Source organism: Melozone crissalis, unplaced genomic scaffold (genome assembly GCF_028551555.1).
Source record: "Melozone crissalis strain CALT ecotype California unplaced genomic scaffold, PUWL_Pcris_2 ptg000018l_1, whole genome shotgun sequence".
NCBI classification, from domain to species: Eukaryota; Metazoa; Chordata; class Aves; order Passeriformes; family Passerellidae; genus Melozone; species Melozone crissalis.
Window position 1 is genome coordinate 32,386,727 of NW_026535796.1, and position 68,274 is coordinate 32,455,000.

General features: G+C 44.0%; 2 protein-coding genes across 2 annotated transcripts in view; one reads left to right on the plus strand and one right to left on the minus strand.

Moving 5' to 3' along the window:
* The first annotated feature begins 41,740 nt into the window (after positions 1-41,740).
* Positions 41,741-59,628, plus strand: PAX9 (paired box 9). Its single transcript, XM_054275375.1, has 5 exons — positions 41,741-41,891; positions 42,528-43,154; positions 45,463-45,605; positions 50,413-50,565; positions 59,374-59,628. Exons 1-5 carry the CDS (start codon positions 41,741-41,743, stop codon positions 59,626-59,628), a joined length of 1,329 nt encoding a protein of 442 aa, XP_054131350.1.
* Positions 59,629-64,693: 5,065 nt separating this feature from the next.
* Positions 64,694-68,274, minus strand: part of SLC25A21 (solute carrier family 25 member 21) — a 232,391-nt gene continuing 228,810 nt past the window's right edge. The window contains exons 8-10 of the mRNA XM_054276096.1: positions 68,186-68,274; positions 67,310-67,362; positions 64,694-64,854 (exon numbers count right to left, since the gene is read on the minus strand). The exon at positions 68,186-68,274 is cut by the window's right edge and continues 93 nt beyond it. Of these exons, the coding sequence (XP_054132071.1) occupies positions 64,775-64,854; positions 67,310-67,362; positions 68,186-68,274 (222 nt within the window). The 3' untranslated portion in view covers positions 64,694-64,774. The remainder of the gene's footprint in view (positions 64,855-67,309; positions 67,363-68,185) is intronic.

Sequence of the window (68,274 nt, forward strand, 5' to 3'; positions counted from 1 at the left end):
ACATGATCTAAAGGAGATGTGCTAGATGAGGATGGAGGAAATTCTGAAATGTAGTTTGGTTCTGCCACTTTTATCCCATATGGCTTTGTGCTTCCTCAATCTATTTCCTTGCCTTTAAAATAGGGTCAGATACCACTAAATCAGCTTTCTCTAACAACTGCTGTAGTTGTATGTGGTGTGAATGTTGGATATCCACATAGTGCATTAACTACAAAAAATGCCTTAAAAATTCTAAATAATCACTCGTATGAGTTTGTGGAAACAGGTATGTCATGGAAACATTTGTGTTCCATTCTGGATTTGTGTGTGTCATGCTTTTGTTCAGTGAAGCTATTCAAATGGCTGCAGTTGTCAAGGCAGAGAAGTTATGATTCATATGTTGAAACAGCTGCTGCAAGAACATTTCAAAAGAAAAGTTATTTGGGTGTTTTACTCACCTGCAGAGCCAGTGACATCATATTAAGTAACAGCTTCCAAAATGTGAGCTGCTGGAGCTCCCATAAAAAAAGCCAGAAGCAATTGCTCATAAAGTTTTCAGTCAGGCACTGGTACTGTTAAAAAAGGAAAAGCTAATTTTTACTTATGGGCAGCAATTAACGATGTAGATAAATCCAATTTGCTTCCACACCACTTCACCCCCACTTGTCATCATGTTCCTCTCCCAGCACAACTTCATGGCAACGCTCAACTGCTGAGCACACAACCTGCTGCCTTGTTAGAAATTAATCTTTGTGAATGCTCACAGATGTGCTTTTTGGGGGTTTTTTGACCTTGAGTGGACTTGCATGATGTTTCAGAGTTATGTACTCCCCTTGAGATTGCTGTGGGCAGGGGCAGGCACTGGAGAGTGATTTAATCCTTGTGGGTGTAGAGACAGGGCAGAATCTGACTCTGCTTCACGCCCTATAAAAACAGCCAACAAATCCTCTGGCAGGTTTGTTGGAGAAGATGCCAGCTGAGGCATCAGACAAATCCTGAACACACAGGCTCAGGAAGCAGGGGGTACAAAAAGCCAAGGGGCTAAAAGAACACACAATAACTAATAGTGAATAAATGACTGCTGACCCTCCCCATCGCTGCCCTCTTTTTCAAGCTGATCCCAGCGTAAGGTTGTACATCATTGTTTTTTTCTTTAGGAGTGTGCAGTCAGCTCCACACACACAGTTTTAAACTCAATTGAATCATTGCTAACTTCTCTGGTGACTTATTGTGCACTGACATCCTTCCTAAATTAAAATACATGGAATTAATAATGCTGGGGCCCTTGTTTGTGATATTTTTGCAGATTTTTGCAGGTCAAATGCTAACCACTTGAAATACCTAATGGTCAGTTCTGTTTGAGTTAGAGCAGCTTACTTTTTTGGGTACTGCAGCTAAGTGAGAGCTTTCACTGAATTTTTCAAAATTATGATATTCCCCAAATCAGGTTTGTGAATATCCCTTTCTGCCTCCAGACTTGGGCACTGGGTGAACAAAAAACATTTCCAAGATTTTCTCCCTCATATTGCAGTGCTTAAGCCTAGTGACAGGAAGGAAGAATAGTGGATGATTAATTTTAAAACAAAACATTCCTGCCAGCCCTCTGCAGCTAAATGGAAGTTGTGGTGACTGTGGAATTTATGGAGAGTATTTCAAAGTGAGATGTATTTATCCCATGACAACACTCTATTGCCATGACATTTTGTGGCATACCTTTAATAATGAGCAACCTTTGTATAATAGTTCACACTTTATGGAATTTCTTGCATCACTGAAAAAAAAGCTGCTTTACAGTTTTTGGAGCAGACATATTCAAATTTTTTCTATTTTTTTTTTCTTCCCTAATATGTTTCCTTTCTCTGTTTTTCATCCAGCCAGCAAAAACATCTATTGATTAACAATGAAGCTGAAATTTCAGCTCACAAAATCATATGTATTATGGCCAACATCAAACAGATTTACAGAACTTAAAGTAATGATTAATAGTAATGGCTTTAGAAGGATGACTTCTTCTGTGAATTCAGATCTGGTGCATTGATTTAGTAGGCATTTAAGGCTAAACAGTCAACATAAGATTGCATGATCCATATTTAATCTGATAAATATTTTATGTTTCTTTACAGCAGCAGCTGGTTTATTTTATGTATTTAACCAAAGAAGTACTCTGTAAAGCTATTCTGTGCTTTGGTCCATAATAAATGTTTTCTTTAGAGTAGGGAAAAGTTCAGCTGTGCTCACATAGTTACATTATGCATGCTTTCCTGCTGTACCACGGGGGGGAATTGCATTTGCAAACAGAAAATAAAAATGGAATGGCAGAGGGGGGAAAAAAAGCAAACATTCTTTTTAGTGCCTGTCTCGCAGACACATCTCAAAACACTAAAGGGAAATGATTGAAAAAACCAGTGTTAGCAAGGATTCCTCAGAAATGACAATGATGAGCATCCAGCCAAGGGCTGCTGGGCCCAGCCGTGTCCTGCCTGTGGATGGTGGCCGCAGGGAAGGTGACAGCGCCGGTGCCGCAGGAGCTGGGGCCAAGCACAATGGCTGAAAGAGCGACCACCCAAAGTGGGGCCGCTCACACTCAGCACGCACAGGGACCTGCAACAGTTGACCTCAGCCTGTGACCAGCAGAGTAAAGAGTCACTAGCTCAGAAAGGTAACTCGGGCCCTGCTCTTTAATGGCTTTGTAAATCAGGATAAGCACCTTATAATGAATGCAAAAACTTTCTTGGTAACCAAGTGCGACTGGGATGGGATTGGGAGGCTGGGGCGCTCCTGGGAGCAAACCTCTAGCAGCACGCAGAGCCCAGCTGCTCTTTTTGTACAGTACTGCCTGAAGGGCCAGGCAGCAGAAAGCCAGGCTGCTAGGCAGTACTGCAGCACTCAGTTTATAAGTGTGCATCTGCATCTTCTGATTGCTTAGGTCACCAAAATCAGCAGCCTCAGAATATCCCATCAGGACTTTTGGAATGGAGATGGAAAACCATGTAATTCTTACAGTGGCAGCAAGACAGCAAGGAGATGTATTTTAACATCCACAAAATCAGCACTTAAGCTTTCCTGGACCTAGAAGGGTCTTTTGTGCCCCTGGGTGCTCCCAGGATGCTTTTTTGCACCTTAAATAAGTATTTGGCTTGGGATGCAGATAAAAGATACTGCTTCACTTAAAAATAATGTTGCAGTTTATTGTGGTTTTTGGTCCTCAGAGGGTTTTAATTTGTTTGGATGTGACAGCTGTGTTGCAGCTGCAGGCAAAATATTCTGTCTTTCTTTAGTGTCAACAGCAACATTTTTAGAAATTTCCTGTACTGCCTCGTTTGGTTCTTTTATTTTTTCCAGCTTTTATTTTATGTAATTAGTCTTTGTACGCAGAGTGTTTAAGTTTGTGTTCTTCCTGCTCATTTTTGATCCTCATATGCTCTGTTTGGTGTTTCACTTGTGCAGTAACCACTACAGCAACATTTTCCCTTTTCCTCTTCCAGATCCAAAACCTCAGGCTACAGAATTTGCCTATGACTGTGATGTGAAATGCATGTTACATTTTGTGTACCACACCCAATGAAGGGAAGCCTGGCTCAGAGCATTTTCAGAGATTATTCTTCTGCGTCTCTAGTCCTATCATTTGAGTTACCCTAACTATAGAACATAATAGTGCAATACAGTATCAGAGCCTGGATTTTCAGTCCATTGTGAAGATGTAACACTCACTGATATGAATCTTAGTCTGAGATATTCTCATTTATTCAAGGCAGCTATGCCAATTGAAGCACATTCAAATCAATATTGACTAATAAGCTCTCAACATTCTTTTAAATAAACACACTGAGCAAAACAACAAAAGAGAAATAAAATGCAGGTAGACTTATGAAAACCAGGGAGTACTGAGATTTTGTTATACATAAAACCAGATTTTCAATGTGTACTCTATTGCCCCACTGACTTGGTGGAGCTACCTAGGTTTAAACCAGTTAAGTTCCTGGCTTTAGCTATTTTACTCCTTTCTTTATTGCCTTACCATTCCAGGCTTTCAGGACAGACAGGAGAAATGAATGCTTGCAACACTTGAAAATGAACTGAAATTTTGCAGTGCTGGTTAAGTGTTTAACTGTTTGTCAAGGTTAACAATGTGTTTAGTGTGCACACATGAGGGAAATCTTAAACAAGTGGATTTACAGAGCTGAGCCTTTGCTACACTGAGAGTATAAAGGCCTGTAGCTATAAGCCGGAAGATAACAGCTTGAAAATATTGCTAAAAAAATAAACCATAAATCTCCACAACCAGCTTCAGATAATGTCATGGGAACAGGCTGCATGCCAGGAAGCAGCAGGGAAGGTGAGAGCTCATGCTGCTCCTTAGCATCCAGCAGCACTCCAGCACGGACTGTCCGCTCGCAGCCCGGCTGGATGCCCAGGGCAGGCTTGTCTGGCAGCAAATTGCAGCACACAAATAGGAATAACAGAGAAGAGAGTCAGGCAGCATAGCTTCCAGACTCTACAGCATTTTAGAGAAGGGATTGCACTAAACAGAGATGTTATTCAGAGGGCAGAAAACTCCTTTCCTTTTTCTTTTTCTTTATTTCTCTTTTTTAGTTATTATTTTTAACTTTTTTCCCTTTTTTTTTCTTTTTTTTCCCTTTCTTTTCTTCTTCCATATGGTGTCATATATAACTATATCATGGAATTACAGCTTGCACAGCTTCTGTATTCTGCCAAAATATAGGTCCATTAACTTTTATTGAAAATCTACCTCCTTTGTCCATTTCTACAGAGCTGTTTAAAGACACACTTGTTATTAAAGAGCTATGAATATACTCAAGATGGAAAAGGCAGAGTTTGTAACAACATACTAAAGGCTGCAGTCTGGCCACCACTGGTAGGAGTTTACTTCCAGGGAGTACTGGCATTAGCCTGTGTCCCTTCAACCAGTGGAAAAGACAACACCACGGCTTCTGTTTTTTTTCCTAACAACTTTTTGGCCTTTCAAAATTACTTGCTGTTCCATTTCTGCTGGAAAGCTGTAAATAGCAAGTAAGCTGTTTGCATGGTTTCTGTGTCTCTGGGTTTGAACACATCTTCCTCTCCAGATTTTTTCCTGGGACATAATCTGAGATGTACATTAGCCCATCAAAGAAAGAATCACTATAATTAGCATTCAGCATCAATATTTTAGAGGAATTATACAGTTCAAAATGTTATTTTTACATCAGAAATAATGTATTAACCTCACTTTAATCTTTCTTAAGATCACTACACAAGTAAATATTTTCAAGAATTTTCAACAGAGAGTTTTTTTTCAGATGTAATATGAAAAAAACCTGCTGCAATGTTGCCCTTAAAATGAGCTAATTATAATCATATTGTAATAGACAACCTGTTTCTAAGATCCTTTTGAAAAATTATATCCTGCATACACAAAAGCTAGAAATTAACCTTCTCTGAAATCTGTTTCTTTTACATTCATATGATGTCAGGACTTGGGGCTTTGAGGGAAAAATCAAATTACTATAAATCTGTGAGACTCATCAGCCCTACAAAGGCCTCATCCCATTCCTCTGACAATACAAAATGCCTTTTCAGGGCATCTGCGTGTTTTACATACTTTGATGTTTATTGGCAGAGTGAGGCCCTTAGTTTAAGTAACAAGCTGCATTTCTATTTTTTAACAGTAATGACATATTACATTGCAGTCTTGAAGAATTAACATTGTTCAGGGGGCTCAAATTAAAAGGTAGTGATAGAAATAGAAAAATATTGATTAAGCCCTAAATGCCACTGTATGCCACTGGCTAATGTACTAGGAGGCAGCAGGGGGCTTGGAGAACTGAAGCTTGTGGAAATGCACCAGGCTGTTATGTTCATGTTCTGTGTAGGTGTTATGCTGCCTTCTCTAGGGTAGGACAGCCAGCATGAAAAGTAAGAAGTCATGTAGATGTTAGAGGCTTGTGAGCAGGACAAGGAAGCTGCTGGGACCTGGACATGAGAAGAACACAGTTTGTTTTCCCCCCTCCAGCATTCCCTGAACTATTTCATGGCAGCATGAAGACAGCACAGGAAGAGAATCCTAGTAATGCTTATTTTTAAAGTGTCTTTCCTTCCCAAACAAAGTCCTTTAAAACTGATAAGTAAAAAGCTCTTCTCAATCTTCCACTCCATTTATTTCTCTGGCTCCACAATGTGATTTTCCTCCTTGCATCCTTCTGCAGCCCGCTGCTAGTTCTTTGTTGTCTGAAGACTCACTAAGGTAAACAGTTTACCTAATTTGCTCAGTGGAAAAATATGAGAATATTTCATTTTACCAGCTTGAAGTACTCTGCCTTTCTATGGCCATAGACAAATCACGCAGGCCACCAGCTTTGTCTTGCAGCTCAGAACAGGCTGAACATCCCCAACATTTTCTAGACTTTTCTCTCTGGAAAAAAATTAAATTGCTCAAGCAAGCAACTGGTAACTGAAGAGAATCTATTATCTGAAGCTGGGAGGTTGACTGCAGCTTATTCAGAGGGTGAAAAGCCCTTTGCATGGGAGTGAAAAAAGGTGTATGGTTTTTCTCAGCTGTTCAACCCTCTTCTAATTTCATTGTGACTCAAGCCAATGAGCTATATAAAGTAAAATACTTTAAAACCTTAACTTCAGTTATAGGTTCCACGGAATCAGCAATAATTATAATAAATTAGACCACCTTTATTTGATTCCTGTTTACCTCAAGTCACTTTTCACATCCATACAAGTGCATATGGTCAAAAAGCAGCAATTCTGAAGTAAACCCGGGAGTACTCAGAAATGCTGTGATTATTTCCCTTTCTAGGAAGAATTTTAGCAAGCCCAGGAATTTTTGCTGTTGTTGACTACAATGTGTCTTTTTGGCCTTTCAAGATCACAAAAGCAAATATAAGAGGGATATTGTGAGTTTTTGCAACTCAACAGCCCTCTCATCCTCTGTAACTGAGATTTTCAGCCTAACAGATCGAGATCAAGGCAGTGAATGTGGCCAAAGGTCTGCTCTATTTGCTGCAAGGTAACTCAATGACCTTTGAAAGAGGAATCAGCTGAAGAGTCAGGTACAGAGATTAAGGAGGGAAATCTTTGTGTAGTGGATAAAAGTCATTGCTTTGAAATGTTACTATGTCCAAAAGCAGCCAAAGTACTGCACAGGTCAGAGAACTACTAAATCTGAAACTCTCTCTAGAAAATAATTGAGGTCCTTGGTTCTGCTCATGTCTCAATGAAACCAATGCAAAGCTGTAAAACTCCCTCATTGATGGCATAAGATCCAGCAGGACAAAATTGAGTGGGAAGAGGATCAGTAAAAACACAAAGGTGCCCTGAAGAAGGAATTTTGAAATGTTATTTCTAACTGATGTATGTATTATGTTGACTTCGCATTCTTACCAGGGGAGAAATCCCTGATGGCCAGCAAGTGGACCTTGCTCTGACCATGGGAAGGAAATAATTTCATATTATCATAGAATAACAAGTTGGAAGGAGAACCCAAGCATCAGCTGGTCCAACTTTTTTTTCAAAAGCACAATCTAGACAAGATGGCCCAGCACCCGCTCCAAGGTGAATATCAAAATTGCCCAACATACAATAAGCATAGAAAATTTAAAAAAAAGAAGAAAAAAGGAAAGTACTTTTTCTCACACAGATTTTGATCTTTTGAAATTTAAAGTTAAATTGATGGTTAAATTTTGAAATTGAAAGTTAAATTTTGCTGCAATTCTGTTCTACAAAACAGTATTACAGAACTTAATAATATTGCATATATTTTGAAACATTGTATTTGTAAGCTCAGAAGGTTTACAGATTGAGTCTAAATTTTCTATTTTGCAATGTAATATTTACTTGTTGTAAAGGTGTGTCAATATAAAAAAAATTGTTGTGCTTTCACATGCAGTCTTGCCATGGTACCATGATATTTTACATTCTGTAATATTTATTTATTTGAAAGTTTTAACTTGCAGGAATTTCTAAATTCTAAGTAAATTATACCTAATCTACTTTCAGTGTTGAAGAGGCAAAAAAATGTCCAATCGTATTTTATTTATTTTTCCTCTATATTGTTAGTTTTTTTCCAGAACAGGAAAAAGGTGACATTTTTTTCAGTACCTTAACTTCTAAAAATCTCTAGTTTTGGATATTGTCTAGTATCACCATTTAAGTGTGGTTCAGCTCCGACCCAAAGAAAAAACAAGTTGGAAATATTTCCCCAAGCCAAAACAGGTCCCAAAAAGATCTGCAAGTTCCACTGACTGCAAAGAGAAGACCTCTTATCGTTCTTCTGGGGAAACCCATGCTCAAAACGTGGCTGCTTGTGCTGTGCATGTCCTGGCTCCCGCTCTTCCAGGGTGGAGCAGCTCCAAGCGGAGCAGCCGGTGCATGCACGGGCAGCCCGTGCACAGGGCATTCAGCACACTGCAGCCACATCCAGCTGAGCGCATGTGCAGAGACAGGGCACAGCACAGGTGCTCAGCATCTCCAGACACCTTGTGCATGGGCTGGGCTGTGAGTGTCCGCACCAGTTGTCTGGGGCTTCCAAACATCTGGAAACTCCAAGTAAGTGACATTCCTTTTCCATCTGGAGATCATTTATATACAATATCCATGCTAGCCATCATTCTGTTCCCTTATCTCTTGAGTGACTGGCAGGAATGAGGAGGGCAAGAGGAATTATTTATATTCATTATTTTGTTTATATTCTTCATATTTACAGTGTTTTGCACTATTGATGCTCAGGACTTTTGAAGAACAACGAGACAGACATTCTCAAAGGAGCAACATGTCCTCTGCTTACAATAAACCAAACTTCTATCTCAAAACTTCACTCCCAGAGTGCCCGCAAGGCAAGCAGGCACGCTTAAGTCTTAACTTGATTAAGTCTTAATCTAATTAGGTCTTAACCGAACCTTGTTTTGCCTCGTCCTCGAGGGTGTGACAGGAGAGCACTAGGTGTCTTCAGGCCGTGGAGTGTGGCAGTGGAGGCGGGTTCTGAAGAAGCCCAGGAGCACCCATGAGTGAGCGGGACGTGTGAGCAGGTTCTGTGTCCAGCTCTGCCCGGCCCCACAGCCTGTGGCCGTGCTTCGAGCAGAACCTCGGGCGATGCCACCGAGTCCCCACCGGTACCAGAGCAGGGATTGCTAAAGGCTTCCCACAGGCCAGCGCCTCCAGCCCCAGCAAGTGATGCTTTCCAGGGGATTGAGGGGCATTTCAGGAATTGTGGCGGAGCCCGAGGCCGGGGCGCTGCGGGCGGGCTGTGCTGGCGGCAGTGCGCGGGTATCTACCCCCCTCTAGAGGAGCCGGAGCGGAGCATCGCTCCCAGAGCCAGGCTGACAGCCCAGCCCCTGCCGGCGCCCACCGCGCTGCCGCGCCCCACGGCTCAGGCGTACTTCTCGCTGCAGGGCTTGAATGCTCGCATCTCCCGCCTTTCCCATCTGCAGAAACTCTGTGTGCCTGTCCAAAGCGGGCACAAACCCACCACCGGTTCTATGAGATTGTAAATTACAGACCTCTGCTCAGGTATAAAAAACTGTGAAAGCTAGTAGAGAAATCAGTTTTCTGACTCGGTGTTTACTACGAAGAAAAAAAAAAATCCAGCACATATCGTGGTGGGTTTAAGTATTTCTAAATATTTTGCTTTCTTTTATTCAGTCTAAATCACAGTCATTTCCTGTGTCTCAAAGGAATAACTGCATTTGGGATTTTTGCATGTTAATCACAAGATTGAAAAGTTTTGTTAAGCCCTTAAGAAGGGCAGCGCATATATGTATGTATACACACACAGACACACACACACACACACGCACATATATGTATAGCTCCTATGTCTGACCATCTCTGAGCTCTACCCTTCCAAACAGAACCAGCATCTCACAGAACCCTGGACTGGCACAGAAACCTGCAGGTATCACAATTTCTCTGCATAGACACATCAGATTTACCACTATACATGTGGAAATATGTTGCATGACTTTTGCAAACCCATCTGGCTCACCTGAAGCTGATGACTTGGAAAACATCATCAGGCACAAGAAACTGTACAGATACCCTCCCTTACACCATAAGTGTAATTATGCAATGCAAAAATCACACTATCAAAACTGATATGGCAAAAAGACACCATGGTCTTGAATTTAAGGTTTTTAAGGTTTTTAAGGTTTTATTTTGTCAGAAGGTTCTGCTGCTGCAGTCCTTAAGCCCTCAAAAGTCAAGGTGAGCTTTGCTTTATGTCCAGAGCAGAAGAAGTAGTAAATAAGCACAATTATGATGTTAAGGCATGAAATTATTTTGGTGGACACAGACAGGGATTTTCTGACTGGAAGGACAGAAAGGCTTTAAAAGAAGATGTATGGTCTGTAAATTTGATTCTCAGAGTACAAATATGCAATCACAAAAGTACAAGGCTACACTTCATTTGAAAATATTCTGGTACAAGTTTTCAGTTACATCATACACCGTACCCTGATGATGCAGGAAATCTTTATGGATGTGTAATCAAAATGTGTAGGTCCGTGAGCGTGGGTCAGAGGTCTTTACCCTCATGAGGGTCAGGAAGTTTGAAATGAACTGGGATAAGATAATAAACTTCCAGCATGTGTCCCATATTTTAGTTCTTTTTTCTTGCAAGGTCACAGAATTAGAGAGTACTTGGTGTTGGAAGGCACATCTGGGGATCATCTAGTCCAAAGCCAGGCCAATCCCACCCCTCAAAGCAGGGTCAGCTACTCAGGGCAGTGTCTGTCTGGGTTTGGATGTCTCCATTAAAAAGAAACACCAATCTCTGCAGACAACTTGTTCCCATTTTTTACTATACTCAGAGTAATTTCTTTTTCCTTATGTTTAAATGGAATTTCCTGTTGCAGTGTAAAGATGAAGCAGAGAATGCTGATGTTGCTTTTACCTCTATGAGACATTTTGGAGACAAAATGCTGCAAGGAAAAAGGTGTATCCAGAGAAAGAGGAGGATCTGATGTATCACATGTCAATTTCTTTTGTGCTAACACTCTATATGTTAGTTAGGACTTCACTGTATGTGTGAGTAAGAGTCCTTCGTGCTGCTGTTTCTGTGCAAGTTATCTGTAAAAGCTCCTGTCTGAACCTGCAAAATCCTTCTCATGCAGTAAAATATGGCCATTATAAATACAAGACATCACATCAGGCAAAAGAGCTTTTCTGAGGGAGGTTCATTTTGATGCTTTGCTTCTGACTGGAATTTGATTCCTTGTTAATCTCTGGTTTTAAACACAGGGAATCTTATTATGGTTATTGATTATCATTATTATCAATGCTCTGCAGAAGAGCCTCACTAGGTGAGCACTCTTGGGTTACTCCTTCCAAATTCCTGGTCTAAGATTTCCTAGCAGTCCAGGAAGAGCTGCTTTTGGCTCTGAATCACACTTTTTGTGGGAAAAATGTGAACACTGAGAGAAACCCCAGAGAAAAGAGGAAAACATTTCATCAGGCTTGGTGAGATCTCTGGGATTACACATTCTGGCAAATGCTGTGCATCTTCCTAGGAAACTTCTGTGCTTTGGTTTCAGAAAACCTCAGAACCCTGGGGTAGCAAGAGTGACTGCTCTATCAGCTATTAGAAGGAAATTCTCTGTTTGCTGCTCAAGGCTGAGCCACATCTGTAACATTTCTCTCATACTCACCATTCAGACAGACTCAGAGCCAAATAATTCAATGACTTTGTCAACATCTATTACTCAAGTGATGGAAGAAGAAACAAATTTGTTTTGCTAGGTCAATCTGAAGGAATATTTCTATGCCTCATTAGTAGTGTATTTCTTCTGTAATGGAGAATAGTTTGAATCTTTTCCTAGAACATTTTTCCAGAGAAGAGATTAACTTGGTACAAGTTCAGGGTCTGATTGGGGGTATGGAATGTCTGATTTGCTACAAAATTTGATTTTATATGCAGATGCTGTAGGGACCATGTCTCCATAAAGAGAAGGAAAAGAAAAAAAAATTTCTGCAAGTTACTTCAGAAAACGTGTTACAAATACACCTGCAAGCCTTCATTAATATGAATGACATAGGAAAATGTTCACACTTACACATATACCCACCATTAAAACTTTCACAAAAAAAGCTCAAGTGCTTGGTTCCAAAAGGAAAAACAAGAATTTTAATTGATTATGACTTGTGGTGCTAGTCTAGCCAAAGGCAAAATTGTAGTTGGGCAAGAAACAGATTGCACAAAACCACACTTTTTCCAAGCTGATCACATGTTCCAAGCAGGAAATTCACTTGGCTTTTGATAAAACTGTTGTGATTTCTAGGATCTATGAAAAGCAGTTATATCCTGCTTATGCAGATCCTCTCCATCACCAATTTCTTCCTCGCAGTCTCTTTTATAAATCACGTTCCACAAAAAGCTAAATAAATTTATATGTGTGTCCATATTAAAGAAAAAAAAAAACCAACAAAAAACCCCACCAAAACAAGAGAAACAAGCCAAACTTTGCAAAAAAAAAAAAAGGAATTAGAAAGGAAATTATTTTGTCTTATAATATAAAACTGGAAGTTTCTTTTAAAAGGTCAGATAATACTAAATAGGAAAAGAAATATTTCTTACCAAATAAATTTAATTTGAGTTTCTATCTAGATGAAACGTGATTTGAAAAACCAAAGCTCTGTTGCTACAGACCTGCCTTGTATTGCGGGCAGTCCTGCACTTACAGGAAGGCAACTCTGGCTTGTTCTCTTATACCATTTCTGTGGAGCTCTGACCCCTCTATATTGTAGGTATAAATAACATTTTACAGCTGTGTGAGTACAGATGACATTCCCTGAAGCCAGTGGAAGCAGAGCAAACTTGAACTTGCAGCAGAGATTAGAACTTCAAAGCAAAATTCTTCTTGGTGTCCTTTTATGGTGGAATAGATCCTTGCTGTAATTCCCTTTGCTCTCCAGGACTGAGTCCATCACAGATGATGTGCCTGTAACTTCAAACCCAGTAAAATGCAGCTCAGTCCTGCCTCCAGCCATGTCTAACACATCTGCCTGGTTGAAAAGGAGAGCAGAGTAGCAGGAACATAGCATCTTTATTTTATGTGGTACATTCCTAGAGTGCATGGAGACTAAAGAGTATCTGTGCAGAGACACAAGAGTTTAATGAGTTTCAGAAGGAAGGTGAATTTATTTTAGGTGTATTAACACTGTTTTGTGAATAAAGCAGTTAGAAAGGCCAATGCAAACATTGTGTGATGTTTCATAAATCTAGCTTGTAATTGTTAACACATGAAGAACACTTATTTTACTGCAACTAGAATTGCACAGTAAAAACTTGATTCATGAAGGCATTATGCAATAATTAAGTGGGGTTTCTGTGAACTTAACCAATAAAAAAGTGCAGAAAGGACATGTCTGGAAGTTTCACTGGTCACTAGAAGTTCAGAAGCTGGCAAAACCCAGGTGTTCTTGAGGTATCAGCCAGTTCTTGCTTGCAGCAGGGAACTGTTTTAGTGTTAGAAGTGTTTCTGAAGAGGTGTTTTCAACATAACCTTGCACACTGCTTCATGTAGTTATGGTGCTTCAGGCAAGTTAGGGAAAATATTTTAAGCATTAAGTTTGCCCTAAAATATTAATATGACAAAGGAAATCTGTGGCATGAGCCCTTTTTTGATCCCTTTCTGTATATTTAAATATATGGTGTTCATCAAAAGTTTTTCTTGGTATGTTGGACAAATATCATACACAGGTGTAAGAAGCACTGAAATGTGACAGGGTTAAGAGTGTCTGCATTGCCCCAAGGTTGGATTTTTTTTCCCAAGAAACAACTAACCCAATATTGCTAGTTCTGTAACACTTTCAAGCCACTTAACCAAAGAGCAAATTATAGCTCTTTAACTAAAAAAAAGCACTTAAAATAATTTTACCTGTGGGTGGGGGGCAGATGTGCTATGTTATACCACCTTACTCTTCTCTGGATCTGCATAGTAAAGTATGTCTCACTATAATTCAATTAGTGAATTAGTCCTAATCATAATTGCAAGCGTCCCTTCTCTGAGGCAGGGAAGAAGGAAGGAAGAATCTCTGTCTCTTTGTTTGCTTCTGAAGCTCTGCACATATCCATGAGAGTTCTTGAACACCTAATACACCATCCCTTGCATCTGGAGTGTGCTAAGAGCACTCATGCACTCAGCTACAGCAGCCCAGCTGAGGGCATGTCACTTGTTACTCAGTACTTTAATCTGTGCAACTCCCTATATCCTAAGCTGGTCATAAATCTGACTTACAGCCTATCCTGTTATGAAGAAACTGCAAAAAAGGAAGCAAAAGCCTCTTTGTACTGGCAGTCACAGATGCGCAGATCACATTCTGGATGTGAAATATGTTGGGCTCAGCTTGAACCAGCTCTCCACAGCCCTGCACATGCCAGGCTCACCTTGCCATAATGCCCCCCTGGCTCTGGGCTGTGCTGCACAGTAAAGGTCAGGGGGTGGGGGGGCTGCAGGGCTGTGCTACCGTGCTGAGCCCCATGGCCAGAGGAGTGGCACCAGCTGCTGAGGAATGAAAGCAGTGTAAGCCTTCTGAATGTCTCCAGAGAGGCAGCAGAAGTCCAGACCACTGAGTCTCTTGCTCCTTTTGTGAAACTGCTCTGGATGCACTATTGCTGGGATTCATTCTTTTGCTAACTGTATGGGATTTGTCAGGACACCACATCACACACTGTGGGTCTGATCCTGGTCTGGTTATTCTGGGCATAGTCTCAGCTCTTGTCTGTTGGTTAGGAAATGGATATCAGTTCCATAATTGCTGAGAAAAGCTTGCTGTTGTGTCCCACACCCATTGCCCCTAAAGGAATTGATGCAGCTAGTTAAAAGAGAGTGTTTCCCAGGATATTGGAGGCATTAACACATTTAAGGATGGCAGTGGCTTATAAAAAATTGTCCCAGAACAGATTAACATTGAATATTACCTGTGTGGAGCAGAACTTACCAAAGGCTGAAAGTGTGTGAGTGCATTTCTGCCCATGTGAGTCCCTGTCCAGCAGCCCAAATCCCTGACCTTCACAGCCCCCTGCTCCATCCCTCACAGCTGGCACCTGGCCCTGCAGGTGCCCCTTTCCCTGCACACCCACGCTTCTCTCGCTGGGCATGTGAGCAGCAGCTGAAATCTTTCCCGTAAGGAAGCAGTTCCCGTGTGAATCTCATGGGATTCACAGAACAAACATCCTTTCACCAGTCTTCCCTGGCATCCCTGACCCCTTTCAGGCATGAGGCAGCATTAGTGTTCCTAGGGCTGCCATTCTCAGGGACCCCTCATTGTTGTTACACCTCTTTTAAATACTTCTCAAAACTAAATCAGTTTGATGGTTTGGGAGCTATTGTTCATCTCACTCATTAGCTATACCTTTTGAAGCAAATATGAAATATTATCTAAAATTTATTAAACTCTTTTCCTGTGACCTGTGATGCTGTCTCATAGCTTATATTTCAGTGTAATATTTTCTACTGATTGCCAGTGTCAGAGACAAAGAGGTGTCTCCACAGAGAAAAATGCAGGGTGCCCATTTCCCTTGCTACTGCTGGTTTTGGGAAAATGGGGGCTGCAAGATTTGCCCTGCACTTCCCACCATCCCAAACAGCAGACAAGGCCAGCCACAATTGTCTCTAGCTCAGCCTTAAAAACTTTCTTGGACAAAGAATTTATAATCTTTCTGGGTAATTACTTCCAGTACTGGGCTAGCCTCCTCCTAAGAAAGAATTTTCTTTTAAAATATGATCTGAACAAGAGATGCATTTTTTTTTCTTCAACTGAATAATTGAAAATACTTTCAGAAAATGTGCACTTAGCATGTTATGTCTGTAACATCTTTCAAGTTTTGCTTTTTTTGTGTGTGTTTTTTCCCCCCAGAGTAGTCTTAGAAGTTCATTCCACACAATTCCCAGTGAGGACATGAGAATGGAGGTTTATAAGTCACTAAATAATAATATGTGTTAAGTCAGACTTAGAATAATCACAGAATCATTTATGTTGGAAAATGGCTTTAAGATCATCAATTCCAGCCTTTGACCCAACATCACCTTGTCAACTTAGACCATAGCACCAAGTGCCAGCTTAAGTCATTACTTGAACACCTCCAGGGATGGTGATTGTGACTCTTGAACACCTCCCTTGGGTGGGAAGCCCTTGGGAATGCCCTTAACAAACCCTTCTGTGAAGAAACTCTGAAGCTTCAGGCTATTGTCCTCTCACTCTGTCATCATTGCCCGGGAGAAGAGCCAGACCCAGACCTGGCTGCAGCCTCCTTTCAGGGACCTGTAGAGAGCAGCAAGGTCTCAACCCCTGAGCCTCCTTTTGGCCAGACTAAACAACCCCACCCCAGCTCCCTCAGCCACTTCTCATATGGCTTATTCTCCAGACGCTTCACCATGTCCATTGCCCTTCTCTGGATGCACAGCAGGACCTCAGTGCCTTTCTTGTAGTGAGGGGCTCAGAACTGGACACAGGAATTGAGGTGTGGCCTCAGCAGTGCCGAGTACAGAGGGACAATCACTGCCCTGGTCCTGTTGGTCACATTATTTTTGTTACAAAAATAGTAAAAAAATCAGTTCAACTCTCTAACCTCACTTGTTTGTCACTTTCTCCCCCCTTCATTCCCTTCTTCCTGTGAATGTAGCTGAGGCATCCCCTTTGGTCCTTTCTATGCTCGGTCCTCAGCTGGTATTGTGTAAAATCCCTGGAGCTCCTGCATCTGAAACTGCTTTCCAGTACTCCTCTGCTTCAACTTAATTCAGCCTTTTCTATGAGTAAATATCTTCTCAGTTGTCATCACTTTCTAATTTCTGTTTTCTTCTGCATTTACTTATTGCTAAACTAACAGTGCCTGATAACTCTGCAAAAGCATTTTGGGATGCAGTACGTATGAAAGCTGTGATCCCACACACAATGATGCCTTTGGGCTGATATGTTCTTGAAATTTCTGTCCTCAGTTCATAAATATTGCAGAAGTCAGGTATAACTATTCTATTTCTAATGGAGGGCCACCTGCCATGTGAACCAGTCATAGAAATTTATTGAAGGTGATTTTCATGGTTTTTCAGTCAGATGGAGGTAACATGAACCCATTTGGAGATTCTCTTGTGAAGTGCCCAGTGTAACACATACTTTCCCTTCATTATGTACAAGTAGCTCTTGTTGATGCTGATGGAAATTACAGGTGTGTGCATTTAGAGGAGGATATAGATCTATACTGTGCAAATTACTTCAGAAAACAAACTGGGTTTATGGACATGGACTGTGCAGAGCTGAGCAGAAGTATATTTCAATCAATGTTCCCTGCATACCACATAGTGAAGGGAAAAGGAGGCTGGGGAGTGAGGGGGAGCAGAGATCTGGATTTCAGAGCTGCTTTTAATAACAACCATGGAGGATAAAAACTACAGAGTTTTGACTAGCTTCAAAATCACTTTTCACCTCTGGTTTTGAAATCTCCAGCCCAATTATTTGTTTACTTGATAGTGCTAAAGTCTTATTCTCCATGGTTATTTGCTTGCTAGTAAAGAGCCAAAAACCCCAGCAGTCCAAAGGTAACCACACAGCTAAATCACTTCCAGATGATAAGTCACAGTCTGATGGTGAAAGCAGACTTTACAGTTTCAGTGTGCCAGGTAATATATGGCAGTCACCCAGTTGCTATTAGCTTTTTGTAACAGCATATACACATACTGTTTGGTTTGGTTTTGGGGTTTTTTTGAGCTGGATTAAGGTTGGCTAATACCACATACATGAAATATTTAGCTTGATTTCAATCCCAGAATCTAAAATCTAAAAGACAATTCTAAGGCATCTATTATCCCTAATTCCATTTACACATAAGTCATATTACTAATTTTTATTGTGATATGAATGGTGCAGCAGTTTGGATGGCCATCCTTAGCAGTCTGCCTATGCTCTCTCCACATGCATTTTTGTGGTGTCACCTTTACATACTTGGTGCCTTTCCCACAGGATCCCTAGCTCATTCACTGCTCAGGATGGGTGCCATTCAGTTATGGAAAGGCTGTTAGCTATTTTGCTTCGTCCATGTGTTTAACATGTGGCCTAATCCCTATTAACTACTGACCAGTTGATCTTAAGAAAGAGTTTTAATTTAATTTGTTTCCCTTGTTTTTGATGACTGTAGTCTCTAAGCAGTTCACAAATGTGTATTTATTTTCAGATCACCCCAATTATTATCCTCAGTTTACAGCTGGAAAACTGAAGAACAGGGAAGTGCAGTGATTTTTGTGCTCAGTTTAAGACTCCTAATTTGTTGGGTATTTACCATTATGTAATTCTTTAAGATATTCAGAGCAGAGCTCCCACTGAGTCCTGCTGGGGCTGTGAGTGCTCAGCTCTTTTCCAAACCAGACCCTAGAGTCTCAAGTCAGGTATCCATACAACTGGAAACATGCAATTAGTGACCATAGTGCAAAATCTGATGTCAGAACTTACTGATGTTGTACAAGAGATTTGTGGCACAAGCAGGCAGGGATGCATCCTGTTCTACAGGCTGATATTCAATAACTTAAAGCAAAATGGTGTTCATTGTTTTCCCCAATCCCTGAACTTCATTCAAAACACACCATTCCCTCTGAAACAAATGATTAAGGGACTGAGAATCTCTCTTGACAAAGTCCTGACTTATATGTATACAGCCTGAATAAGGCTGCCATATCCTCTGTGGGAAAAGAGTATGGCTTCCTCTATTGCCAGTGCATTGGTGTGAAAGGGGGAAAAAAGCCCAGATAACTTCAGCTCTGGCACTTGCTAGCTTTGCATATTTGCTTTGGCAGCTCACAGACTTCTCTTAAGAGAGTGTTTGTAGGTAATTTCCTAGGTTCTTAATGAAGCAAAGTGGAAAAACAAAACTCCTATTATGTGGCATCATATTAACACCTCTATGCCTCACGCTATTGGGGTTAACTCTTACCTCCTCCATGTGGACTTCTGCCCTCTGAGTTAACAGGGTAATTTGTAGTAACAATGAGCTGCCAGCTTCTCTGTGGAACAAAGGACACCTTTCCTAGGGGCTGAGAACAGAGCAGCATCATGACCCAGGGTCCTCATAATCCATTTTCTGCCCTGCAATGACGAGTGAATGGGCTATAGTGTCCAAAAAACTTTTCCTCCTCTAGCTCTGTCTTGCTCCCCTCTAACCATCTGTGTCCCACTCCTGCTCCTTCCTCATATCTGGCTACTTGGTTCAGCCACTGCTGTTCCTGTCTCCCAGCCAGTCTCAATTGCCAATTATTTCTTCCTGTCAGCCTCTTAACTGAAGGTGCTGGTTTCTCCCATATGGATTTTAAGTCCCAATCCTCCTGGGTCTCCGCACTCATCTTTCTACCTCCTGAATTCTGCTTCTTAGCTCCAGGTTTCTGACCATGTGTGAACTTTCAAAGCCTTACTCCTGTTTCCTTGTCCCTTTTGACACCTGATCTGTATTTCTCTCTCATCGTCCTCTTCTACTTCAGTCCTCCTGCAGCCACAGAGCCCCCCAAGAAGTGCTGAAGTAAATTACCTTCCACTGGGACAAAACCACCTGTCATCATCAAGCATGTCTCCCCTCCTTACTGCAGCTTTTTTTTTTAAATTACATCCCTTCAGGATGTCCACTTACACTTTTATTATAAATAATTGAGACATTTTTCATCCTTATAGCTATGCTGCCCTTTCTGGAAGCAGTCTGTCAGATTAATGTGACTCAGCCCTATAGAAGCCAGCAATCAGTTTTTCAGGGAACATAATTTTCTCTGGCTGAATAAATGCCTATGTATGTAGTGTTGACATTGATGCTGTGATTCAGTCCTGTGTAGCTTTTCACCAGGATTTCAGCAGGGGTCTGCAGTAGAGGCCTGAGAGGTGGGGTCACTGCCTGGATTTCTTTTTGAGCTCTGAAGAATGCAAGGCTCTGCTAAGCCAGGCACTGATGAAAATAAATAGAAATAAATTTATGGGGAGAAATTACATGCTGCTGTTTATGGGTTCAGCTTTTAAAAGTAATGTGTTAATGTTTGGATACAGCAAAAAACTTTTATCTTCAACACAAGAGGTAAGTAAATACGTATATTTGATATATTTATGTATATATCTGTACAAAGACACGGATACAGAGACAGACAGACCCCATACTATGGGCCTTATGGTTCATCATCTCTGTGCTTTAAAGTTTAGACCATCAGCCTTGAAATCAGAGGAAGATTTGCACTTAACTGGGGAACACCTTGGTCACACTTACATTTCAGTCTTTGGGTTTGGTCTGTACTGAGAAATGGACAGGGTGAAGTACTGGACATGAGTGAAATTTTGTCTTGCCTGTGTAAGGAAAAGCATGGTGGTGTAATAATCCTCTGGTTTAAAATGGTAACTTGTGTGTGGCTCCGACCCTTCTTGTGCATGTACATTCATAAATAAAGTCAAATATTAAAAAAAAAAAAGCTGACTAGTAACAAGGTAATTAGTCAACCAAATGTTCCAGAACTGTCATAAAGAGAAAGAAATGGTGATCTCAAGTTACTCCAGCTCACCATCAAGATCAGCTCGGAGTGTCAGTACAAAGCTAAACTATTGCATATGCTGCACATATGAAAATGGAGATGGAAAGTGATGAGCTCTTTATATGCCCCTTTCCAAATAAATTTGGAGAAGAGCTTAGGTGGTTAAGCAGGTCCCAAATGGTTTCTGCTGCTGAAATAGTCTATTGATGCTTTATTTTTCCCTTTAGACTTTCCACTATGTTAAATATTTTAAACTACCAAATATTTCTTTCTAGAGGGAAATGGAATGAAAAGATGTCTTGCATGATTTATTACAAATTCAGAGGGAAATACTCCCCTTGTAAATAGCTCTACAAAAAATAGCATCATCAATTTAAATGTTGACATGCTTAATATTAAAGGGTCATACTGTACCAAATGTCTTTAGGAGAACTTCCCATCCAAAGGAATTTATTTTGATGAAAATTTTTGAAGTAGGGCTTCTGCTTTCTGGTAGTTGATCTCTTTCTGATCCTAATTTTGTGATCTCCAGTGCAACTTGAACCTAAATCTTATTTTTTGTTGATCAAATTATTTCCCTCCCTGTTTCATCCTGCAGGCTCCCATGCCACAGCCACCCTCACATTGCAGGCACCAGAGCTGAACCTCACCTCACCGGGGCTGAACCTCCTCACCAAGTTTGTGCTCATGCTTGGGGACACACGGGTGCCACAGCACACAGGGGCTGGCATTGGAAGTCGGAGCCCTGGCAGGACTTTAGGTGGTGCTTACCTTGTTCTCAGCACACACTATTCCTGCTCAGGGGTGGTAACAGTGATTGCAAGTGAGCTCAGAGTCACACCAAATCATCTTATCAGTCACCTACAGCACAGCCTTCCAAAAGGTTCCTTCCAAAGGGTTGCCCTCACAGCCCAGTTTCCTTTGGCAGCTCACACAGCAGTGAATGCCAGCTCTTCCAGAGGTGGCTGTGATTTCTGGCCACCTCCCCACCCAGGCCAATCCAGAGCCTCCCCAAAGGGACAGAGCAATGTGCATTCTCCAAGTGGCAGGGTGTTCAATATTTAACACATCAAAACCTCTTATCATAAGCACAGGCTGGATTCCCACTTTAAAAAATCCTCCTCACTATTTTGAATTTTATATTCTATTTATATATTTGTGATTTTAAGGGTCTTGTGTATTTAGGGATTTTTTTGTACCATGAAACTCAGTGTTCTGGAAAAGAACCCAATTTAATTTGGAGAAAATACTCGGCCTGTTTTCTGTCTTTCTGTTATTATTCAATATGAAAAGGATATTGTAAGTGCATATTCCGCTGAATGTGCGGTTTGGCAGCGAGCGGCCGTTCAGCTGCCCTGCTTCTGCCTCAGAGTTTATTCAGGTCATAAACGAGACATATAAGCATTTAAGTTAAGATTTATAGTTACATTAACTGTATCAGAAGCTTTTTGTACTTAATATAAAACACACTGCAGGAGCTCAACATTGCTTTATTCCACAATGCACTCAATATTAGACATGTTACCTGCTGTAATTACTGACATTAATAGCCTCAGGAATAATGGAAAGTGAGTTAAACACCAGTGTGGTGGATGTAAATGGGACTTTATAGTACATGTCATTTGGAAATATTGTATGAGTCATTAAATTTGTACTTAATATTTCTTCATTTAGTAATTAAGCAATAACCCAGCAAAACAATGTCCTCACTTTAACACATAGGTCAGATTTTGCTATAAAATCAGAAAGTGGTTGCCAAGGATTTAATTTAAATCCTATGAAAGATTCAACCCGGTCCTGACACAGCAAAATTGAACCTCTTGCAGACAATTTTTAGGAGAAGGTGGGGACCAGGATTTGTACAGCCCCCTCCAACACCTTGGAGTGACTCATGCAAGGCTTTAACCAGCGTTGCACAGGATAATTTTCTCCTGGAAAGGAGGCTGGAGTCACCAGCAGTCAGGCAGGAAATCTAATGTGTATGTCTTCAAGCCACCAAATATTTCCTGATTTGGACATGTTATTTATACCCAAACTTCCTCAAATTTTAATTTTATAAGTAATCTAGTTTAGAAACTCCCACTTCCTTCATTGCTTGTTCATTTGCAAATAGATGTCCATTCCAAGCCTTTGCACAGAAGCAGCCCACTACTGCTTCACAAAAGTCTTGAAAGACTGGGGTTTCAAGACTGGAGTTTCAAGTCAAGAGTGGGGTTTCTTAAGCAAATAGTATCTCCAGAATGAAGATGCTGTCTGAAATATTTGAGATGATGAACACACTTGTAGTGCATGCTTTTCTCTATAGTCTTCTATGTCTGTGTATTGATTAAGCTAATATCCATGTGCACACAGTAAACATATTAACATTCAGATGATCCTTTTTTAGCTTGATGCTAATAATATGTTAAGGCAAACAAAGAAAATAGAACCCATATTTACCTATAACCCTGGTCTATTTTGAGATCCCAAGGCTTTTATGTTCATAATAAAAACACCAATAAATCCTCATCTCTTTGCTTTCTAAGCCTGACAGATAGTCTTTGAAGCACTATTGCATTTATTTCTTCCAACCAGATGTGCAATTTATGTTTTATTTGAAAGCAAACCTTAGCATTATAGAAGACACTTGTGCTAAAGTAACAACACAAATATATTTTCCATCACTGGGTAAAACCTTCTCAGGAAAGTCTTCAGTCCCCCTGCCATTTTCCAGTGCCTTGCTGATATTCTTGGAACAGCTTGTGTGATACTGGTAAGTCACATCATTCATTTCACAGAGATCTCAATGGAGTCTGTCTGAAAACAGAAATAATAGAGTAGATTTAAACAGGGATACATCTAAGCCCCCAGCCTGCATTTGCAAGGAATGCACTGTAAGGAGAATGTCTAAATGCTAGTTTTGAAAAAACCTGCAATTTATTTCCTAAAAAAATACTCCAACAATCACATGTGTGACTTCTTCTAATTTTGCAAGAAACTTAATGCTTTTGTGTACACTGGAAATATACAAATGGGATATTTATTTTTTGTTTTCTTACATCTGTATGTAGTGTGAACCCCCTCATACAGTACAGAAATGCAAAGAAAACACTTGAGGGATTTTGAACAGTTCACCTGTGGTTCCTATAACAAAAAAAATGCAGAACAACACTGGTGGGTAACTCACTGGCCCTTCCAGGTCTCTTATGGCCGGTGAAGGTGACCCAGCAAGGCTCCTGATGCTGATATCTATTGGTCCTTCCCAGCTACTCTTACAGCTCCAGCTCACCAAGTAAATATCCCTTAACCATCCCTGGGAGTCACTCCAAGAGCAGAGCTTCCCTCCCCTCTCTGAGCAGTGTAGCAGATGCCTTGAGGCTCTCAGGCAGTGCAGGCTGTGTGCCTGGCCAGGTGAGAGATACTGACAGCTGTGCTTCCTCCGCAGGGTGCTGCCACCCATCTGCCACCAGCCCTCAGGAGTTTACTGGCTGGGAAAAGTGATCAGCATTGCCTGAGGAAAAAATTCTGATCAGACGTGGGAAGGAGATATAGACCTTTGCCCCTGCACCTAGAAGTAGACGTGCAGCATCACTCACCTCAGAGGGACACGGCAGTCCAAGAGGTAAAACAGGAGGCTGAGCTGTGGCTGTCTTCTCTAGGGATGTGCCCACGTGGACTTTTGGGCTTCCTGAAAGAACATGGTGGTAACAGTAAGGTAAATGCCCTTCCAAAGGCAATCCCCTTCATTATTCATTCTTTATTTCCCCAGTGTTTCCTAACCTGGAGCAGGGTTAGTCTGTGCCATTTTCAGTACCTTAAATTTACTTTCCCTAGGGATGAACTGTGGAACTGAAGTGATAAGACACCCTCCCACTCTTGACTCTCCATAATGTTATTATTGATAATTGTTTCTACTACAGGTGAATCATTTGGTAGGATCGTGCCCAGTTGTGCTCACAGTTGTACTAAACATAGAGGAAGATATAGAAGCATTTCACAAAATACTACAGTCCTACATGAAGCGTGTATGTGATGTGGTAATTAGAGTTACTGTCCTCTTGGTGGCAGAATGAAGTCTATAAAAAGAGCATACTGAGAAACCAAAGGGTCACAGTAATTTGTGTGAATTTTACCTTCTGATCTATTTGCAAAGTATTTATTACACAGATAAATGGCAGTAGCAGAAATGCTGGCCCGGGAGCAGCTGGGATGTACACGAATTGCAAACAGCTCCGCACGTTCATTGCACATCGTATGGCTCCTCCTAGTGAAACCCTGCAGAAACAGTTGCGGACTGATTTTCCTCCCTTCCAGTATTTCCACTACATCCTGTACTGCCGTTACTTAAGGGATAGAGCAGCAGGGGGGCGCTGGGACATTGTGGGAGGGGGTAAGGGAGTACTATTGCATTATTTTCAGTTTTACTTCATAAAGAAAATTCTGCCTTCACATGCCTGTTTGGCCCTGCTGGCTTCTGTGGCTTCTTTGCCTGTACATGTTTGCCAGCTACCAACTGGACTTTCATAAATCAAATAACTGCCTCAAGGAACTTCAGAGTGAAAACATAAGCTGTGAGAGTTTGAGCTTACAAGACAGTTTTCATCTTTTAAACAGTATAAATCCTCTTTCATACTTTTTGGTAGCTCCTACCCTCTCTGGAACACCCAGCAGGTGAATTGTAAGGCAAAAGTTGGCTCTACAGCTTCTAAAATACTACACTTTACATTCATAGAGAGAAAAGAAATCTTTTACCTGAGTTACTTAATTTATTTATCATTATATTTGGATATTTCATTTGGGTAGTAAATATAATTTTTGCAGTTCTACCAGTTTTACTGTAATGATAACTTCATGCTTTAATCATAAACACATGTCAACAGCAAAAATAGAAAATAAGTTCATAGTGAGACAAGAATCTTCATTGTCAATTATGTTAAAATGCAAGGAACAAGCAAAGGATTTGGGAGAAATATTAAGAATTCGATTCATACCTTAAAATTTCTGAAACTTTTTTGTCTGGAAAATTTTCAAATCTTGATTTAATTACAGGAGGTGAAAAAAGTTTCACCTCTGAAAGGAAGTGATTAATATAAGCTTTAAAAAATTAGCCCAAAGTCTGTAGGAGGCATTTTCCTACAATGCACTTGTAGGGAAAAATAATCATCCTCCAAGGCACATCCTTAATAAGCTTCCTCATGGTTTTCTCAATCCTCTTTTATGTGCTATGCTTGGTTCCATCAGGTAGTTGGGGGCGTGGAAAAGGAGATATTTGGGATGGAAAGGCGCTGCAGTTTAGAAGAAAATGGGCAGAATTCCTTACACACAGGATACTGTTAATAGCAAAATTTACTCCTGTCCTGAAGCTGGGAGAAGCCTCTGTGACTAGCTGTCTCCTGCATCCTAAATCTGACAGCATCTCTTTCCACAACTAGTAAGCTGGAAGCTGCAAAAAATCAAACATGCTGCATGCACAATGCTCACACAGTAAGAACCTAAAGCTAATGTCACTCCCACTGGGAGGGAATACTTTGCAGGGGCACAGAGATCAGGACTACACCAATTATCTATTAATGCTTCAGGAACAGATCCTGAAGTGATTGATAAATTAAACCTGGGCTAGAGTTGACCCTGAAGACTTCCCTGCATCCTTGTGTGACTTTGAGTCTCATCATTTCTATTACCTGTGATGGATGCAAAGCTCCAACTGATGAACAGCTGTTCTTCCCTTCAAATAGGTATAAATCTGTTATAGAAATCCTACTGGTTATTTCTCGACTTTCTTGAAATGACTCTCTAAACACAGCTGCCTCACAGTCATGGTAAACATTCTTCACAAAGGCCAGTTTGCTCTACAGGCCCCAAGGAATGTGACAGCTTGATACCTGGATAAGCCTGGGCTCAGTTTCTGTTTCTACAGAAAAGCTGGAGTCTCCAGTGGATGTTGGTAAACAAACCCTGGAGCCATTACTTGATGGGGATCATTAGCTGTTACTCAGCACCTTGCAATATGGAGTTGGATGTGACCTAAACGAAAGAGAATAAAAAATCAGAAAAGTATTTTAGAAATGCCTGAGATGAGTCACTGCACACAGAGCAAGCTGGTACTGAGGTGCTGTGCCCAGTTAATCAGCTGTAAACCCACAGCCTGACTTGATCACCATGCACCAGGCTGAAGTACTCACACAAGTATTGCAGCTGCTGGTAGGCACAAAACCTCTTCCTCAATGTCCACTCATGTCCAGATTCAAGTGCAGGAACAGAAGGAAGGGTAATAGCAGGGAGAGTGGGACAGATTATAATCCACTCCTGTTACAAAATATAGGGACTTTTCTAGAAGTCATCTTAATCTTTGGCTTCTGAAAGCAGAGACTAGGTAGAGTCATGTTAGAATCATGTTAGATTGTGCAGCATGTACAAAAGTCAGCACTGATATCCATTAGATAAGTATATTTAGAAGTGTTTAGTTCTCCATTGCATTGAAGGGTTTATGTCTTCCCAGGAGTTCAATACTAGCATGGATATTTTATAGCTCAAGGTCTTAAAGCAAACACCACCTGGTAAAACTCAAACTGGTGAGGAGCCAGATCTCTCTGAACTTGCTGCTGCTTTCTGGGAGCTTCTGTTTGTTATTGTGGTGGGAAGGCCATGTAGGGAGAGTTGGAAAGGATTCAGGTGAAAAGCTATTGTTGCTGTTGTAGGATCATTTCCATCTCCCTGACTAAGACGGAGTGAAATTCACTGATGTGTAAGACACTACTTGCTCTGGTACATGATGGTAGAAATAAGCCCAGAAAGAACATACCTGGAAACCTGGGCTTCACTGTGCTGGTGTTGGGCACCATGCACGAAATGCCAGGCCTGCCAATGCCAGACAGCTTCTACCCTCACTGGGCAGTGCAGGGAAGGCAGCCTTCTGCCACAGCTGGGCACAGCAGATCACCTTGGGGCTTTAACACACTAGCTTGTCTGAGAGCACTTCTTCTTTCCATGCACTGTGATCAACTCGAAGGGATTGTTGCCCCAGGGATTAGTGGAAAGGTTTTCAGGCTTGCATCTTTGCAGTGAGACAAATATGACCTGAAGAAAGATTAGAAAAAAACAGAGATTGCTTATGTGGTTCACAAGGTGACTCATTGGGTCTCAGGAAGCATTACAGGACTTCCACAGTATTGAGTGCTGGTAAAGTAAAAATGCGCTTCAAGGACAGAGACTATTAGCAGAGAAGCCCTTGTCTGGTTGTGATCTCATTCAAGTGCAATATTGATACCAGAGAAAGAGGAAAATCAGAAAGCTGAAACTATAATTCTGGGACTGGCAAAGGGAAGCATGAAAAAAGAGAAACCTGCTGTCAGCCAGAGCTAACCTTTTCCTTGGGAGTGTATCAATCTTGTTGCCTTGTGTTACAGCAAATAAGGGAATCATCACCACCACTATCAACACAGTATTTGCCTTCTTTCAAGCAGATGGCACCATAAGCCAGATGAATAAGACTTCAATCTGTCTCTAACAACTTACTAGTTATTCTCAAATATTGTGTGGTGGACTCCGGCATTCAAGGGAGTTATAAACAATGCCCTCAGTCCAGTATTACCTCCACGGTCAGAGGGGAGGTAGGACAGGAGTGAGAGCGAACCCTCTGGCATATGAATACTCTCTGCATTACAGTGCCTGCAGCCTTGCCACGACCCACCAGGAAGTCACAATCTCATTCTCTGTTGCTGCAATGTCCCATCTCAAATGATGCAGATTATTTTAATCACACAGAGGCCTGAAATACCTTCCAAGGGGAAAAAAACCCAGTTTCTGTCAGTGAAACGAAAGTGGAAAATTCCCAGCACAGTTAAACTCAGAGATTTTCCTCCACCCCCGCTATTCACCAAGCAAGGGTTATTCCAGCCACAGCTCAGAGCAATCTGAGAGCAGCTGCTAAGGTGCTTCTCAGTTTTAAATGAGAAGCCGCCCTTTAGGAGGATGGCTGGCGGGCAGAAGGGGGAACGCCGCAGCTGTGGCTGCGGGAGCTGTGGGGATGCCGTGCTGCTGCAGCCACCTCTGGGCAATGGGATCACCCTTTGTCCCAGCTCTGGGCGGGACCAGAGGCCGCCTGGCGGGCCAAGGGCTTGCAGCATCATGGTTTGGGTGGGGCAGGCGGGCTGACCGTAATCCCATGCCTGGAGAAGGTGCTTCCATTGCCTGTTTCCGTCTCCCCATGGGATGCTTTCCCAAGACCTGTGAAAAAACACCCCACAGCAGCTGAGGATCACACACGCCTCCAGTCCGGGGCGGCCGAGGGGCATTGGGGTCCAACCCTGAGCTCCTTCTGGGGTCCCCTGTGTCAGAGGCACACACGGGACGTTTTGGAGGGTGGTGGCTACTCCCAGAGAGATCTCTGACAAACAGGAAGGAACAAGTATCGCTACAAATCGCTAATCACTCCCAATATCAGCCTAGCAAGAGAATAAAACTAAATTTCCCTCAGGAACAAAGGTGTACATGCATCCCCTTCCTCCAAATTCAGGTAGCCCCGAGGACCGCGGGTGCGGGCACAGCCATTTCCCTCGCAGACCACGTTTTCCTACCGTGCAATGTGTAGAGATATTCTAGAAGAAGCACAATGGTCTCTCCAGGCATGCAGCACCTCGGCAAACCGGCGGGGCGGAGCAGGGAGGGCTCCCCCAGCCGGGCCGCTCCGGCCGGACTGCAGGCTCTTGCCGGGAGAGGTGCCACTCTCCAGACCCAAGAAAACATGTTTCTCTCTCCCTCTCTGTCAATAATATCGTACCCCCACCCCTTTCCCATCCACATCAAAAATTCAAGGACAGATGGAAAAAACAAGCAGAAGTGCCTGCGTTTGCTTCTGACGCCAGAAGGGATTTAGGGATATTACCAGCAGCTTATTTGGAGAGTCCAAAAGCACACCAAGAGCAAAATAAACGAACAGGAAAAAACACGTTGGGTTCCAGCGCACAGTCGGGGAGCATCAGTTCGGGAGCCGGGACAAAGGCTGCTCGGGTTGTTCCGGTAAATTTCTCGCTCTCAGAAAAACGTCCCGGTTCGTGTAAAACACAACCAATGCCGGAAACACCCACACATGTACACGTGTATTTACACACACCACTCTCTATTATTTATATACGCCGCTATTTATGGATAGTGCAATGGGACAGGGCTGTCGCACTCCGGTGTCCTTACCGCCGGGACAGAAAGCGGGAACATTTCTCGGCCCGGAGGCTCTCTCCGCTCCCCGGCAGCCGGGGCTCGGGGTCTCCTCTCCCGCGGAGCCGAGCTACGCGCAGCACCCGCACCATGGTGCGTGGAGTCAAAGCAGAACGGTCCCGATGCTTCACCCGCTGCTCCTTTCTCCGAGGGATGCTCCAGCTGGAGGCGAGGGATGGGGTGCACAACGTGACACTGTCCAGTGTACAGCTTTCCTTCCGAAAAGCTGCTTTCTCCGAAGCCATAAGACCCAGAGAGATCGCGGATTTTACCCCGTTCACAGCCGATATCGCTTCACTGCGTCCCCTCCCTCCGGGTGCGGGTCGCAGAAAGCGGGAGCCGCATCCCGGGGCCGGGAGAGGGAAACAGCCCCTGGGAGAGCGGGGCACACGGGACCGGCTCACGCAGTGTTCGTGCGGTCGCCTTGAGCTGGCGCTGGGCTGGTGTCACCTGGGGAGGTTGGAAAGCGATGCTCGTGCGAGGAAAATCCCGTGCGGTCATACAGAGTCACGGCAGGAGTCCCACCTCACCGCACCGCCGGGCCCTTGGAGCAAAAGTCATTCACCCCCTGCGCTCGGCTTTCCTGCCGATCCACAACACGGAGCCCACAGCCTGCAAATTCCTTTCCCCACTGCCAATGAATTTGCACGTCCTGACACCTGTCCCTTAACCCAGCGAGTGGGCGCTTGCATGCATATAGCCAGACACATACACCTAAAGAAGATGAAATTCAGTGTGCACCTGTGCATTCAAAAAAAATACAAACTGGGCAGTACGAGCACAAGAACTAAATCTGACTTTTAAAAAAAAAGCATTCCTGAAAGAAAAACTAAAAATCATTTTTATAATTTAAATTATGTATTCTCAATTTAATTCTATTTCACTTTTTTTTTTCTCTGAAGAGAATGTTCAGATCTGTTTGCAAATGAGAAAATGTATTTTATGCATGTAGGCATAGAAATACTGAAGGTAATAGACAGAGAAATTTTAAACTGAAGAAAATATGCACAATTTTTTTAAAAGGCAGTTGTACAGTTATTAGTATAGGAAGCTGGTCTTGATAGTATTTTTTGTACTTTCTACATCGCTGTAACTGTGCAAATACAAAATGATTGTAAATTTGCAACACCAACACATTAATAATTCAACTCCAGTTATTTTCTTATATTAAATTAATTTTTCCATTCACAGCATTGTAATTATTTGGTTTTGCAACTATATTTAGCAGGAGTGGAATTTCTAATACATAAATTATTTTCTTTTGATAGTCACAAATGACTAGTGGAAGATATAGGTTAAAAACTACAAGGTAGAAGGGGTACTTTATTCAAATCATATGGAAGTCCCCACCTTCATCCTAAATTGTGTCCATACAAAGAATAAACAAACCCTTCGAATGTGCAGAACAACTGGATGTTATTTGGTTTTTTCCCCTAACTGACATTTTATCTTATAATAAGTAGAGGGTGTTTGTATATATGCGAAGAGGGAGATAGCAGCCATGTGGCTCATACCGTGATACCCAGAGACTAAGAGACTGTTCACAGAGCTCTGGATGAAGTAAGAGAGACGTCGGACAGAGATCTGCATGTTTTGACAATGAAGCTGAGATTTATTTCCCAAACTGCTGAGCGGTTGCTGAGTTCATAGGTATGGTAATTAATCAATGAATCTGCACCCAAGCCCCACCTCGGCCACTCCGTGCTGCCCCTGCCAAGTGACCGGCAGCGGTTCTTTGCAGGTAAGGGGTCTCTCACCTGGGTTAGGCCCTGGTTCCAGGTCTCGGTCTGGGAAGCCAAGAGAATTTCGGTAGATGCCGCACGGACCTGGAGGGGGAGCTTCCAGCTCGGCCTCCTGCCGGGGACACTTGTGATTCCCCTGATGGAGGGTGAGCATCGCCCTTTACCACGGAGAGCACCCTGGTCCAGGGCTGCGGAAAGTCGCCATGCAGCATCTGCACAGAGCTACACGGGGTCCTTCACAGCAGTTATTCTTGGATCTCTGGGCAGCAAACTGTCTCTGGAGGCGTTGGCATCGCCCTTTTCTCCATCATACACATCTCCTACAGGCATTTAGGGCACAAGTGTATCCGTCTCCTACAAACAGCAGGAAAATCCCACGCTTCCTACAGCCCTTATCTATCCCTTCCCCGTTGCTGAGCACTTTCTGCCTTATTAGGTACTTAAGGATGAACTAAAACGCCCGAACACAAATGTCTCACACGGGGATATTTCACATCTCATCCCTGGTGAAGAGGAAAATTGTCAAAAGAAACACTGGTGAGACTAGGGCACTGGTGGGGGCAGGTAGTCAGCAGCAGGGCCTGTGACATATTCCCTGTGCCGGGGTGACACTGGGATGTCCCGATGGAGCCTGAGCCGCGGGTGAGAGCGAGCAGCCCCCGTGGAGCGTGGAGATGCCCATAGCTACTGAGGCTCTGCTTCTGCGCTCAGCACAGCAAAATCCCCTCGCCTTCTTCCCTCCGGCTTCACGGCTGAATCCCGGGGCAGTGTGTGTGGATCGGCTTCTGGCACACGGGGTGAAAGAACTCTTCTCGGGACAACACACGGACTGTAAAGGCCGTACCCGGCTCTCCCGCCTGGCAATTCCCCCCGTCGGGACTCAGCTGCCAGGAGCGGGGCGCTTCTGCAGCCCAGGCCCTGGTCCTGCTGCGGCTTTTTCCCGGGCTGTACCCGGGATCTGGGTTCGGAACGGCTGCAGGAGGGCACAAGAGGCCGACCCGAGGTCCCGGGTTGCTGGCTGCGGGCCGCCCGCCTTCCTCATCCTGCGGGCTGCGCGCGTCCCTCGGGGCTGGATGGGGGTCCCGGCAGGGAGATACCCTGTGCGACACCTACCGCCTCTGGGACAGGGACACCAGCGTGCGCAGGAAAAGGGGTGTGCGGGCAGCGTCAGGGCACGGCAGGCAAGCCGAAATGCCCCTCAGCGCCGCATCGTCCCTGGGTTACTCGTTATCGCTGCATTTGGCAGAAAACTCTTGAAGAAGTCACTCTGAAATAAAATTTTCTGACTCTGCCAGAATCCCGAGGGGAAAAAAATCCTCCTCGCCGAAGGGCATCTGCTCTTCCCGGAGGGCGAGTCCTGTTTAGGCAGGCGAGGCGCAACAATCTTCTCGCAACGGCGTTCTTCTCCAAAAGAAAAAAAAAATATTTCCAGCACTATTCTGCATTAAATATTGCTGCGCCTCAAATTTGTAACTGAGCTGGGTGGAGGGTACTAATATTTATTAATACCCTCTTCGTGTTACGCTGCAGCTGCAGAAGAGAAGCGTTTTGCAAACGGAACCCAGGCAGCGAGAACCGGCCCCGTGCCCTGCCAGCCCGGGCGCGGCGGCTGCTCGGCACCGGGGGCTGTTGTGGCCCGTCCCGCCGCTCTGCCGGACCCTCCCGCCCCTGGCTGCGCCCCGAGGGGCTTCGGGCGGCGCGGGCTGCTGGGGATCACCGCAATATGGCACTTGCGCCGTTTGCAGCAGGGCTGGTGGGATAACACTTTCATTTCCACGCGTGGCGTATGCGGGTAGAGCTCGACCCCGGATCCGCTGTGTAAAAAACCTACTGAGTTTCATCGCAAAAGCTTTGAGCCGGAGAGGAAGAAACTTTCGTTTACTTTATGAAACTCCGCAACTGATAGTGAATTCCGCACCCGGTTACACCTTTGCTTTTTCATGTCACTAGTAATTTGTTTTCACGCGCATCAATAATGCGACACCTCTGGGGTGGGCGCTGAAGCCCCCGAGGACCCACGCAAGGCAGGAGGGGATGGGACAGGGAGTAAGGGCAGCTCGGCTCTCTTTTCTCGTATCCTTTTGTTGTTGTTGTTAGGGGGATGTGTGTGTGTGGGGGGGGGGGAGTTGTTCCCGTTTTATTATCTCAACGAAAGAAAACCCTCAGGGCGGTAATGACCGAGTTTTCTACAGGCAGTAAAACATCAAAATGGCCACAAACCTTTCAGCACAGACCAAAAAGCTAGTTTCTCTTCTCTTCTCTTCTCTTCTCTTCTCTTCTCTTCTCTTCTCTTCTCTTCTCTTCTCTTCTCTTCCTTTTCACTCTATTAAGGAAAAAACCCCAAACACCTCGGTGTTTTGTGACTATGAAAAGTCACAAGAAGACATGGTTTTGAAGGAAAACGCACCTTTTCCCACCCAGATGGACAATTGTTTTCTCTGTGCTGCATGACACAGATGTTCCCACCTGCAGAAGAACCCCAGGTCACCTCGGAGGTCCAGAGCAACAGAGCACCAAGGAACCTAATGCATAGAATGAAGGTATCCGTGTACACATTTTTGGATAAAGTGTTTTTGCACAAGCAAAGTTGTAGGAACTGGAAACCCTTAAGATAAAGAACCGAGAAAAAGAAAAGATGCACTCCCAAGTCGGATCAGGAAGGATCGTCACTGGCCTTAGGTCCCAAAAGCAAATATTTAGGGGTCGGGTTAACCGTGGGAAAGGATTAGCGGACACAGATTCAAGCAAGAAAACCTCCTGCCTGGCGGAGCCAGCTCCGTACCGGTGCTCGCCGTCCCTGTCCCAGCTCCCCGAACCCTTCGGCCCCGCTCCGTGGCACCGCACGGCGCAGGGAAGGAGAACCTCCCCGGCAGCCAAGGCCTCCTCCACCAGGGAGACGAGGGAGGGTATCATTATTCTCCCACTGTAAGGCATTCGTCATTATAAATCGTCAAGCCCAGTGTGCCGGGGAGGTCCCCAGAGCCGCGCTTGGCTTGCAGCCGCCTTTCCCAACAGCGCAGCCCGGAGACAGCCCGGCACTGACTTGAGTCGCCTTGCAGAGAGCCCCTGAGCTCCCCGAATCCTCAGGGGCGCTGGGCTCTGCAGTCCAGGCGGGAGCTGACAGCCGGCCCCCCACGCTCTGCCCGGCCCCGAGGCACCGATCGGGACATCACCAGCGAGCCCCGAACGCTTCTCGGTGCAAGCAGGCGGCGCTGCCCCTCACCTCGGCCGGCTGCGGCTCCCGGGCTCCGCGGGAAGGCTCCGTCGCTCCCGCTGCCGGGGTACAGGGGAGCGAACCTGCATCAGGCCATGATCTCAAACGAAAGCCACGAATTAAAACAACGCCCTTCGAAGCCAGACTTGCTGCTGTGTAAGGAGGGCGAAGAGCTCTTCGTCCAGGAAGACGACAGAGCTACCAGGACTCTCAAACGCGGAATTCTGGTTACTTGAAAGCAGCTCGAAAATGCAATTATTCCTGTAGGTGGCACTGGTACTAGATGTTGTAGAAGCAGAGGAAGAAACGGAGAAAATTGCCTAGGAATTCCCAATTGGTTTCTATAATTTGAGGCAGAGCAATAGAGTTATCTTTTTTTATTTACTCTAAATTCATGTAACATGTGACAAATGAAAACCCGATTTCTTTATTAGAACAAAATACTCTTAAAAAATCTAGCCCTCTATAGCTTAATGGTCTGGTCCACGAGAATTGTCTATTCCCCTCTATGTCATTAAACAAATCCTAGTGCAAATAGAAATTAACTCAACACGGCTCATTCAAGTCAAATGCTTGCACCAGGAAAGCCCTAATGAGACACTGTCTGGCTTCCAGAAGGGTTGCTAAGTACGATTGGCGGCAAAGTTATTAAATCTGTCCAAGCAGCTAACACATCGTTAAGACACCCCACCTAACGCTCCCGACCACGATCTGAATGCTCAAGAGAGTGTGGAAGGGATGTGACAGTGGCTCCGATGCCGTAGACCAGATGAAACTCCCCACGCCGGGGAGAGGAACCGGGACAGCCCCGGGTCTCGGCAGCGGCGGGAGGCGCTGAGGGGTTTGCCGGGCAAACCTGGTCCGCAGGGACGTCCTTAACCCCGGCCTTTGTCCCGGGTTAGCGCTACTGTGCATTTATTTCACCTGTTCACCCGCCTCCAGCGTGCCCCAGGGAAGTGCACGCACATGCCTTCACTGCAGAGGGTCTGTACGGACCCGGCACGGCGGGCTCAGCCCCGGCAGTGTAACCGGCTCCGTCCGTCCCTCCTTTCTCCTGAGAACGGGTCAATCGCCCTTAGTCACTCTCCACGGGTTGTCTGAGTTTCTACAGACCCTGCCCTTCTCCCACCAGGCCGGGGGGCGGCTCGCCATGGTGTCGTAGGGACTGAGAGCCCCGGCCGGGCCAGGGAATCAGCCAGCCGGGAACCAGCCGGGAACCAGCCGGGAACCAGCAGGGAACCAGCCGGGAACCAGCAGGGAACCAGCCGGGAACCAGCCGGGAACCAGCAGGGAACCAGCCGGCTCCGAGCGGCGGCAGAAGATGCTCGAGAACGAGCGGGGGGCTCCGGCCCAACCCCCGGCACAGCCCGACACTGAGTGGGCATTTCTGACCGCTGAAGCTGAGCTTCCCTGCTTCTGCACGCCAGGGAGGAGAGCTCCGCAAGAGGTTGTGTCCTTATCCCAAAAGCGGGACGCCTGAAAGCCTTGAGTAGAAATAGAGATTTCTTGCTACGTTTCGTTTTCTTCAGATTTTGAGTTTGTGACAACAGAAGTGACTCCAAGATCCGATTGTATTTTGCCCATCATTGCTTCATAAATATGCAGGAAATGTCCAGACATGGCTCGTTTGTATCTGATGAAACTTTCATTAGATATTTGTATTCAAAATGACAAAATTTCATCCTGTTATATTTCCATTCTCCGTCTTGACCTTGATGTTGAAATAATTTCTTAACATTGAAATCACTCACTCTCACACAACACAGCTCCCTCTCTACCTGCCAGCTTGTGTGAGCTTCAGAGTTGTTGCGTGTATTTCCGTGCATGTTTGAGTATTACGTTAATTAAATTAGGGCAAAAATACTCTCCCCTCCGGAATCACAAGTGAATGAATGTGGGCAGTTTATGCAAACACAAAGGTATAAGCCGGTGGTTTTTAGCGAGCTAAAATAAGGTAGCAGGCTGTAACAAGAAACTCACCATCTACCAACGACAGACCTGCAACTTGTGCCAGATCATTCTCAAAACGCCCTTTTCGCCCAGAGAGGGGAAAAGTGGAAAACAAGGCCAGCCCCTGCAGAAGGGCCGGGGCCGGGGGTCGCCAAGGGGTTGGGGAGCTGTTGGGGGACAGCGGTCCCTATTGCTGCGGTCCCTATCTGCAGCGGTCCCTATCTATCTGCAGCCGTCCCCTCTGTCCGCAGCCGAGCGCCGGCTGGAAAGGATTTTCTCCTTGTGACAATCCCCCTTCTGTTTCGCACAGGCGTTTGCCGGTGCGTGTGCTCTTGTCCCAGGCTACCGGGGGGGCCAGCACACCTGAGAGCTGGGGGTCAGGCCGGCTATTTTCAGGCTGCAGGCTCGGAGGGGGAGCGTGAGCGGCGAGGTCAGCCCGGCACCCGCTCCCGCTGCCTGCCGAGGCACGCTGCCCTCGCTAACCTACTGCGCTCAGCTAGATTGTGCCATAAGGAAATGCACATGGCAGCCAGTGATGCGTGGAGGCCCCTTCATCCTGCGTTCGGTTCCTCGCAGAAAACGGGAATGATCCCTGGAGATTCCGTGGGATTTTGTACGCTCACGTGTGGGAATAGCTCCGTGCAAAATGAGAGCCCCGTTTCAAAGCTCCGTGGGTCTCATCTCTCTCAATTTCGCACAGCATCTTCCCTCCGGGACGGGTCACTTCCGGACATAACTCGAGGTTCTCGCTGCGTTGTCGCTAACCTTCCACCTGCCTCAGCCCGCTTTTCCCTACCTGCCCTTCAGAGGAGCCCAAAATCTCCCCCGACACCCACACCGCGTTATCCCCTCACCCCTGCTCCGGCTCCAAGATGTTCCTTGCACACCAAACTGTCTGCATCGCTTCCGGGGGAGGATTTCGCGGCTTTGAGCCGCATGGCAGCAGCTGGGGGCGGGGAAGGCAGGGCAGCCGCGACAGTCCCTCTGGCCGCCGCGCCTCGTCCGCCCCTCGGACCTTCCCCACGCCACCTCGGGAAATACGGCCACCGAACTACATACACGGCCGGGGAACCTGTCCTTTGGGAAGGATCGGGGGCCTTCTGCTTACAAATGCGTTACCATGTGGGCATCCTTCTGCCTTAATATGCCCTCAGTAGCCCTCTCCCCTCGAGGAAGGTGAGGAGGTTATCTTCCTTCCTCCCTTAAAAAAAGAAATCAATAAAAATCTGCAGCTTCAAAGACGGTGTGTGTGTGTGTGTGTGTGTATGTGTGTGTGTGTGTGTGTGTGTGCCGCGTTGGTTTTGTCTGGTTTCTTCCTCCAAGGGCAGAGCGGAGGCATCTGGGGAGCTGAGCGAGGCACAGCAAGGCCTCATGAAGGCTCTAAGAGGAAGGAGCAGGACACGCCGAGGTGAGCACAGCAAAGGAGCCTTGCCGGAGCGCTGGAAAACCTCAGCGCCGGGACTCTGCTCTCAGAGCGGGAGCTGGGCGCTGTCGGGAGGCCTGCCCGGCCCCGGAAAGCGCCGGAGAAGGCCTCCATGGGCGGGGGCAGCCAGGGACGGCGGCTGCCGCCTCGCCGGTACCGGCGGCACACCAGGGCTGCTGCAGCCGCACACGCGATTTGCAGCGGGCAGCTCCAGCCGAGGCTGTTTAGTGCAGGAGAGAGGGCGAGGGAGCGGAGTTTGAGGGAAGGGGAGGAAGGGGAGCGCCTCTGGCTCCCCTGTGCGAGCAGCAGCGTCGGGAGAAGGCGGACAAGGGCAGCGGCTCCCGAGAGACGCCAGGGCCGTACCCCGGCTCCCCGCGCTGTGCGTGGCGGCACCGCTCAGGAGCTCTCCCGGCACGGAGGGAAAGGAATGGCAGGGCAAGCCCGGCTCCTGTCTGGCTCCGGCTCGAGTCTCTCACAGCTTCCCCCCCGTTTCGCTTTGTGAGGCCGGGGTCCCTGCGGTGAGGGCGCGGGTGCGTGCCGGGGCAGCCGCCGGCTCCTCAGGGCGAGCCCCCTGCCCGGCACGCGTGCCCTTCCCCGGGTAGAACAGCCCCGACCCCGCGGCCCCCGCGCTCCCCTCCCGGCTGCCTTTCCCCTCCGATTCTACAGGGATTTCCTACCTGAAAAAAATAATCTTTTTGCCAGGCAGGTCAGAAGCGATCAACAGTCTGTTGTATATTATGTTTTCATATTCCTCTCGTCTCCCCCTGCCCTCTACCGACTCACTGTAGATCTGACCTTTGGTATTTCAGCCCACACTCAGCAGTTGAATGGAAACAAGTTGAGCACGTTCACTTCTGATAAACATTATCCTTAAACCACTAGAGACCCGAGCAGAGTAAACGAGCTTTTCCGACAGGACCACATCAGGAACACACATTGAGAACGGGAAAGAAACAAAACATCCAGGAGATCAGAGGCGGGCTCGAGGGTGGAGGGGTGGGAGAGGGAAGGAGGGGGAACAGACAGGTTGGAGGACACGGCGGAGGGGGAAGAGAAGGACCAACTGTGAACACAATAGACACAGATGGGGAGAGGAGCTGCCCGGGCAGCGTGGGAGAGCGGCGCAGGGTCACGCCCGAGCATCCCAGCAGCCCTGGGGGAGCTTTAGGGGCGCCGAGCGGGTCCAGGAGCGGCGGGGTCGGGCTTGCACCGCCCGGAGATGCTCCCCGGCCGCAGGGCCCGGGACCGCGCTGAAGCCACGGCAGTCCCGGTGTTCGGGGCGGCCGGGGCGGCGAGCAGCACAGGCCCCGTCGGGCTGGGGAACACGCTGTAGGGCGAGCAGCCTTGTCGGGGAGCCCGACGAGAAACTCGGCTTCCGCAAGAAATACCCTGTTAAAGCGGATCGGAAGTTTTACGGATTCCCACCTCCTTTCACTGTTTAATTACAGAAATAGCTTAATTAAGGCTGGATCCGCGTCCCACTAGTTCAATGCCTTCTGCCTTAAAAATAGCCAGAGGAGGTCAGTTCACAGAGAGGGGCTCTGGCTTCAGCAAACGCCTGCCAGTACCATTGCCTGCGCAAAATGCTTTCGGACAGTGGCATTTGCGCGGCTGTCAAGAGTGCTCCCCTTATCAGAGATAATTCTATCTAGGTTGAAGAAACACCACAATCTATAGGTGCGATATTCTGAATGGGCAACTCGTACTTTTGAAGCAACCACAAAACTCCCATAGAAAAGTTCCTGTTGTGGTGGTTTGGTTTTGCTAGGGTTTTTTTTGGTTTGGGTTTGGTTTTGTTGATGGTTTTTTGATAGTGTAATTTTTTGTTGTCGTTGTTTTGCTTTTTGTTTGTTTGTTTATTTTTTTAATTCCTGTGGAGAAAACAAGTATCCGCAGATATTTCGATCAAATGGAAGTACCTGCAAAAGAGCCATGATCACCTTCTTTTCACCACAAAACGTTTACAACATGCCGCTTATTTCTGGGAGATCTCTGCAACATCTTATTTCTTCACAGTTAGGAAAGTTCATTGCGATTTGTGCAGGATCTGAAATATCGCTCAATTTTTTTTCCTAAAAGTATCTTACATTTCAATTGTAATAATATCGAGACTATGTTTATGCACACCAGCGACATAAATTTTGTGGTTTACTTGGTGATATTTTGTGCACTAGGATCACCGCCTTATTTCTTTTCACGTTTTATTTAATTTACAGAGTCTGTAACTTTGAGACTCTATTGAAAAAAATAAAAGCAATAAACGACAAAGAAGAATCTCAGGAGATTAATAGATTAATGAAGAAAAACAAAACTCAAAAAAAACCAAAAAACAAAAACAAAAAAACCAAAACCAAAACCCCAAAAACCAGACCCAACACAAATCCTTAGCTGAAGCCCATGATCTCTGTGTGCAACACGATGTAAGGTAGGGCATAAGACGCACACACACAAGGTCAGCTCAGGATCCGTACACCGCCAAACCAAATATTTCTTCCACATACACGCCGTGACCCGCACATTCTTTAATTCCTACCAGCGTTGCCTGTTTTTCTTTGGATTGCTAATATGTATCAGTGCCTTTTATAAAGCTGAAGTCAGCTGCGAGGCATTGACATTTTACGGTTAAGCCTTGCGCAGTGATAGTGAGGGGATGAAAACAGAACCGGGGCCGGTCTGCGCTGGCAGCGAGGGCCAGCATCCCGGTGCCGGTGCGCGTGGCCGGAGAACGCAGCATCCCAGGGCCAGGCGCTGCAAGCCCCGTCCCGTCTCCTCCCAAGGCGAGGGAAATTGCAGCTCGTTTCCTGACCGGTTGGTGATTTTCACCAAAAATGACGCAACTCGCATCGCTCACGGTCTTCTCGTACACCGCCCGCGAAACATTCTTTAGCGAAAAGGTGCTTTATTACAACGAGGCGATCAGACCCACGAAGAGCTTCTCTCGCGGTCCGCAACCTCAACGCGGGCAAACCGTGTGTGTGCCAAGACACGGCTCTGCTTCACTCGGGGAAAAGGGGAGCCGCTCTGCCAGGCTCGAAGCCCCCTCCCCGGCTGCTGAGTCCGGGAAAGGGGCCAGGAAGGGCGGCGCTGGCCGGCGCTGCCCGCCGCCCGCGCCCCGGCCCCGCGGAGCTGCGTGCCTAGGCCCCGGCCGTGCCCTGGCCCCGCTCGGCGCGGCCCCGACGCCGGCGGCGCTCCCCGCGCAACTCACCGCCGCAGGTGCGGAGCCGCGGTCCCGGCGCGGCGGGCCCAGGCGCGGAGCGCAGCGGAAGGGCCGCAGCCGCCGCCGCCGCCGCCGCGCTGTCCGTCATCTCCCCCGGCCACTGGGAGGGCGGCTGGGCCGTGGGGCCGCCCCAGGGGCGGGTCGGGGGGGCGGCGGGCCGCGGGCCCGGCCCAGCCCGGCCCTGCCCACGCTGCCCTGAGGTTGAAATGCAGAAGTCAAGGCTCTCTTGTCGGGATGTAGATTTCCTTGTAGTTCTTTTCTTCCTCACGCTACCGTTCCCTCCTCAGCGGAGATCAGAGAGGCTCGGGGCCGGTGCGGCCAGGAGCGCAGGAGGCCCGGAGCCGGTTCCCGAGCATAGGGATCCGCTGGGATTTAGGGCCGGCCTCGAGGTGTCCCGCTCTGAGGAATGGGTAAGTGGCCGGGAGCCGCAGGAGGGTTCAAGTGCTGTCAAGAGAGGGGGAGCACCCGTGCGCACTCATCTGCCACCGCCGCGGCTCCCTTATTGACTTTGCTCGTGTTCCTACAAGTTGTACGAACATGTTGAGGGTCAGGAGCAGGGGAGAGAGAGAGAGAGAGCTAATGACTAGTCGGCTTGTTATTAGTGTTATTAGGCGAGCGCGAGGCAGGATCGCAGCCGAGCGGATGGCTGGAGCCCGTGACACGTTGTATATTATTCCTGACACCGATCGTAGCAGTTAACATTTTAACACGCTCGTTTTACAGCCCAGTGTAATCGTGCTGTTAAGCGAAAGGCGCTAACAGCACCAGGAAAGGTCTTTAAAAAGTTAGTCCCGACTCAGAAGCACCGCGCTGCCCTCGTCTCTCCCAAGATGTAAAAGAATTTCCTCAACTACTTTTCCTTCCTCCCCCTCCCCCACGTCTTAGACGATGTTTTTCTTTTCTTTTTGTTTTCTTCGCGTTCCTTTTTCCTGTGGCAATAAAGCTGACTTGTCTGTTGGGGCGATCTCATTTTTCATGCCTGGAATGTGCTTATTTTTGGGAATATGCTTGATGCACAGTCCGGAGAGCTCCGACATTTGTTGCCACGGATTATCTTTCTTTCTGTCTTTTCATTTTTCTTTCTTTCTTTCTCTCTCTCTCTCTTTTTTTTTTTTTTCATTTTTTTAACCTCTCACTTCTCTTTCTCCCTTCCCTTTGCTTCCTTCAGTCTCGGGGGCATCCCGCTATTCTAAAGAAGTGCGTGGAGTGAGCGGGGAGGGGGGGTCCCTGTCTGTGACATCTGTCTGTGATGAGGAGCAGCTCAGACGCCCCTTTCTGTGCCGTCCGCCGTGTCCGACGGCTGTGTTTGTGCATTTGCTTGCAGAACCTGCCTTCGGGGAAGTGAACCAGCTCGGGGGGGTGTTTGTCAACGGGAGACCCCTGCCCAATGCCATCAGGCTGCGGATTGTGGAACTGGCGCAACTGGGTATCAGGCCGTGCGACATCAGCCGGCAGCTCCGCGTTTCCCACGGCTGTGTCAGCAAAATCCTGGCTCGCTACAACGAGACCGGCTCCATCCTACCGGGGGCTATCGGCGGCAGCAAGCCTCGGGTCACCACCCCCACGGTGGTAAAACATATCCGGACCTACAAACAAAGGGATCCGGGCATCTTCGCCTGGGAGATCCGGGATCGCCTGCTGGCCGACGGCGTGTGTGACAAGTACAACGTGCCGTCGGTCAGCTCCATCAGCCGCATCCTCCGGAACAAAATCGGGAACCTGTCTCAGCAGAGTCACTACGAGACTTACAAGCAGCACCAGCCGCCCCCACAGCCTGCTCTGTCCTACAACCACATCTACCCCTACCCCAGCCCCATCGCTGCTGCAGGAGCCAAGGTGTCCACCCCTCCCGGGGTGCCGGCGATCCCCAGCACCATGGCCATGCCCAGGACGTGGCCGTCCTCTCACTCGGTGACGGACATCCTGGGGATCCGGTCCATCACAGACCAAGGTGAGAAATGGGGGGAGCCGGGGCCACACAGGCAGCCAAACATTGCCGGAGGGGTTCGGTCCCTGGGTTCTTTCCTCTCCGAGGGTCGGAAGGTGGTTTCGCTGTTTAATTCGGGAAACCCCTGGCGATTCCCCGGCACGGGCAGGGCGCTGAGCTCCCTGGAGCGCGTCTCGGAACGTGGGCAGACCGAAGGGCCTGGGTGGGCTGCAGGCGGACCTGCAAACAGGGCACATCGGCCGCCACCTCCGCCTCTGTGACCCGGGAGGTGGGGATGCTGCCCGGAGGGACCGGCCCGGGGTGCGGCGGCACCAGCGCGCACTCGGTACCGGTCCCGGTCCAGGTCCCGGTCCCGGTCCCGACCGAGGCTCGCTGCCGCACTCCGGTCACGGGCGCTGCCTTGGCGTTACTGAGAAGTCAATTTTCTGTAGTTTTCGCAATCAGCCCAAATTTGCTTCGGCAGGAAGTTCAAATGTCATCTAATTGCTTTCATTCTGATGGTGTATTTTCCTCCGAAGCGGTGGTCTAGGAAAACCAAAGGCCCAAGATTTGCCTCTTTTATCCCTTGCACATTCTTTCGGTTCCTCCGCCTGGAAACTGTGTCGCGTCTCCCAGCCGCTCGCTAGCAAGGGACATTTTTTCCATTTCGGTCTCTGCCAGTGAACTAACAGTGGAAGCGTTGCTCAAAGTGTCACTGAAAACAACAGCCCAGAATAACCTTTGCCTACAGCGATCTCTGTGTCCCAGTCTTCTTTCAGTATTAGTGGAGAGGTGGGAATTGTGATCTCTGTTTTCACTGCCTTTTTAACAGCAACAATCCAGTTCTACCAGCATTTCAAATGCAAAATGATCCTTTAGGCATTGCAGAATAATTTTTTTCTTATTTAATCAGACAGGTGATATTTTTTTCAAGCAACACACAAGCATGTTTTTTTATATGTATACATGCAAAAAAATGCAAGTTTGTTCTTCTTTGCCCTTCACGATATAAACTTTATTCTAGTCCTCACTGGCACAAGCAGATGTGCTTGTTTCTGAGTCGACTTTAACAAATACACGCCCGGCAATCTCTGAGGCAATCTAGAGGCAGTGTTGGCAATGAACATTAAAAAGAATGAGTGCATTACAAGCACGTGAGAAATTTACGGTTGGGGTTTTTTTTGTTGTTGTTGTTGTTTTGTTGTGGGATTTTTTTTTGTTTGTTTGTTTTGTTAGTTTTTTATTTTTTTAGTGATATCCTCCTTTATTAACACCACATTGGCAGGCAGGCCTCTAACGGTGCTGCCGGGTGTCCCGGTGTGTGTCCCGTCTCCCTCAGCCCCCGCAGCGGCACACATCTTTCTGCAGTGTGAAATCGCCCCCTCCCCTTCCCGGCAGAGGCTCGGGGCTGCGGAGCGGCCGATGCCGCAGATGGGGGCTGCTCGCCCTTGATTTATAGGGTAAACTGACCTTGCTGACACGGAAAGGAAGCCCCTATTCATGGGAAAGTGTGAGATCAGCAGAAAAGGGCGCTCGCCGAGGGAGCTCAATTTCTTAAGACAACTTGAGATTTGTGCCTTTGCCCGGCACGGCGAGGGGCCGGGCGGGGTGGCGGGGCAGGAAAGCCCCCTCCCACGGCGGCTCCGGGCGCGGGGCTCGGGCAGGGCTCCCCCTGCTCCTCCCCGGGCTTCCCGGTGCGGGAATTTGGCCGTTCGTGAATTTGTCCGCCAGCAAATCATCCCGGTATGCCCATGGCGCGGCTGATAAGCATGTAAATAATAGGACTGTTACTTCTTTTCCTCCCCGCTTTCTTATCTTCTTCCTTTTATTTCCCTATTAAAAAGATATATATATTTACTTTTATGTTTCATTTTCTTTTTCTTCCAAAAAGTGTTTGGAGCCCAGTTTATCTGCAGGCGTGTCAAGTCTGTTTGTCACACGGGGTATCGTTTCTCCTCTGACTCACAAACACACACACGGCTGCTGCCGTAAATGCCCCTTAGGAGCTCCTGGGGGATAAATGCCGGGCGCAGCTCCGTCCCTCCAGTGCGGGAACTGGGGCCGGGCGAGCCAGCCAGCTCTGGGCTGGGCTGCTGATCTCTGTCACCGGTTTCACGGAGGGGGCTGACTGCCTTCTGCCCACCGTCTCAAGGAGCTCCCGGGAGCTTCAGCGAGATGTGGCGGGCGAGGGTCCGGCTCCCCCTTAGCGCTGCTCCACAGAGTGCCTTGCATGGGGAGAGGGAGCCGTCTCCATCCCGATGCAAAGCCATATCCACCTCCGAATCCCGGTCTCTGCCTCTAACTCCTTCTCTCCCGCTCCTTTGTTTTCCAGCAGTGAATGACACTTCGCCTTACCCCAGCCCCAAGGTGGAGGAATGGAGCAGCTTGGGCCGAAACAGCTTCCACCCGCCGGGCCAGCACGCCGTGAACGGGCTGGAGAAGAGCTCCCTGGAGCAGGAGGCCAAGTACAGCCAGGTAAAGAGAGAGGCGGGGGGCGGGCAGTGATGCACAGGACTCCTGAGCTCGGCCTCGGGCTACCGTCCTCGGTTTGGAGCCGGTGCCGGACTTTCTTCGGTTTTGGTTTGCAAGGACGGGCGGGAAAACGCCTGGCTCTCCTCGCTCCTCTCTCCGCTTCCTCCCCCGGCCTGGCGGCCCATCCCGCCTGGCTGCGGGGGGCTGCGGGGGCTGCGGGGGCTGCGGGGCCGCAGCGATCGCGGCCGGGCCCGGGGCTGCCCCCGGCCCGCTCGGGACCCGCCGCCGCCGCCTCCGCCCCGCCGTACTCTGTCCGCAGCGCGCTCCGTAGTCAGGGGAATAATTTGAAAATGAGATGTAATTGCTTCCTACATTAAGCATTTTTAAACGCTTAAGTAGACGGCGAATTTCCTACTTTTTAATTACAACACAATATAACTGTTACTTAATAAATCTCTGTCTAAATCTTTGTGCTTGCTAATCATGTCCCGTGCCAGGAGAAAAGCTATAAAAGGCTCAACTGTTACTCGTTGGGAAAGCACAGGTTTTGAAAACATTTTTTCCGTGTGATGGAAACATTTCAAAATGCATCAGAGGTCTCTCAGACACACGGACTTCCCGGCCACGCATTTGTTGTACTTAGAACCAAGTCGAAGAAAACCCACAATCGCTGTTTAGCATTTTCCCTGCTCAAAGACAGAGGTTTTGGATGTATGTTTTGAGTTCTGTGTCTGGTTTTAGATCCATGTAGAGGAGACTTTTGTAGCTCGTGTTTGGTGGTGAGAGCAGCTGAATCAGACTCTCACATTCAAGATGCGGAGCGCAAACTGTGGGAACGCTCGCAAAGAGCGGGCAGAGTGGGAAATACTGTAGATCCCGATAGTGAACAGCTACTTCATTTCATATATTGCCTTTTAAACAATACACTACCCTCAATGCTGTCCTATTTGTTCTGTTTTTCTATTATGCCATTACTATTATGTTCATTTCGTAACAAAAATAATATGCGCTGTAGTGTAGCCGTATGGTTAAGGATAGAATTAGACTTAGATTTAGTGTTACTACTCCTTCTACAATTTTCTTTAAAGACTAAAATAAGCATTAACAGTCTTGCTAAAAAAATAGTAGATATAGCTTGTCACTACTCTGTAAGAGCATCTGTACTGTGGCTTCATTGTTTTAGGTTCCAGGCTGGGCCTTCTGCATGCAGTCCTGCTGAAATATTCACAGGATCTTGTTCATAGGCTGTAAACCATGGCCTCTGATGGATCTCGTTTACTTCTACAGATGTGTTGAGAAACAGCATTTTATAAACTGAGTTATTTTCAATGCTGGTTTGGAAACTATTTTTTCCCTTTTCTTTTTTTTCTTTTTTCAATATTTATGATTTCATTTTCATAATATATAACCGTTCTATTGTCGATATCAGTTTTACTTTAAAGTTCTGTTCAACCTGAAAGATCACCTGATAAATGCTATTTAAGCATATGTGCTATTTAAAATTTGAGAAAATTGCTATTAATAAAATGGAATTCATTTATCCAAATAAATTGTCCAGAGAGTTTCAAAGGGCAGAAAAGCCATATTCAGAACCCTGGTCTCTAAAGGAAGATATAGAGGAGGTTCTTCCCAGACTGCCCCCTGTAATAATATAGGTAAATAGAATTTGACTTTGGAAAGTTCTAACACGTAGACCAGTCTATTGATATAGTATTCAGAATTGTTATCCAGAGAATTAATTTGAATGTTCATCAATTGCTTTGTCTGTCACAAGTTCACTACCTTGCTAATTAAGAATATGTTAAAGAAAAATAATGCTAAATAAGGATGGGAAAATGTGATTATTTGCAGTTTTTTGCCACATTCCTTTTCCCAAAATATTTATTCCAGGCAGTGTGAAGTGAAGCTTATGAACCAAATTCCTGCTGCAAATAGTGCTGACTTACTGTCTTTTCGCTGAAGTGTACTGAGTCTGGAGTGACAGCCTGTGACAGTAAAGACTTACAAAATTCTCTGACATCATGGGATCCATGGTGTCTTGCAATGTGTATGGTTTTGGGTGTAAAGAGATGAGCAGGAGATATGAGAGAATGTTGGTTCATTTGTGAATCTAGCAGGGGGGTATCTGGAGTGGTGGGAAAATGGGAAAGTCTCAGAGATACTTAATATGCCAGAAGGACTGTGGTGAAATAGGCTTTGACATTGTACTTTGGGGTAATTGCTATTTCCTTATCTCTTTTGGGCAAAGCTTGTTACAAAGACTCTTAAGGGTCTTAAGGAGGCAGACATCAGATTTCCCCCAGAGAAGTGATCGTTCTGTGATGTTCCAGTTTTATGTCTGTATTATCAAAATCAGAGGTGCCTACAAAAGGAGGGAATCAAGTGTGGATGTTTAGCTTAGGCTTCCCAGTTTCACCACAGGAGCAGAGGAAATGTGCTCTGAAGCACATTAATATTGAATTCTGTGTGAGTGATGGCTAATTCTGCATTTTCCAACAAATTTCATCTATGTATTTAAGCATCACCAGCATCCAAACTTCACCTGTCCAAAGCTTGAAAATAGCTCCGTAATTACTAGGCAAGTGAAGGACTTGTCCCTCAGCTTTAATCATGGAAGATAGTATTTTGCTTCTCAAGAAATCCCCCAGGAAATCCCTCTGTGTGAGAAAGACCAGAAAAATTGAGACCAAAGAACAACGTCTTGTGTACTTTTACAGTAAATTTGTTTGATCACTTCTTTTAAATGATATACATTTGTTTTAAGACATGGGATACTGTAGCCTTTCTGTAGGCAAAACTCTTATTGACAACCCAGACTTTCAGGCAGCAGCCAAGGTTGACCTCGCCAATCGATTCCAATGGCTACATTTCAGCCCTTGTCCCACACGTCAGTGGGAGTTCACTCACGAAAAAGGCAGGAAGACTTCACATTTTTGCCTTGACAATATGCAGTCGCACTAGTTTAACATGAAACTGAACCTCTGGATGTAGAGCATTTTTCATTTTATGTATTATAGATTTCCTGGGGCTTTTGTTAGCAATGTTGTTCATATTTGGGTTTTGGGAGTTGAAAGCTCAGCCTGGCAGACTGTGATTTTGTACAAAACATTCCACAGGAAACCAAAAGATACCATGTCAAGTTTCTATTCAGGTTTAATTACATGATGTCCCAGGTTGTCATTTATACGTAAGCAGTTGCATAATTTCCCTGGTGTATCACACTTACAGGTTTGTCATATGGCTTTCAAACATGGGGACTGTGAATCAGAGAAACTGAAAAGGAAAATAGATTTTTCCAAGAGTTTGACAGTGTTGTGTCATACACCTTTCATACAGAGCTCAGTTATATTGCATTATTTACGCAGGGAGGCACATTCAGTGTGGTGTTCAGGTGCTTCTACAGATAATTATGCTATTGTTACAAAGGATGAACATTCTGAGTATTTTCTTTTGCATTGCACAGCTTATACTGACTACTGCATTAAGAGAAAATAGCTGAAATGACTGCAATATGAACACATTTGTAACCTGCATTTGAAATCAAAATGCTTAATAAACACATACTGTATTTAAAATGCAGACCTCAGACATCTGATACTTGTGACTTGCTGGACTAACATCATGGATGCTCAAAGCGAAAAAGGGTTGTGATCTGAAATTACACATGTATGAAAATGAAGAAGACCTGACTTATGTCTGTATGATTTGCTGAGAGGCAAATAGCTTGGAAATAATTTCTTTTCAGAATGACCTTCTGTGTGCATTGCAGGAAGCAGATGCACATATTGCCAAAGGGAGCTGATACTCATTAATGGGAAAAAGCTTGTAACTGGGGGCTCTAAGGGCAAGCTCCCTCCTGGAAAAGGTGTGCTGTTTGGAGGCCTCATCCCAAACCTACTGGAGCTGCAGAAAACACTCCTCCTAATTCAGAGGGGCTTGTCAACATAGTTTGAGCGAAGTCTTCCTCTGACACGCTGGCCAAACCCCTAAGCAGCAGCTACCTCAGGTCTGTCTCAGCTGAACTTCCTCAGCTGTTAGGGGATTCAGATTTTGGCATTGCTCGGATATCACTCCCTGTCCCTCGGCTTCATTCTGACCGGGGCCGTGAGCTCTGTGTGCTGCAAGCACATCAAGGGAAGGCTCCATGTCAGGGCAAATGATTGCAAATGTAGGTGCAACTCTGGACAATGACTTGCACAGAAAATGTAGATAATGCAGACATTTAGTTCCTGATCTTTCATTTACAGATGAACACTGAAAAAAAGTATATTTGGTGCCCATGCATCTGCAACTGCATCTGCGGTGCTTAGAAGCCACAACATAGGGTAACTTACTTGGGGAGAACATCAAAATGAAGGCTTAAATATTACGGCCAATTACATAGTCCTCCTACACACATGATTTACTGAAAAAAATTAATTAGCAAATTTACTTATTTGGCATCTTGGGATCCAGGCAGTTGGATTCCTGCTATGGGTCTGTGCAAAATCCATCAATGACAAAGGTCTGGACATACCGCTCTTCAGTCATACCCAGGCAGCAGGGGGGTGAAGCTGTGAAGGAGAGGTGTTTATTTGCTTTCTTGCCATAGTAGCCAGCAGCATTGTCAGCAGAGTCTGGTGCAGGGGTTCAGACCTTGGCTTGGAGACCGTCTGGCTCTGTGTCATTCTCACTAGGATCTCCAGACCAGGCCTGCTATCAAAGCATTGCCACTAAGACAGCTTGCTCAAGGTCTAGGCATCCTTGTCATTGCATGTTGTGGGTGAGGGGCATGAGCTGATCCCACTACATGCACCCGATTCCTCCCCAGGTGATCTGGATGGCACCCAATTCGAACCCCATTTGTGAGACCTGCCTCTTACTGGCCACCTGCTTCCACGGCCAAAACACAGTGCCCTGTCCACCAACCCACATGGCTTCAGGGCACTCCACCCGGATGAAACTAATAAAGAAAGTCAGAGAGGTGAGTGAATGGTATGATGACACTCAAACTGCACTCTAAGCACCTTCTGCTCAAAGGACCCCAACCCACCAGGAGGTCTGCCGTGACAAACATGATCAGGGACCGTAAAGTGGGAGTGATGGGAGATACTTGTCACAGCTAGGAAGCAGAGTGCCAGGAGCAGGGGTATTAGACGTGATTTGACCTGTTCAGTCTTGGTTCTTGCAGTAGATTGGCAAGTATATAAAGACTGTATAGTGTGTTTGAATTTGTCTGTTGTGGCAATTTATCAGCTTTTAGGAATTGCCTACACAACCAGTCGTAACAACTGTGGGCATTTAACAATTGATGGGTTATGGGTTCACCCTTCTTAGTGTACCAACTTCCCAGTAACTGCAGCAGCAGAGATTTGCTAGACATAGGAGACTGCTGTTTTGGCTGTCCTTGAAGAGAACAAGGTGAAGACTTTACCAGTTTGACCCCATATTTGCCTAGTTTCTAGACATCTAGAATGCCTTTGAAGGTCTGTGTCCATATGTCTCCTCCTCCAGTTTCATTTAAATAACAGCATATTGAAATTACAATATATTGCTAAGTATATAATATTAAGGCATTTTTCATAGAACCTTTCAGTAAGACATTATGGTGTTAACCAAAGGCATAGAAAAGAACAAATGTTTATTTCTTCCAGTGTATTTGCTTGTTTAGAGTCCATGTGTGCCCTGCCCAATTCGAGATTTTGCCAAAATACCAAGGGGGAATTATTGTGCAAATCTGTTCTAAAACTATGGGAATCTGTTGTTAATTCCAACTCAAAGGAGTTTGCTTATATGACACGATTGTTTTTCCTGTGCTTTCCTATTGTCCTCATAAGCCCAGTATATCTGTCTAAGGACAAACTTAAGTTGTGATTTTGTCATCAGAACCAGGCTTTTCTCTTAAAACAACCAGAATTTGTTTTCACCTCACTTTGAAATAGTCTGGTTGTGAAGTTTGTTAAATAGTAAAACATACCCCAAGATCCAGCATCTTCTGGAAATGCAATGGCTTAGATTTATATCATCCTTCTAAACCTGGCGTATGAAAGGGAAGCAGCCATTCAATGACAGTGCAGACCCTGAACTATAATCCACACTGGAGATGTTTAGGTGGACATGTTATGTGTGCTTGGTGGCCGTGGTGGATCTCACTTCACCGTGAAAGCTGTCTAAGCCAACTGCACTTCTGAGGAAGCACTGGAAGCTCTTGCTGCCCGCTTTTCCCTCAGAATGTGCTGAGGTTTTACAGCAACCTCTGCCTGCCTTTATCCACCATGGCTTTTCCTCCTCTCTCTCTTTTCCTCCATTGTTTTTGTAGTAGATTACTCGGTGTCAGTGAATGAGTGGTGTTTTTTTCCTTTTTTCCTTCCCCCTGTCTTCCCCCCCCCCCCCCCCCCATTTTTTTTTTTTTCTTTTCTTTTGTTTCTACTGTAGTTTGCTTTGGAAAAGACATAAAATGCCCCTGGCTCCTTCAGGAAAGGATTGGTGATGGTGTGTAAATTCAAGTTACTATTACTATTTCCAAAACTGGGATTTTATTTCCCTGAAGAGGCTGAGATTTAAAACTGGATAAGAAAATATAGAAAAAATAGAAAAGATCGAGTGATCTTGATGCATGTCCCAACTATAGTTAAAACACTCAGTTGATATTATCTGGTTTCTGTGTTATTCACTGCAGCTGGGGATGGCTTTAGGTAAAGGAAACAACTTTAAGTTAATAAAAAAGCACATTAAACACGGGGAATGGGATCTGCTCATTATGAAAGGACTGAACTTTATTTTAGAAGGAAGTAGTGTGATTTTCTTATGCAGTACATTGTTGTGAATTGAATTTAACAATGGGAGAAATAGCTGCAAAGAAAATGGCATCTTTTAAAGAGATAATGTAAAGGATTGGGTAGCTAACTATGTTTGAAATATTAGAGCACTTCAGCTCTAAGAATAAGCCTGTTTTAATTGTGACTTCAACTAGAATACCAGCATTACTTTTCTCAACTTACAGTGAAAGAGAAATAGTGTAATTCTCCATTTTTGAAAGGTCTCTTTTTCAAATCACAGTCTTCTGGAAATCAACTCAGTTCAGCTGAGCAACAGAGCAGCTATGTAAGCCCCTTGCCCATGTGTTTTTTTTAAAAGCTTCTCCATTCCAATGCATTATCACTGTTCATTCTTTCTTGAAAAAAAAGGCAAACACTATATTTTATAATATTATGACAAATTAATATCTTACATACAAAATATTGCCTCTTCTAAGCTTTTTTTGAACATCAAAATTATTTAATGTCCGTGTCCTAATTTTTCAGAGTCTCATTTTAAGCCCAATTGCAGTGAAATTAAGGAAAATTTTCAATAAAATAAGTTAATTCATCTAAGAATATGGATATTTAGTCTAATATGAAAATATTTTTGTAAGAATATTTTCCAGCACTGTAAAAAGCAAACCATGATTTGCAGGATTGACTCTCGCTGGCTTATTCAGATACATTTTAGCAATTTTGTCTAATTTTTTCTTAAAAATATTTCTAATAAAACCCATTATCATAAACTGGAGAAATTTACTCAGTGTTCACTTTTGCAACCCTTCTTTAGGTAATTGTGACTTACCTGTGCAGACACATTAATTTTAGTGGAACACTGATCTGAATTGATTTGTGGTAGCATCATTTTTCCTGTTGATCCTGTAGCACTGAATTGCAGGTTCAGAATTTAGCTCTCAGTAATTACAATTTATACAAAAATATTACTTAAGTTTATTGATTTTAAAACCTAAAAAATCTCCATTTTTATTACTTAGATAATTTAGCAATGCCATTTTCCTAAATGATATTTCCATTTCACGCCTGCTGCTGCTGTTTTACTTGGAAAATTTGTTTGCTCTTCCCTTGGGATCCCATATGTTGACTTGATTTATAAATCATATTTAACCTCTAATTATGAAGAGAGGTTTAGCATGTTTGCTTCCTTGATGTTTGCAGTTTGTGTTTGATTGCTCCTCATCTTGTTGTCATAATCATTTTAACTGATTATGTGCATGTCCCTAAAAATGAGATATCCTCTGAATTTTTGTGCTGATTTGCTTTTCTAACTGAAGGACTAGATATTTTGCTTCCTGCTATGCTTTTCCTTGCCGAGGAAAGAACAACTGCCGCAATAGCTTCTTCATGACTGTGTGTTCAGGCCCTTTGGGAAAGATCCGTCATTTCCAGAAAATGTTTGAAGGTTTTCATTGTGAAAACCGGCAGCGAGAGGGTGTGTGTGTGCGTGTGCGGGGCTGCGGCAGCATCCCTGCAGAGAAAGCTGCAGCCGGCACTCCGCTGTGCTCCCAGTCCCTGCTCCCAGCTCCTGCTCCTGGTACCTCTGCTGCTGGTTTCAGTGGCTCTCGGGAAGGGCTGGGCCGCAGGATCAAGGCAACGTGCTCAGCTTGCTGATCCAAGGACAGGAAAGATTCACCCCATCCAAGCCAGTGTTGGAATTGCGAGATACAAATGGAAACAGCAACCTTATTCACCAGAGGTGTGTCCCTTAAGCCGTGACACAGACTGAACTTGTGATGACTGCAGCAGGGAATTTTGGGCTGAGTCACTGTCCAAGCTCATTCAGGCTCCTCAATTGGGTAACTCCAACTTGAAGGCTATGCTGCTTCTCCAGAAACATTTTTTTGAATAGTAATTTAGAATGCTTCTACAAAGCCTGCATTCTCAGTCCATGCAATACATGAACTATTTAATTAAATACTGTAGCAATTATATTACAATGGCCAATTCATTTAAATAATTGTAAATAAAAATAAAAATAAAAATAAAAATAATAATTTACATTCTTTTGGACACTGACTTTACAGTTAGACTTTAAAATTGAGGTGGCATCCACCTGTGGCATCAAATCTGCTCATGTTTGTATTCACATAAAACTGAAATGAGATCCTTTACATTATTGCCATTAATGATAGCTAACATAGATACCAGTCTGTGATTTTGAGTGTTACATTTCCTGGTCATTTTCTGAAATATTTAGAATCAACATGGGAGAGAACATGGGAGATGAACTAATTTTGATACTGAGAGAACACGTATCTAGCAAGCAAAAGTCGGAGAAGGAAAAGAATGAAACAAAATAATATAAATTCACTACAATATATAATTAGAATTTATACCATGAGGACTAAAAGTGAAATTTAGCTTGCATGTTTCTCTGGTTCTTCTGTGATCAAGGCAGAAGAAACCAAAATCAGGTAATTTGTCTGACATGGGCTGACTGGGAAGTTTGTCCAGAAAGCTTGTACCCTTGTGTCTTCTTACCATGAAGGGGAGAGGAGGCTGAAGCTCTGCAACACATTATACAAGCATAACCTTCAAAACAGATATCCAGGTGTATTTGGTGGTTACCTCTGGTTGTGAAAGAATTGCTCTGACTTTTAGGAGTCCAAGAAACTAATAGAAATTACTTATTCCAAAGACCACATTATCTTGGTTCTAGACTTGCTTTTCATCCACCCACTCCCTCTGTGTTGCAAATCACAAACAGACTGAAAACAGTGACAAAAAAAAGTTGTCTCTAGTTAGTATTGTATCTAAAGTGACCAAAACTAAAGATTCCATCTGTTAAAACTACTCAACCAACTCCTTTACTTGTGAAAATGTGCAGTCTGCTTGTTTCAGCAGGACAATTTTTTGTGACCTAAAGGAAGGTTTTATGTCCACCCTGGTTTGGATTTCCCACCTCAATACTCCTTTTAATGTCACTGGCAGGTATCAGCAGCCACTTGCCAGAAGTACACCAGACCCAACTTGTTATCCTGACCCAATTACTCTTGTTTTGCTGGTAGCTTTGAAAGAACAGGTTTACCTGAATTTGTGAGTTGGTGGGAAGCCATGTGTTCTAGGTTTCAAATGCAGCTTTAAAGTTTGGAAATACTTATTCCATCAGTTGTCTGAAAACATTGATAGAAGCAGCAATTGAGAGCAGAAGTCCCTCTCTGATATTTGTAGAAGCCAGAAAGTAGGCACTTTCAAATGGGAGCCCTTATCTCTGACACAGCAAAGGTTCTTGTTCAGCTACAACTAAATGTTTGTTTGTTTGCTTAAAAAATTAGATTTCCCTTGAAAAACGATGGTTCAAATTAAGAAAAAAAATATTTATAAAACTTAAAAGCCAGGTTCAAGAACCTCTGCACTTAAAACAAATTCTTAGGGTTTTAAAAATCCATAAACACCATGAGGTTCTTGCACTCCTAATTACAAATGTTTAGATTTTGCTGTTCATTTCCTCTGATTGAAATACTGCAGGATGAATTATTTGTACAGTATATACAGGGTCATGGAACTCAATACCCTCCATTTATTTTAAGTGAATGTCATGTTTGTAAAAAGTGCCAGATTGACAGACAAGATTCAACCCTTCTGATAACCTACGCTTTGTATCTAAGGCTGTTTGGAAATAAAAATGCTTGTGTCAAGACTATTAGGTCAAGCCTTTCACAGATGAAAATCAGATGAAATTTTGGGTATTGGAGTTTTTTTTATTTGTTTGTTTTTGGGTTTTTTTGAGTTGCATACTTTAAAATCAAATCGAGTAAGATTTTCTCTATCCCCTCATCTTTTAATTCAGGTCAGAGGAAGCCTCTGACTGCTCTGTGTGTATGGCTCAAACCTCCCCTGAAGCACAATTGCACTCTGTGCTGGGCCAGTTCCTACCCATCCCAGCGCTGCCTGCTTGGCTGAGGGCATCTGTGGCACCCACAGAATCATGGTTTGGAGTGGTAAAGCTTTGTAGCAGTGCAACAAAAATAAGAATGATTCACCAATTCAGCGAGGCAGTGATGACAGACAGCATTGGTGGCCTCTGACAGGTTGCAGCTGGTGGTCCCTACACAACTGTCTCCACATCCTGCCCTCAGTAGTTGGGGCAAGATCTTTCTCACATTCAGAATAGGCTATAAAAAGAACAGTTTTCACAACTTTATTTTGAATAAGAGTGTGTGTGTGTGTGTGTGTGTGTGTGTGTGTGTGTGTAAAAGGGTTGTTCTGTGTTCTGGCTGCTATAAATATGTATAGGTATTTGTTTAAATTAAGCTTTTACAAAAACTAGTGAATCTTTAGTCAATTTCCATCTGTTTTATCAACAACAACCCAAGTGGCACCTACAGTATGATTCAATAAGAAACCTGGGCTTCTTCAGGAATTGTAGTTTGAAGACTTTGTGCCAGAAGGCCACAGAACATATGTGATTGGATCAAATATTTCTCAACAAGCCTGTTGATAAAGCATTTATCAATAATATCTGCATTAATGTGAAGCGTTCAGAAGCTCAGATTTGCCTCAGATCATGCAAAGTCATCTGCCTGTGGCTGCTGAGCCTGTCTGTAGGAGATGCAGTAGGCCAGGACATAGGCTGGAACATTGGTGGACCAGCAAAGAGATGCCTTGTTGGCACATTATCTGGCACAGATCTACCCTGTACCCGCTAACACCTACTAACACACCTTCTCAAGGGTGTTAGTGGGTACAGGGTAGATCTGTGCCAGGCAATGTACCAACAAGCACAGCTAAGGGGTCACAGAAGATGACAACTCATAATGAGGAATCCTACTTAAAATGGGCTTCCAGGCACAGCCTTGAGCCCACTGCTTGGTACCAGCCTCCTTGGGATGGGAAAGCCTGAGGAACAGGGTGGATTCACAGAGCCCAAAAAACCTCCTTTGAGGTCTAGAAGCTGAAGGTTTGTGCTGTCTCAATGGCTATTTTCTCTTTTCAGCACCCACCCCTCTCTTTTCAGCATCCACCCCTCCAGGGTTTCTGTACTCCCCTGTGCAGAATGTATTTGGGTTGTGGCTCTTGATATCCCAGTGCTACAGCCTGGCTTCAATGAATCTACTGCACCTGTGCAAAGCTTTTTGTTGGTGCTCGTTACAAAAAACAGAGGTGCTCATTCTTGTTTCATGTTTGCACATTGGAAAAGCAGCTTTTTAGGGCCACACTTTTTATTTCCAGTGAATTCAATGACATCATTTTCCGTGTGATTCAAGAATTTTACTGATTTGCAGGGCAATTATTTGCAAGTCTGCATTAATTAGTATTGTTGCAAGCACTGATATTTAAAGCTGAGGCTAAAGTAATTCTGTGTCACAGTAGGGGGGCACCTAATACGAGTTACTGGTCAGATCATGTATTTGGATTTTCAGAATAATAAGGCAAGTTCATTTTCAACAAAGCATTTAATTATTTTCAATGACAATTATGTTGCTGATGCAGCTGTAAGTTTTGTACTAATTAATATTCCTATTGGAGGCTTGTGGCCGGGATCCCATTGCTGTGTCTGCTGCTTTAGATTGCTGAACAGGTTTATACTGACAGAGCCCAGCAGAATTACTGCTCTGTTTCCCAAATGACAATGAGAGGATAGTCTAGACAGTGGAACTGTGAGAAATTTAACAAGTGAAATGTTAACACCACATGAAGTTTTAGCAGGAACAAAAATCTGTTTAATTTTTTAGCTTTGCACTATTCAGGTTGTGTCCAGTTGTACCATGTTACATGCTACAGGATTTGATAAATCAATACTCTTCTTTCATATCCAGATAGGAAACATTTTTCAGAAAAAATGCCACCCCAAATCCTAAAACAAACACTACACAAATTGAAACTGAAGCAAGATAAATGATCTTGGTTTGTACCTGTTGTGCTGAAGAAATATTTATGGGTGTGAAATAAACCACCAAACAGTTTTTAGTTGAATAAGGAGTCATTAATTGTGAAATCATAGCATAGTTGACTGAAGGACTCTCCCTTCTCTATTTAAATAGAAACCCTTCTCTCCAGCCTACAGAAGGACCTAGGAAAATAGCTTGCAGGAAAGGACCCAGCCCTGCAATTGTTTTGTGTACAGAAGCCCTATTGAAACCAGGAGGAGCTATGAGCAAAGAACATTTGCAAGTTTTTTATCCCAAGTATCTAGAAAACAGATTTTTAAAAGTCACCATCAATAATACCACTACCATAGTTCTGACTCATGCTCTGAACAAACAGTTACCAAAGAGTTTAAGATGTTCCACCTCCCCCAGCCACTGCTGCCTCTTCACTCTGGGGAGTGTTGCTTTCAGATCTGTGCCCACACCTGCCCATGGCAGCTCAGGCTGAGCCCACCCTCCTTCGGGGCCAGGAGAGGAGAGGCACAGGGATGGGTCTGTCCATCCTGCCACTGGGACGGCTGTGGTCACTGCACACCCAGCTAAACTGCCCCAGCACTCCCCAGCTGGGCTTGCAACAGTGACCAATACTCGGTGTGAAATTCGGGAAAGGCAGATAAATGCTGCAGTTCATCCACTCCAACCTGTGGAAATCATTGCCAAGTGCATCAAGGTGAGAGAGAAGGGGGAGACTCATTACAAACCCCTCCAGTAGCTCTCAAGTTAATGATTAGATGCAAACACAGGCTTTGAGGTCCACGAACAACAGCTTGCAGAAAGGTAGGCAGGTGTACAGGGGCCTTAGCAGATCCTGCCTTCCTCTTGGTGTGTGTTTCCTCATCATCTGCTGATGGTCCCTGTCTGGGACACGTTGCTGGGAGAGGTGTGAAGCACTGATCACAGTGGGTAACTGGTCTTAAAAGAAAAGCAGAAGGGGCCACTGAGCCCATGAAATTCAGGGGAATGGTTATGGGTTTCTCTCTTGGTGTCCTTGTCGGTCTTAATTTTGGTACAAAGCCCCAGCAGCATCTGAGAGCAGCTTATTTTACACCAGATCCAATGTGTCCTACTCTCTTAGAAACCCTTTTCCTTTCCCTCTCCTTTCAGGCACCCAATGGCCTCCCAGCCGTCAGCAGTTTTGTGTCTGCACCGGCCATGCCTCCGTACGCCACGCCGGCCCAGGTGTCACCTTACATGACATACAGCGCCACTCCATCCAGCTACATGGCGAGCCACGGCTGGCAGCACGCCGGGGGCACCCCACTGTCCCCCCACAGCTGCGACATCCCCGCCTCGCTGGCCTTCAAGGGCATGCAGACTGCCAGGGAGGGCGGCCACTCCGTCACGGCCTCCGCTCTCTGATGCAGGAGCTGCTCCAGGAGCACCACGGGCTCGCCGGCTCCTCGGGCCCAGCTCACGGACTGCTCCCCTCATGCTGGCCACACCTGGCCTTTCTCCTCGAGACTTGTCTCCCCTAGGGCTTCTGGGATTAAAGAGCTGCAGACAACATACGAAACTGAGAGAAGTGTGGTGTTGCGCTCTTACAGACTTTGCGTCCCTCAAAGGGCTCGTGGAGCCTTGTTCCACTCTCTCCTGGTCAAACCACACATATTTATTCTTAATCATCACAAACTTTCTAAATGTGCAATTGTTACTAAGACTTGTGCAAAAATCAATAAAGAAAAATCACCACAGAAAATTCTGCTATGCCTTGAATCAGCAAAGGTGGCTGAATGGGAGGTGTTTGCCAAATGCCTAGAGAACAACCCTTTAATTGATGAGATTATACAATCCACTGTTATTATGAGGTCCTTTATTGTTGTTTTATTGGGTTTTGGTAATCAAATATAGAATGAAGGCAATAGGTGGCTTTCAGATTCTTCTGGCATGTTGCCATCGTCAGGCAGTAGCAAGATCTTTGTGATTTTATTTTATCCATTTGTAAATAGAGGCTTTTGACAGCATTTGTTTTCACCTTCCAGTACATTTCTTAGTTTTTTCTTTTTTCTTTTTCTTTTTTTTTTTTTTTAAGTTAAGGAGATTTCTAGTTATTTTCTATGTCTTTGCATGGTGGGGTGTTAGGTGATGAGGTTTAGGTAGGGGTTTTTGGTCATGTTTTTGTGCCTACAGTGGAGGCTTCATCATCTTATGAGATAGTTATCTCTTTGGCAGAAGAGTCAAAGGCAGAAATCCAGCTAAGCAACTCTCCAGTTATACCCAGCCTCCCAGATTCATGAAACACCACATTTATATGAAGTACACAATCAGAAATATGGGTGGAAAATACCTGAATAAAACAGAAAACTGTAGAGGAAAATGCTGTTAGTGTGCAACATGTGCAGAGATGCTTAAAAAGCCCTATCAGTCAAAAACTACACTGAGAAACAGAATTGTACCATCATTCTCAGCTCACTTGTGCCCAGATTATGTTGTAATTTTTAAAGAGGACCTTGTCTTTAATTTCTGCTTTAATGAATGTAAAGTATGGCTCTTGGTAAAGTTTACATTGTTGTTCTGAAGCATTTTTTTCCCCTTATAGGTATACTGGTGGTGGTGCTACAAACAGAGATATTATTTAATATTAGCAAATTTCCTTTCTACATTTCTGTATGCAGTGGCAAGTACTCCATGCCAGTTATTTTGCTTTCAACTTTAATCCCAAGAGAGCTAAAATTCTGATTTTTGAAAATTTACCTGTTTTCCTTGGGCAATAATAAAGTTCTGACTATTGTTATGCTTTTCCCATGCTGTAGGTATGTTCAGAATATGAATGTGGAAAAAAAAAAAAAGCCTGGTGTGACATTTCATATCCATCATAGACTATTAATATATTGTGTATTTTTAAAAGTGTTCAGCAATAACTTAAATTACTGTAGACATAGTTAAAGCAAAGAAGAAAATACTATTCTTCATATATTGTTCTATCTGCATCCCATATTAAACACTAATTCAGTGAGAAAGTAAAATACATCTCCCTCTTAAAATATAGTTATCTTTTTGTGGATTTCCAGCTCTCATCACCAAGACAACTGTGGGTAAATTTTCATAACAATCTAAGTAATCAGTATTTGTGTCATGTACAGTATGTCCCCTGAAATATGGATGGACTTCTCTGGCTACTGCCACCTTTGCCTCTTGCACTAAAAAATTGCTAACAGAACTGCATTTCTGTAAAGAACACAGATATTACATTTTTGCCCCAAGGAAAAAAAGATCTGATCTTGGATGTAATTAATTTTCTTCAGCCTCAAAGGTATCCAACAGCTGTGTAGCTTTAATGAGATGCTGAAACCCTCGTTTTTCAGTAGAACACTTTTTCAAGAATGTTTCTTTGAAACCACTAAAGTTGAAGTGCACACAAGTGCATTTCCACTCTGCCACACTGTTAGTGACATGATGGATGTTGTTCTGCCTTTATGCTGTTATAGCTGAAATAAGATGAGCCTTAACAACATGAAAAAGAAATGAGAATTTAATTTAATACTAGACAAGTTCTTCACTAAAGACAAAATGGGGAAAAAAGAAAAAGATCATAAGTAGATAAGTGATTAAGTTGGCAAGAGGATTTTATCTTTCAACTTAATTGTTCTACTGGATTACAGAATTATTGAGAGAGTGTACCTATTGTTTTCCATAGAACTCAATCAAGGGGCACCAAAGGGAAAAGAAAACAAAAAACTAAGGAAGAGAAACTTTTCAAAGCACAGGTTTTTTGAGCTTCAAGACTTTGCAAGCCTGTAACAAAGCGTGCCTGTGTTAAAATTTTTCCAAATTTTCTTGAGTAAAATGAGATCATTTCTGGAATAAAAGTTGTCTTTCCTGACATTCCAATGAGGAATTAGTGTGTTTTGGGAGACAGACAGATCAGTTATTTTCATTATCCTCAGCTAAACCAGGATAATTTACAGAACAAGGACAGGACATGATGTTAATTACTCCTCCCATGGGATACACCGTCATAAACCATTTTTGTTTTGTGTTTGTTTAGGTACAGCTCCCCATGCATCTGCCTGCTGTACATGATTCCTTACCCCTGGCTGGGAGGTCAGCGGGGCTGCGTGCAGAAAGTGTTGCTCAGAGTGAGCAACAGTGCCTGGCCTTGGCTCTTGGTGAACTGCCTGTCATGGAGCTTTTTGGTGTGAAGTTTCCCGTTTTTTTTTTTTAATGTAAACCTACTATGTAGAATACTCCTTTGCCCAAGGACTATTTCACTGCTTGTACTAACGGGTAAACTGAAAACTGCAATATGTTCACTTATCACACAACTCTAAGCCATCTTACATGAAATTAAAAAGAAAAAGGGAATTGTTTCCTAAAAAATAATAAATAAGGGTTAACTGCTGCTGTCAAGTACCTGGGTGTAAATCTGGAGTGAACCCACTGAGGTGAATGGGTACCTTTGGGAAATATTCTGTATACGTGGGTGCAGAATTAATTTTTTTAATCTGAAAAATCTACACTTCATTTCCAGAGTGTTGAATGCTTCCAAAGGAATAAGTGAAGCCTAATAGTACTCCCTTCAACTCAACTGTGTTTGCATGGTCCCTGTTCAGAAGATCTTTAGTGTAAAACTGAATTCCAGCCCACATTACACAAGGAGTAATGGGGCATTGGGCTGGCACATTCATAGGTTTGTTTTCTCATACCATGCTGTTTTCTGTTTTTGAATGTTTCTCCTTTTATCCAAGATCAGGCTGAGCTATTAACTGAAAAAAATCATGTTGGAAAGGATGTAAAACCAAAGGCTATATATGTATATACAGTATGTTTAAAGCATTTTATTTTTATATTTCGAATGCTCTAAATTAATAAAAGACAAATTATAAAGCATTTTGCTTTAGTTTTTGAAATTATCTTAGCATTGTCTTCTCTTTGGCCAAGTACTGATAATAAAACGCTGCAACAAGGAACACTTGCCTTAAAACCATAAACTTTAACAGAGCTAGTTTTATTGATTTTTAGCTATGAAAAACCACCATTGCCAAATTCAGATAAAAGAGAGGCTTATTGAGCATGTTAATACAGGCATCCTTGAAAGTGCTGAAAACACATTTCTATTTTTAGCTTTTTGTTGCTTTTCCAACATGTTAAAAACACTCGTGAGATGAGACTTCACATGGGAACTGCCATTTTCAGGTGACAATGCAGAAAGGTGCATTAGCATTAGGACTGCCAAGGAAAAGGTTTGTCCCTCCTTCAGAGGAAGAACATTATTGCTAACAGAGTGAATGCAATGTGGGGGAGATACTGAAACTTTGCAAGATATATGCTTGTTTGATATTGAACCAAGTTTGATAATGAAGATATTTTTATATTTTAAGAGAACGATGTGTGATTTTTAATTATTTAAGGAGTTTTTAAAGAGAAAATGCAGAATGGCACAACTGCATGAACAGAAACTATGTCTCGAGTCAGCATAATAGAATTTACTGTATTTCACAGAGTTGGAATGGCTAGTAAGAATGCAAGTACATCCCTGGAATATTTATATTTACAGTGACTGGGAAAAGGAAAAATTTTAGCTTCAGAGCAACATGTTTTTATCTACAGAAAGGTGCATTTTTTCGACGTGTATGGCTAGCTACGTACAACTGCAGATAGGCTACCTTGTTCCACCATTCCATGGGAGAAATGAAAGGCTAAAGGGGCAGTCAGGGTGCACTGAGCATTTTTATCACAGGACAGATCTTGTGGGATAGTATATCAAAGTGGATAAAAAATTTGCAGTAAAGTTTCATATGCCTAAAATGACTTCTTTCTGTTAATTTATTTATTCATTTCTTCTATGAATCCCATGTTGGTTTGATTTTTTATGCAACTTGATGCATTCTAATTACTTTCAGTATCTTTGATCTGAATGAGATTTATATAATATATATGGCTAAGAACAAGTAGGATATTCAGCAGTAAGCATGTTTTTAAGGTTGTGGCTACTTGTTTTCTTCTTTTCTATCCAAACTCCGAAGAACTTGAAAAGCTCTTATATGAATGCTGAAATCATACTGGGCTGAATTGAAACTGGATCCAAGACTGACTGAAGAGTTGCAGAGTATGGATCATTTTCTTAATGTGGAGTAAATGGAGCTGTCAGTTTACATTAGCTTAGTATCTGCCCCCCCAGGATTATTCCTTTTTTTTCCTTTAAAATACCCTGATAATTTTTATTTTGCCATTTCAGCTGAAACTTTTTAAAAAGTATGCAACTGCATAGGATGATTCTGTGTCAAGAAATTTCAGTTTGTCCTTTGAAAACTCAGTCTTAAGTCTGCTTTATATTTTCTCTTGGTCCAGTAAAACAATTACAAATGTCAAGTGCTATTTAATTATGCACTTACAGAAAAACATGTACTTAAATGTTTTCTTGGATCAGGACCTAGAGACCATATTTGTTTGGAATTGTATTAACATCAGTACAATCTGAGGGTATTCAACACCATAAAGGATAAGAATCACTTTTGCTTTATTATAGAGTATTTTAGAATGCATGCAATTTTAAAGAGTATTTTTTTCAGAAATGCTCCTTGTGATTAACTGCGTCCTGAAGCCATGCATAAACATATTCGTAAACCAAAAGCATCACTGCACCACCTGGAAGAAAAGATATTATTTTACTACATAGAAAATCCAGAGATTTGCAAGATATTATAGAGCAGTTCTAGTGTAAAATAAACAAGAATATGGCAAAGCCTTATTTACAAAATGGATTAGTCTACTATTTCCTGAGTTCACTAAAAATTCACCAAATCATAAACCATACTAGTTTTACTCAATATTAGATCATAAAGTTGATGTAAATAGCTCGTATATTAAATCAAATTCACTCTCAGTGTGATTTTTTCTAATACTTTTTCAAGATTAATGTTTTTCTTTGTTCTTCTAAAAGTGACACTTTTAGTCTGAATATATGTATCTTTGTGTGCCTGTTTAAAAAGATTTGGCCATGAAAAAGCAGCTTGACTGGTGGAATGGCAAAATTTCATCTTCAGGATGATAAAAACACTTCCAGGTATGAGTCAAGAGAGGTTTTTACCTGTTTTTTCACCATGTCTAAAGCAGAAAATCATGGTGTGGAAGTGAGTATAATCTTTCCTGGCTACAAATCCACAGGCAAAGTTTTGATCTAATGAAATGGCATTATTTGCTAGAATTGGTAACAGTATAAAATCCCAGCTTGAAAGCCATAAAATATCTTTACTGTTAGTGAAGCCAGACTGTAACTGGGCTGTATTACTGTGTAAGATAAAAAAGAGAACATTTCAGAAGGTATGTATATAACTACACAGATACAGAAGCTTCTAGTTGTAGAACTGGATAAAGGGAACCAGGCTGCATGATTAAAAATATATTATTTGTGGGTTCCAGCACTGGGGCATAAACATCTTCTTGCCTTTGCCTGTTGGTTCAGTTGGTGGCTTGGAGTGGCACCTCTGACAAATGAGGCTTCTGCTGAACTGGGCTGTCCTTTCTAGGGGTAGGCTAAGACAACCAGGCACACAGAATTACTACAGGAATTTCTCCATATTATTTGTCCTAAGGAACCATCACCAGACTTGAAACTCTCTATGAAAAAGGAACTCACAGGAAGCTAGACAGAGCAGATGTTTGCAAAAGGCTTTGACCAACAAACAAATCATAGACAAAATGTCTAAGATGTGATTTGAACTCAAATCAAGGCTGATTCCAAATCTCATACTGTGTGATCTATTTGTGTATCTCTTTTCCTGTAAACACTCACATGCTGGAAGAAGGAATTACCTTCCCAGTCATAATAAAGACTGTATTATTGTTTCATCAGAAAGCTAAACTTATATGTTAGTTAGCCAATATAACTACAGAAGTAATTAGAATGAAGTTCACATGTAACTGACTTGCTGGATGTGGGCCAGAATGCATAGTTCATTTGTAAGATGGAAAACTTTATTCCAAAATCTGCTGTGCTAAGAGGTACTGGGAAAGCTAAACACTGCCTTCTCTTTGTCTTGTATGTAATCTAGTATCTTTGGAGTGTGAGGGAAAAGGCTTTTAGTTCCAGAGCTCCTTGTTCCTCCTCCCCACCTTCCTCGCCCTGCACAATAACCAGGCATGGTCTAGTACTCAGCCAGATGGATTGGATATGCAAACATTTACAGACAAACCTAATGCCTCCTTTATACTGCAGAACAGGCTCTGTACCTACTTGCTTTACCTATGTGTGTTCTTGCATATTAAACAACCAGCTTGAACAACTGGAAATACAATTTCATGGGAATGGGATACTGCTCAAATTGGGGCTTCTGCTCTTTTTGATGCAGACTGCCTTCGTGGGCTGACAAAGTCCGAGGGCCCAGTGCTTTGCTTTCATGATTAATCAAAACCAGTCGGAAAAAAAACAACTCTAAAAGCCAAGGAAGATACAGCTTTCAACCACTGTGCTCCCACATTTGGAGTAACAATTACTAAGAAGGGGTCAAGCAACAACCCCAGTTTTAAGATATCTTCATCCTCTTAGTTTTCCAGGGCCATACAAGTCTCTTCCCAGCTCTGCTATCAGCTTTTTAGTGTCTGCCCCCATAGAGCATAAGAGAATAAAGTAACTGGAATTTGATATGCTTGGGCTGTGCCTTGACTAGTTGGGTGCATTTTATAGCGAGAGTCTGACCTGCATTTTAGGCTGACTTCACATAGGTATGGAATGGTGCTAATGGACTCAAAATATCACATAAGAAGGAATAGGAAACTTAAAGAAACATCCAAAAGTTTTACAGTTCTGTCATTTGCATGTGCTTTGTTTTGTTCATAAATAAAACAGTTGTACAAACCAGCATTTACTTGAACCTGCAATTCTCTGATGTATGTGTGTAAATTATTCTTTTTAGACTTATATTTAGCCAAATCTATCTGTGATACTACTAGATGATGCTATTTTAAAAAGAAACCATTCAAACTGACAGATATTTTGATTCATTTATTTGACTGATACTTACTACATTTTCTCAAGAAACTGTAAAAATGGGAAGAGAAAGCCAGAACAAAAGCAAAATAGAAATGACAGAAGGAAAATTACCTGGACCGAGCCTCATGATCTTGGGAAGCAAGCCTTTGTACAGAGCCAGAAATCTGTAGCAGAAGAATAACAAACAAAACATTTCAAACAATATTCTTGCTCTAAAAGAAGAACGGAATTGTAGCATATGTTTGTTAAAATGCTGGCAAAGCACTTAGAGGCAATTATTTGAAATTACACATGTTCAATAGCAGGCTGTATCTGGATTTTAACATTTTACAGAGGCAGATCAGATGAAGAGAAAAAGTTAATCAATGTTCAGTCACAAAAGCAATGTTGTGAGCCTAGCCAATCAGAAATATGACTTTAATCAGTGAGATGGGTTTACTTTCAAGACAAGTCTGTTAACAACAGCTGCATATAGAGACAAAATGACTGATATAATTGAATATCAAAGCCACAACTCAGTCACCACTTGAGATATGTTTTTAAAAGTTGGAAAATGTTATTACCAGAAGGATCTGTCCCCAGTTTAATTATTTCAGCAATAATTTTAAAGGTAGAGAGGCCTGCATTTTTAAAATTAAATTAAATTGAGAAATAGTCTGTTTTCTGTTCCTATTTTCCTTTTGCAAAATGAAGAATTGAAAAATTTACACATGAGATATATGAAGCATTTACTTGGGGAACATAAATTTTGACAATGTAATAATCATTTTGTAAGTCACTTGTAGAAGTTCATATGTAGTAGGAAGATATGTCCTTGTAATTCTAAAATAAATTTTCAAAATGCTACATTGGGTTCTTTTGATATTCAGGGTGAATTCAGGGTAGCTTAATGGTCCTCATCAAATCTGAAATACAACAATGTGATTTTATGGACCCATACAAACTAAAACAGAGGTCTGGACATTTATTAAAATAAGAATGTTTTACCCTTCCTCTTTATAGACTGTTGCCATAGTTTTAAAACAGGTTCTGTACTTGATCTCTCCAGGAACTGGCTGTGGTCCTTGAATCCTACT

What these genes read in the sequence shown, in the direction of transcription:
- PAX9 (XM_054275375.1), top strand. Translation starts at nt 41,741, where the DNA reads ATGTTGAGGGTCAGGAGCAGGGGAGAGAGAGAGAGAGAGCTAATGACT. An exon ending in CCGGTCCATCACAGACCAAG is followed by an intron (nt 43,155 to 45,462) that starts GTGAGAAATGGG and finishes TTTGTTTTCCAG; the next exon opens with CAGTGAATGACACTTCGCCT. An exon ending in TAATAAAGAAAGTCAGAGAG is followed by an intron (nt 50,566 to 59,373) that starts GTGAGTGAATGG and finishes CTCTCCTTTCAG; the next exon opens with GCACCCAATGGCCTCCCAGC.